A 72089-nucleotide genomic window follows, 5' to 3' on the forward strand; every position below is an offset into this window, starting at 1 on the left:
ACAATTGTAAAGGACAATGTACGGACTTCTGTACATATTGTATGTTTTTGTAAATAATGTTTTTCAAATTCTATAGTATATCTGCCTATTTCTAAAATATCACTGGTTTGACTCAATTCCTTTTGTCCTTGGTTGTTCCAGGGGGTTACGGGGTGTAAATGTCATGTTGCTGCATGTGTTTGTGTGTATGGTGTTGGGGGTGGCGGTGGGGGTGTTGCATGTTGCTTGTGTGTGTCACTCTCTGTTTCCTCCCCCCCTCCCCTGTGTACTAGGTGCAGTACTCACCGTGGTTGTCGCCGCCGTCTTTGGTGTTCCTGGTAGATCAGGAGGTAGACCAGCATGGGCAGGACCTGTAACTGGGGCTCCATGGCGTCCTGGTTCTTTGTTGAGTGTTGAGAGGTGAGTGGTTTCCCTTCCAAACACTGTTTCCGCCATGCTTTTGATGGCGTTGGTACCGCCCCGGAAAAGCTGGCGGTTTGGTGGGTTGTGATGGGGTGGTCGGTACAGTGTCTTCTGCCTGGCTGTTGGCGGTTATGGACGCGGTGTTTGTTGCTACCGCCGTGGCGGTCAGAGTGTTAAAGTGGCTGTCTGTGTTGGCGGTTTCCGCTGTAGTCGTGATCCCATTTTTTTACCGCCAGCCTGTTGGCAGTATTACCGCCGCTTTAACACCGACCACCATGGTTGTAATGAGGGCCTTAGTCTCCCACACCGCGGGCGATTCTGCCACTCAAAATCCAGTAGTCTCATTAGAATAATGAGATCCTACGTGACACTGCAACTTCCTTGCAGAAGATGTCACTGAGTACGAGATTAGGGAAATAATTATGCAACTGCGCTCTGGTAAGGCCCCAGGGTCTGATGACTTGCGCACAGATTTTTACATAACCTACATTGGTGTCGTAGTTCAACTCTTTCTCCTTAGCAAGACTGCTGGTTTAGGGGAGATAGCACTTTTGTTTGTAGGTGACTGCGTCTCTCTTACTATAAGTTGCAACTGTCTTCCCAACGTTTCTGGTTCACAAGCAGTACCTCCCCAAAACTCAGACAGCAAAGATGATTTCTGGCAGTCTTACCAATGGACTCTAGATTGCGACTTCTTAGGGGAGTCATGGTGGAACGGAAGTTACACTTTTCTCTCATTAGCAACAAGTCTCATGCACACATAGTCAATGAAGAAAATGCAGGAGAGTTTTAATATATTTATTGAAAAGACTGCAAGCTATGATAAAATGCATGAGCTGCAATGATTAGGATAATGAACAGTAATAAAAAACAGAATTGTGAAGATGTGAATATAAATAAAACACACCATCTTAAAACCCAATCGCTACCCTAATGAGAGCTAGGTGTGATAAACAAATCTGCCAGTACCATGTCCATAAGAAGTGCCCCCCAACCCTTGTTACCTTGAAATTAGGTCTCTAAGTCAGACTCTGTTGAGACACAAAGCCTGAGTACTGCAGCAAGGCAGCATGCAGCAGAGATGGCATCTGAAAGGAACCCCTCTAATGACCTTGTCTGTGGGAGATGTATTTATACTGATCATGGAGGATCCCTGAAACAGGTATGGACCTAAACAACTGATAATGTGGCAGACGTCAGTTGGCAATTTGTTAAACAATCCCAAAGAAGTGCAAATTATGCTCCTTTCATAAGTAAGTGAGAAAGGGACAAGATGATAATACCTACATACATAACTGATCATGACGCTGATATTGACCCCTTCTCAGAATGAAACTGATAATGAAAATCAAAAATTTAAGCAATGGCAACAAGCTAGAAGAAATAATGAAAAAAATTGAATAAAAGAAAACATACTAAATTTGTAAAAGGTCACTAGGTGACATGGGCAACAGGCCTGCAAGCCAAAGGCTAAGCTACCTCCTGTGTCCCAAATAGAAAACTAATAGGAATTAACTACATTGGCACACTATTACCAATTTTAAAATACATATATCAAGAAGTGAGGACAACGGACCTGCTCCCCCATCTATGTGGGAGGCTTTGATCATTGATCTTTTTAAACCAGGGAAGGCAACTAATAGATGTGAGTCTTACAGGCCACTATCCCTTATCAACTGCGATGTTAAAATTTTGGCCAAAATTCTTGCCTACTGACTTGACCTTCTCAGAACCTACTTGGTTAGAGCTGACCAATCAGATTTTTTACCTGAAAGATCCATGTCCCACAATCTATGTACATTATTTGCCCTGTTGCAAAATATTATCCCAGACCTAGCTGCGGTGGCAGCTTTTCTAGATGCCACCAAGTCTTTTGATTCCTTTGTATAGGAATTCCTAATGTCTGTACTCTGCTGAATGGGGATCCCCAACTCCTTCATGACCAGGATTGCTCTTCTTTACTCACAGCCAGTGGCAAGAGTTGAGATCAATGGTTCGATTTCCTTCCCACTAAACATCATTAGGGGCACATGACAGGGCTGCCCAAACTCCCTGATACTTTTAGCTGTGGAGCCCTTAGTGGCCAAACGACGACTATGCCACTGAGAATATGCTATCCTCTACCCTTCCAGGCACATTCTAGTCTCACTATATACAGATGATATCACCCTCCATTTGAGAGGTCTCCAAACCAGCCCTAATGGTGTCCTTTGCAAATTTGCCCACTTTGGGGGGATATCCAGCATGCAGATCGATTGAAGAAAATCCCACATTTTCTCCCTTACACCAGCAACCCAAATGTTCACCCCAGGCGTTCCCCTGAATTGGTATCACTGTGAACTTTGATATCTAGGGGTGGTGGTATTGAGAGACAAGGAGAAAACTATCAGAGCAAACTACAGCATAGTTGGGTGGTGGAAGGTCATGTGTTTGTTGATGTATGCTGATCCTTCATTTTGCAGGGCTTTGTATGTGTGGGTCAGCCTCTTGAACTGGCTTCTCTTCTTGATCGGGAGCCAGTAAACCTTCTTGAGGTGGGGTATGGTGTGGGTTTGTATGGGGAGGTCAACGGTGAGTCTGGCTGTTTTGTATTGTCTGTAGGTGTGTGTAGTGATTCCTACATAGAATGTGTTCCCGTAGCCCAGTCTGTTGGTGATGAGGGCCTGCATGACGCTCCTTCTAGTGCTGACTGGAAGCCATCTGAAGACTTTGTGGAACATGAGCCAGGTGTGGAAGGAGGCTGTTGAGTTTGCCTTTTTCTACTGCTTCATGGATAGCTTGCTGTCCAAGATGATGCTGAGGTTATGGGTGTGATCTGTCAGGGAGGGGGAAGGGCCAAATTCTGCAGGCCACCATGCTTCACTCCACAGTGAGGTGTTGTTCCCAAAGATGAGAACTTCTGTCTTGTCCATGTTCAATATAAGACAGTTGTTCCTTATCTAGTCGGCAACCTTCATCATACATCTGTGGAAGTTGGCTCTGGTTGTGGAGGGTCTTCTGACAGCGAGAGGATGAACTGGGTGTTCGCTAAATAGGAGATGATGTTCAATCCATACAATATGACGTTGTTGGCAATGGGGGTCATGTATTTGTGAAAGAGGGTGGACCTGAGGGATGATTCTTGTGGTGCACCGCAGATGTTCTTCTTAGGTTCTGAGGTAGATGGAGGGAGATGGACTCTCTGGGTTCTTCCTGTGAAGTATGTGATAGTCCATTTTAGGGTGTTTCACAGGATTCCGATTTGTAGGAGTCTGTTGATCAGGATGTGGTGGGAGATGTTGGTGTCAAAAGCAACTGACAGGTCCAGGAGTAAAGGGCTGCCATTTCACCGTGGTCCAGGAGGGCTCTAATGTCATCAGTGGCTGCAATCCAGGCTGTCTCTGTGCTGTGGTTGGCTTAGAATCCAGACTGGTAGAGATCTAGGAGATTGTAGTGTTCCAAGTGTTCGATAAGTTGCTGTTTGATAGCCTTCTCAAGAACCTTCGCAGGGCAGGAAGATGGGCCCATAATTCATTGGTTATGTTGGCTCAGCGGATGGTTTCTCCAGGAGTGGCCTTACTTCAGCATGTTTCCATTCCTCAAGGAAGGAGACTGAGGAGATAGTACTGTTTAAAAGTTTCTATCATTGCTTTGCTTCCCAAATAAGTCAGCCCATGGAAATGTATTGTCATTGAAGATACCAGACTGTCTGACAATACTTCCATCCACTGAAACCCAAACATTGTACTCACCTATCCCATATCCTGCTCTGATCCAACCCTGTTTCTCTTTGCCTGGTGCATTTTCTTGCATTTGTCTCACTTCATCCAAAGTATCAGCCACTCTCATCATCACGGAAAAGACGTTTTCATCCTGATTTTCATTGGTAAAGGATCTGTTAAATGTACAGGCCACATATGACATAATTGTCGCTGCTGTGTGCTGCACATTTTACTACTGCAATTTCAATGGGGAGTTGCAGAGCTTCCAATAATTTGTTATATGTTCCCCATTTCTAATGGGTGACGCAGATGAGGTCATAAAACCTCGCTGTGATCACAACTGCCCAAAATCATGGACATTGGCAAATCATTATGGACTATCTGTAAATATAGTCACTCTCATTTGAACTGTCAAGCTGCAAGCTCTGGTAAGGGAAATTCATTCTGCAAAGTGTTCTAAAGAAATTCTTTGAAGATGCAAAGCTTCTATATTTCTTTGATCATGAAGACTGCACAAGCTGCTCCAATAAACCTTAATTCATTGTCAAACCTGAGCCATCCACCAATAGAACATCATCTGAACTTATTAAAGGCTCATCTTTTATATCTGACCTGGGTTTGATGCATAAGTCTGTGACATCAAGGCAATCATGTTCAAAACAATTAGATGAATCTCCCTCAGGCATAGGTAACAATGTGCTGGGACTTCAGTACCTGACATCTTCTCAGCACAACATTGCTTCCTGCCATGTTCTGTTGATAGGACTTTGTTAGTTGTGAATTAGTAAGTCTTTGTTCTTGTAAGCACAACTTCAACTGATTGAGAGAACATACCTGTTAAGGGATGTCCCATTATTATGCTTTCAAATTTCTCAAGACCAGCACTTGCTGCAGATACTGCTTTGAGGCAACCAGCCAAAGCAGCAGCTACAGATCAAGGGTTACAGAGAATAACCCACAGGCTTTTTGGCATCCCCATGTAATTGAGTTGGAACTGAGAAGCACAACCCTCTCTTTCACTGCAAAACAATATGAAAACTTTTGAATAATCAGGCATGACAGAGACATTCTCTCAGCTCTACGAATCCTTTTATGCCTTTTTGTCCCATGAAATCAGATCTGGTACTTCCTTTTGTTTTAACCTCAGTAAAGGTTTTGCTACCAAGGAAAAGTTGGATATCCATTGTCTACAGCCAACCATTCTCAAAAGCACCCTGACTTCTATCTGTGTTTTAGGAGGGCTAATTCTCAGAATGGTTTTGACTCTCTCCCTTGACACTTTTCTTGTTTCTTTTTCAATGATGTGTCCCAAATATTGGACCTCTTTTTGACAATATTGCAGTTTGTTTGGAGATACTGTGGCCCTCATCATGACATTGGCTGTAAGTGATAAAGTGGCGAAAATACCTCCAACAGGCCTGCGGTAATTACTGCCAAATTATGACCATGGTAGTGAGAAATCCCATAGACAGCCAATGTACCACATCATCTTCCAGGTCATTAACACCACACACGACTGCGGTCGCCATCAACAGCCAGGTGGAAGACAAAGTACCACCCACCATATTATGACACAGGAAACCAACAAGATTTCTAGGGCAGTGCCAACGCATTCAAAAGCCTGGTGGGAACAGAACACAGAAAACAAAAGACTCACCAACAAGTACACATAGGACTCCGCCGCTGCCATGGAACTCAAATTTCAAGTCTTCCCAATGCTCATCTACGCCATGCTCCACCTGGAACACCAATGCCGACGAAGACGATGACAGTGAGTATAGCCACCTAGCACATAAGGGAGGGAGGGAGGAAAAGGATACGGACACATGCACGCACAACACACACCAGACACACACACACCATCCACACAACCAGCTGCAGACATATACCAATAGCACACAACAATAAAACAAGGACTGAATTTCGGAAGGACTAAAAATGTATTAGCAAGAGAAAAGCCACCCATGATCCTGATATGTACAATTGTCCACAAAGGGCCAGTGCCCAGTCCAAAGTACAAAGGGCCCACGTGGCCACTGGGTACAGTCCAAGGCCCAACTTGTCTCCTGACATCAAATGCACATAACTCTGCAGGGCATCATTTTTCAAGTGGGCAGGCACTGCAGGGGGATGGACGGTGGGGGGCACCTCAGCCGAATTCGGGAACTTGCCACTGGTTCTGGAGGGGGCTCCATGCCCATTTCCCTGTGCTGGGGAGTGCAAGGCCACAGTCTATCAGGCGGGTGACTTGCCCACTGTTTCTGGAGGAGGCTCCATGCCCATTTCTCTGTGCTGGGGAGTGCAAGACCACAGTCTCTCAGGTGGGTGACTTGCCCACTGGTTCTGGAGGGGGCTCCATGCCCATTTCTCTGTGCTGGGGAGTGCAATTCAACAGTCTCTCAGGTGGGTGACTTGCCTACTGCTTCTGGAGGGGACTCCATGCCCATTTCTCTGTGCTGGGGAGGGCAAGGGCACAGTCTCTCAGGTGGGTGACTTGCCCACTGCTTCTGGAGGGGGCTCCTTGTATAGCAGTTCCAGGAGGGTAGCCTACATGCCCTCTGCTGCAGGTGAGGGCTGCACTGACTCATCTGGAGGTGAGGGATGCACTATGTCAGCAGGTGAAGGTGCCTCCTGGGCAGCCTCTGCTGGAGGTGAGGGCTGCACTGTCTCAGCTGGACGTGAGGGATCCATGACCACTGGTGGTGGTGGTGTCATCCTGCCAGCCTCTGCTGAAGTCAAGGGCTTTTTTCCCTTCATGGCAGACGTCGAGGGCTTCTTCCCCTTCATGGCAGGAGTTCAGGGCTTCCTCCCCTTCATGGAAGGAGTCGAGGGCTTCGTACCCTTCATGGCAGGAGGTCTGGCCTCCTTCTCCTTCATGGAAGGAGGTGCGGCCTCCTTCCTCTTCATGGCAGGAGTCAAGGGCTTCTTCCCCTTCATGGCAGTGACTGTGCGATCCTTACCCTTCCTGGTGGGTGTAGTGGGAACCATCACTGTCTTGCCTCCACGACTAGGAGGTACCTCCACTGTTCACGTGGACTGTTTGGCTGAGGTGCTGGGCTGGGTCGTTGGGACCCTGCTCTTATGGACCGGACGGGGGGAGAGGGAGGGAAGAGGTCAAGTTGGGCAAGGAAAAGCTTTTTAGGGACAGTGGGGTGGAAAGAGTGAGGAGGGATGGGAAAGGAGGTTGAGGGAGTTGTTGTTGGAGGAGTACGCCTGCCAGACTTGGGTGCAGGTGCACAGGGAGTGTGCTGATGTGATGTGGATGGCTGTTGGGTGTCTGAGTGCTTGCGTTTGTGACCATTAGAAGGAGGGGGGACAGACGGGGTTGGAGAGGACACAGGGGACGCATGCATGGATGTTGTGGAGCTGTCTGCTACTTGTGTGGTGATGTTGGTGGTGGATGTTGAAGCAGTGAATGCAGTTGTGAGTGTGGACGTGACTGTGAGGGAGGTGGAGGAGGAGGAAGGGGAGACAGTGGAGGCACTGGATGTGGTTGTGTCTGCAACTGTCTGGTGTTTGTGTGAGTGCTTGTGTGTTGAAGTGTGGTGCCTGTGTTTGACTGTTACTCTTGTGTGTTGTCTTGTGTGCATGCTTGTCTGTATGTGTGCATGGGAACGGTTGGGGTTAAGGAGACTGGGACTGGGAAGTGGTAGTTGAAGGCGAGTCGGTAGGGACAGGGACAATGGCTGCCATCAGAGAGGGGGCCAGAGCCTGAATCAATCTCTGTTGGGCTGCCAGTCTCCTGTGGATGCCCTCCAGGAATTAATTGCATTGTTGCATCTGGGATGCCAGCCCCTGGATGGCATTCAAAATCGTTGACTGCCCTACAGAGATGGATCTCAGGAGGTCAATAGCCTCCTCACTGAGGACAGAAGGGCTCACTGGGGCAGGGCCTGAGGTGCCTGGGGCAAAGGAGATGCAAGCCCTCCTGTGTGAGCGGGCACAGGCAACTAGCATAGGGGCAACTGAGAGGGCAGTGCTGGTACAGGGGGTGGCAGCTTTACCTGCAGCTGGGCTGGTCACAGAGGTGTCTGCCACCACCAGGGAGCTTCCACCAGAGGAGGGATCTGAGTCTGTGTTGTCACATCCTGTCTCCACCATGGTGCTCCCCTCCTCCTCTGTCCCACTGGTTCCCTCGGCGTTGGTGGACTCTGCCTCCTGGGTCCTGTGGGATGCAGCTCCCTCTCTCGCCAGTGCCCCTGCTCCTCTGCCAGATTATGCTAATGCACACATGGACAGGATGACAGAAGAAAAAGGAGGGAGAGAGAGAAAGATAACACTGGGTCAATTACTGCACCAAGACCACAGTTGGCATACTCAGCACCATCACACACAGGGATCAGGATTGAGCACTATGTATTGCACTGCCATTGATTTGGGTAGATTCCACAGCAAGATGAGGGCCAAACACTGCCAACTGCTGCACACCACCTGAGACCCACTAAGCCCTGTCTGACATGGAATGCAACCTAGCTAGATTACCTTGTTTACCCTTTCAACCGTTACCCTGGAGCTGAATCATCCTGCAATGTCTGGCCTGGCATTAAGGGGCACCCACTAACTGACACCCACCACCCAGAACCCATGCCGCCTACAAATTATTGTTGTAACTGCCACTGTACTCACCCCCTTGTGGCTGCCGTGATGCCCTCAAGTGCCCATCCAGCTGTGGGTAGGCCACTGCCAGTATGCGGTACATCAGGGGGTCAGGTTCTGACGAGCCATCCTTCCTCATTGGAAGGCTATCCCCAGCAGGGCCTCTGTGGTCTTCTGTGCCCAGCGTCTCAGTTCCTCCCACCGTTTTCGACAGTGGGTGTTCTGCCTGTCATAGACCCTCATGGTCCTCACGTCCTTGGCGATGGCACACCATAATCCCTTATTTTGGTGGGCGCTGACCTGCAGAAGTGATACAGACAGGAGGGCACCATTACACATACAATCCAGCCTGTCACACATATGGCTCACCAATCCTGTTTCCTTCATCATTGGCACACACATTGGCCGGTGCACACCATGTACACCACCACATGACATCTCCCTCCCATAACACAATGCTTGTACACACATCTGCATGCATCCTCCACACATGCATTGTGCCCAAGATGTACTCAACTGTTGGTCTGGAGGCCAATACAGCAGTCCGTACTGGGGTAGGAAACTATCCACCAATCACTCCAACTCCTCCAAAGTGAAGGTAGGGGTCCTTTCTCCGGTCACACGTGCCATGGTAGGTTCCAGACACAGGTCAATACAGTGCACGCAGTGTAGGTGTTCTCCTGTTGAAGGTCAGGAAATAAGTGAGGAATCAGATAGAAAATGGCAGTCATGTCCGCAGCGGTGTACACCGTCACCGCCGGCGCAGATCCCTATTGGGCACTGTACTCCATAGAGCCCCATATTATCCAATCAGGAACTGCACGGCGGTGCAAGACCGCCTTCCGCCACGACACCCATCGTCGGCAGGGTTACCTCACTTCCACCTGCCCCTACATACAGGAGAGGTGGTCGCCATGTCATGATGATGGACAACCATAAGATTAACATTTACTGCATCACTGCCTAGATTTGCACATACCTTGTCAATCCCACTGTCCCATTACATAAATGCAACATTTACACTGAGGTTGTGGTTCCGTTGTTCAAATTGTGACAGCCTACTCACTCTTGTGTCCCTTTGATACCTACAGCTGCAGGTGAATGAGAGGAGAAGACAAACCCCTGTGTACAGACCGCTTGTGGACTTGGCTAAACTGGAGGGCAGGCACATTCTAATGACATATACTGGACAGGACCACAATCACAGAGCTGTGTGACCAATTGGGGCCTGACCTGATATCAGCTATCCGTCATCCCACTGGGATCCCCCTCTTGTGCGAGTGCTATCAGTGCTCCATTTCCTGACAATTGGTCCTTTCCAAGTGACAGTGGGCTTGGCAGCTGGAATGTCACAGCCAATGTTTTCTATTGTGCTGGCAGGGGTCTTGTCTACCCTGGTGAAGCACATGTGCTTTCCCCCAGGTTGAAGGTTTAGCCATTGTATAAGCAGGATTCTATGCAATGGGCCATATCCCCAATATAATTTGTGCGATTGACGGTACACAAATTGCGTTAGCCCCCCTTGCCAGAATGAACAGGTTTTCAGGAATTGTTAGAGTTTCCACTCACTGAAGGTGCAAATGGTTTGCCTGGCAGACCAGTACATCTCCCACGTCACTGCCAAGTATCCTGGGTCGGTGCATGACGCCTTCATCCTGAGAAATAACAGCATCCCACATGTGATGGTCCAACTACAGAGGCACACGGTGTGGCTAATAGGTGAGCCAGATTCCCCCACTACTGTATGTCAGTGTATGCCTTTAACTGTTATCCCCACAGCATTGTGTAAGGGTAAATGTTGTCCCTCAATACCTGCAGATGATTCTGGCTACCCAAACCTATCATGGCTGCTGACCCCTGCGAGGAATGCCAGGACAGGGGCTGAGGACTGTTATAATGAGGGACATGGGCGAACAAGAAGAAGAATCGAGCGGACCTTGGCCTCCTGAAGACCAGGTTCAGGTGCCTCCATCTGACAGGTGGATCCCTGTGCTATTCACCCAGAAGGGTCTGCCAGATAGTAGTGGCATGCTGCATATTGCACAACCTGGCCCTCAGATGACATGCGCCTTTTGTGCAGGAGGAGGGGACTGGAGATGACCCTGTGGCAGCAGTGGGCCCTGAGGACATTGAGGATGAGGAGGCAGAGGATGAGGATGAGGACAACAGAACATCAGTTATATGACAAGACTTCCAATTACAAACAGGTGAGACAGTGTAACTGACTATTACTCGGACTATTGATTTATCTGTGTCCCTGTGACATAATGGCATTCTCTTCCTTTGCACCTCAACTTACTCTCACCAGTTGCTTCTCATTTTCCAGATGTTGGTGATATGACAACATTGTCACTACAGACAGTTCCAGGTCATTATTTTTTAACCATCACAGTGTTCAGATCATTTGCACTCGATGTGACTGTTCCCACAAATGCACAATCAAGACACAGAAAACAGTGTTACTCACATTGTGTTCAAGGGTGTTTATTGTAGTGCTATAAAATTGAGGGTAAAGTGCAATGGAATGGGGTGATGGTGGAGGAAAGTCCAGGGTATTGTTTGTAGCACAGGTCCAGTGTCCAAGGGGCCATAGGAAGGGGAGCAATGGCAGTTCAAAGTGGACATGGTGTCAGGGTGGGACACGAGGGGGACAATCAGGAGAGTCTCATTTCCTGGTAGTGGTGTTTGTCTTGACAAGTGTCTCTGGCTTCTCTCTGGTTCACAGGGAACGTTTGAGGGGTGGTTCACCTTCTGCAGAGGGAGGGATACTGGTGTCCTGTAGGTCCTGTGGCAGGGCCTCCTGTCCACTAGCTGCAGTGGATGTTGTGGGCTGGTCAATAGACTGGCTAGTGTTAGGGGCCCGCTGCTGCACAGTCCAATCCCTCATGATGTTGGCCATGTCTGCCGGCACCCCTACTATGGAGATCATGGTGGTGATGAGGGCCTGCCAGTACTCCCTGATCTCCTGATGGTGTTCCTCTTGCAGCCACGTGTTCTCCTGCATGTTGTTCAGGATTTGGCCCACTGTGTCCTGGGATTGTTGGTAGGCCCCCTGGACATGGGTGAGTGCCTCCTGGAGAGTCGGTTCCCTGGGCCTGTCCTCCCCCTGCTGCACAGCAGTCCTCCCAGTGTCCCAGTTGCCCTGTGCCCCTGTCCCCTGAACAGTGTGCCCACTACCACTCACCCCAGGTCCCTGATTGTCTTGGGTATGAGGTGTGGACTGGGGTCCCTGTATAGATGGGCACACTGCTGATTGACGTGTCCTGGGGACAGAGGTGTGGTTATGCTGGGTGGGTGCTGTGGTGTTGGTAACTAATGGGGTAGGCTCTGTGGTGGACTGGGAGTGGGCTGGGATGACCAACCGTCCAGTGGTCCCTGATGGGCAGGTTGTTGATCCAGATCCTGGAGTCCAGAGTTACTGTCATCACTGGGGGCGTCTTCTGTTGGGGGACTGGATAGTTGTGGCACCTTCTCTCCACTGAGATTGACTGGGGCACCTGTGGGGATGTAAGGCATGTATTATGCTTCATGTCTGTGACATCATGTACATCACAATCTTCCCCTCTATGGTTGCTTTTGCCCTGCCACCTTTGATTGTGTATGGTACGATAATGTATTGTGGGATTGTTAGTTCCCCTATGCTATGCATGCTTTGGTGATGTGTGTCCATGCATGGCTGTGAGAGCTGCCCATGCATTGGTATGGCATGCAGGGCTGGGCATTGGAGTTAGTCATATGTGTAGGTGCAGTGTGTGAGATGGAGTGGAGTGATGGGAGTGAGGGTGAGGGTGTGTAATGGCATGCAGGTATGTGGGTGATAAGTGGTAAATGTTGACTTACCAGTGCCCAGTCCTCCGGCTACTCCAGCGAGTCCCCCAGGATGCAGGATTGCCAAGACTTTCTCCTCCCATGCTGTGAGCAGTGGGAGTCCACCACCAGTCCTCCGGACGGAAAGCTGGTGCCTTGCTGCCACGGAACACACCTTTGCCCATAGGTAGATCCACCTCTTCCTGATGTCGTCCCTTGTTCTTGAACCCTGTCCATGATTCTCTGCCATAGCTCCAGCTTCCTTGCATTGGATATCTGCTGTACCTGTGCTCCAAACAGCTGTGGCTCTACCCTGACTATTTCCTCCACCATGACCCTCAACGCCTTATCTGCGAAATGGGGGTGCCTTTGTGGGGCCATGGGTGTTGTCTGGTGTGTGTAAGTGTGTAGTTGTTAGGTGGTTTGATTGGATGTGTGTAGTGGAGTGCATGAGGGATGTATGGGTGTGTGTGTATTTGTCGCAGTGGTCTTGATGTCTGTCTTGTGGCAATGATGTGTATTCAGAAAGGGTTGTGGGTAATGTGGATGTGTGTTTTACAGTGGTGTGAGTGGGTGGGTGTGGTGTGTATGGCTGTCAGGTGTGTTGTTTGAATTGGCCAATGTTGTGTGGTTTAGTATTCAGGTGTCCATTCTGAGCGCGCAGCTGTGTATCGCCAATGGTTTACCGCCGTTGAATGTCCGCCATGGTGATTCATGGGTCATGATGTAGTGGGCCTTGTTCTGTTGGCATAACAGTATAGGTGTTGGGAACAACAGTTTACTACTGACCTTTGGGCTGGCGGAATTGTGTATGTGGCTGTATTCTGTCGGTTTGGTGTGTGTGTTGTATTATGCCGAATGTATATTCGCCACCACGGCGGTATGTTGGCAGCCATCAGCGGGGTGGTAAATGGTTTTTACCGCCAATGTCATGATGAGGGCCTTTATGTCAATTCTCAGCCATGCGATTCAACAATGGAATGGTATCAACTTTGCAAGATACTTTTATCTCTGATATTAAAAGCAAGTCATCCATATATTGCACCAAGACTGAAATTCGGGGCATGATCAATGATTCTAGATTCCTTTTCAAGATCTGATTAAAGATGGAGGGGGTCTCAGTGTTGCCCTGCCGGGCATAACACCATGTTGATACTTGCTCTCTGAACATGAAGAAGAACAAGTACCGACTGTCTTCGTGAAGTGGAATCGAGACGAAAGCCTGGCAGAGGTCAATCACTGTAAAACGTTCAGCTGTACATGGAATTTGATAAAGTATGGAGGCTGGAATCAGTACCACAGGACAATATGTGATAACAATATCATTCATCTTCCTTAAATCCTGAACTATCCTGAATTTCCCATCGGGTTTTCGTAATCCCATAATTGGTGAGTTTTATGGACTCACAATTAATTCCCTCAAGGTACCCTTCTTTTGCACATCATTGATAATTGGGATTTCTGCCTTTATCACTTCAGATGTCAAGTGATAAGGTAGTGTTTTAGGAAAAACTGCATTAAGTTTTGTGTTTTTTCTGACTGATTCTACACCTTTGAATAATCCAATATCCTATAATGTGAAATCCACAACTTCTGGATTTACTGTCTTGTCTCTTTTAAATCTGCAGTCAAATCTTTTGTCATCATCATTGGAAAGATTCCTATTATCTCTTGCTGCCTCTCAATTTTAAACTCTACGTCTTCATTGTTAAAAATGGGGTCTCTAGTTCACAGAGGTATGCACCCTTGTCCAAATGGGGATCACAATCCTAGTCAGGGTAAGTCACATACAATCTAAATTATCCTGTGCCACCTCTTGTAGCTTTGCACTGAGCAGTCAGGCTTAGCTTAGAAGGCAATGTGTAAAGTATTTGTGCAATAAATCATGCAATAACACATTGAGAACACCACAAAAAGACACCACACAGGTTTAGAAAAATATAGGATATTTATTTGATTAAATGAAGGTCAAAACAATCAAGATTTGATAATCACAAGTTGAAATATCACTTTTGTAATTATAAGAAGAGTCTTTAGTTCTTAAAAGCAACAATAGTGTCTTGCAAGCAAAAAATACCTGGTCTGCGTCATAATTATACACACGAGGACCACAGAGGAGGAGGTGCGTGGAACATGGTAGATGTGTGTCAGATTTCTGGGAACAAACAGACAATGCGTTGATTTTTTTCCATGTGGCAAGGGCTTTGCGTCAAATTCCAGTGTGCAGATTTGAATCCTCTTTGTGATGCGGGGTCTTTTGATGCCCAGAGACGATGTGTGTTAATCATGGCAATGCATGACGAAGTCAAAGGTGCTGCATCGATCTGGTGAGCGATGTGTCGAAATTTCTGTTGCACGGCATTGATTCTTCTTGCAGGAAGATTGGCTGCATCGTTCAGGCTGAGCCAGTGGGCTGTGCCTCAAAGTTCCAATCGCAACACTGGTGCTGCATCAAGCTCCACTCGGGGAGCTGGGCTGCATTGTTCTGGTTCAGTGATGCAGTGATTATTTCACCGCTGGGCAGCCTCTGCATCGATTCCGGCAGGCTGTGTGTCGCTTTTCGCCACACAAGGAGTTTCTTTGCAGAGATGAAGTCTTTTTGGTCCTGAGACTTCATGAAACAAGAGGCAAGCTCAATCCAAGCCCTCAGAGAGCATTTCTCACCAGAGCCAGAGGCCTGCAAGGCATCAGGGCAACAGTAAGACAGTAGCCTTTTACAGCAAAGCAGCCCAGGTGAGTCCTTTGGGCAGCCATGAAGCTTCTCTTGGCAGGTTGCAGGTTCTGGCGCAGTGTCTGTCCCAAGAAGTGTCTGAGTTGATAGGATCAGTGCCCCCGTTTATATACCCGAAAGTGTCTTTGAAGTGGGGGAGACTTCAAAGAGTGGTTTTGAAGTGCACAAGGTCCCCTTTCAGTACAATCCTGTCTGCCAGGTTCACAGTAGGGTTTTGGCAGTCCTTTGTGTAGGGGCAGACTACTGTCCTTTAGAATGTAAGTGTAAGGCCCTTCACCCTTCGAGCCCAGGAAGACCTATTCAGTATGCAGATGTGTGCAGGTGTGGCTGAGAATCCTGTGTTTGTGTTTGTCTGGGTGAAATGCACAAGGAAGCTGTCAACCATCCCAAACCAGATATGGATTGGAGACAGGCTGTAAGACACAGAAGGATTTTAAGTGCAGAGAAATGCTCACTTTCTAAAAGTATCATTTCTAAAATAGTAATATAAAATCCAACTTCACCAGTCAGCAGGATTTTGTACTACCATTCTGGCCACACTAAATATGACCTGTCTACTCCTTTCTGATTAGAGTCTGCCACTCAAACAGTATATGAGGGTAGCCCTAATGTTAGCCTATGTAAGGAGCAGGCCTCAAAGCAGTGGAAAACAAATGTAGGAGTTTGCCACTACCAGGACACATAAATCACCTAGGTATATGTCCTGCTTTTTGTCTTCACAGCACGCTGGCCTTTGGGTTACCTTAGGGGTGACTTATGTGTGGAAAAAGGGCAATTTAGAGCTTGACAGTTACTTCTTTATGCCAAGATGAGGTGGCAGTGAAACTGCATGCACAGGCCTTGCAATGGCAGGCCTGGGACATGGTTAAGAGCTACTTATGTTGGTGGCTCAATCAGTGCTGCAGGCCCACTAGTAGTATTAATTTACAGGCCCTGAGTACATGCAGTACACTTTCCTAGGGACTTATGAGTAAATTAAATATGCCAATGGGTATGAGCCAATGTCACCATGTTTTAAGGGAGAGAGCATATGCACTTTAGCACTGGTAAAGTGTGCAGAGTCCTAAAGCCAGCAAAAACTGTCAAAATGTGGAGGGAGGCAGGCAGGCAAAAAGTTGGGGGTGACCACCCTAAGGCTGTTAGATTTAACATTCATCATACGTTTGCAGCTCAATTCCCTGCGGTGTGCAATAGATGGTGCAATTTAACTTGCACAGTAAATCTCTCCCAGCTGGGTGAATATGCATCTGTCCTGTATGCTATTAAAATATTAAAATTATTTTGTCAACCTCTCGTACAATTCATGCACATTTTCCTTAACTTCCTGCTTTATTTAATTCAATCTCAAATCTTGAAATCCTTAGGTGGAACTCTGCCCTGCAAAACTGTTATAGCCTCATTATACTTCGGCCTTGATTTATACTTTTTGGTGCAAAACTGCCCTAACACAGTTTTGCACCAAAAAGTTTAGCACCAGCTTGCACCATTTCTGTGCACCAGCCGGGCACCGTATTTATGGAATGGTGCAAGCCAGTGCTAGGGATAGGCTAGCGTAAAAAAAAATGACGTTAGTCGGGTGGGACTGGCGGTATGGAATAAGGGGGTTTTGCACCAACAAATGACGTTAGGCAGGTTAGAGTAAACAACTCTAACCTGCCTAGAGTCATTTTCTGACGCAAAACCATCCATACCACATGACTCCTGTCCTAGAAAAGACAGGAGTCATGCCCACCACCCCAGTGGCCAGCACAGGGGACCAGCGTCCTCTGGGCAGCGCCATTGCACCCAGTGCAATGTAGAGGGGCACATTTCAGGGCCCCCAATGGCACTTTAAAAAAAAAATAATTACCTGTACTTACCTCTAGTTACCTGGGATGGGGTCCCCCATCCTCCGCTGTCCCTCTGGTATGGGTGGGGATGTCCCTGGGTCCTGGGGAGGGCACCTGTGGGCTTATTCCATGGTGTTCCACCATGGAAATAGGCCCACAGGTCCCCTAATGCCTGCCCTGTCCCAGGCGTTAAGAAATGGTGCAAAGCATGCTTTGCATAATTTTTTGACCTCTACCCCCCCCTGTGTGTGATTTTTGCATGGGAGGATAAATAAAGCGCTAGGGCCTTAGAGTCATTTTTTGCCTGAGAATGCTTACCTTGCATCTCATTGACGCAAGGAAGTTTTCTGCAGGCAAAAATTGAGTTTAACACCAATATTTTGGCGCTAGACATGTCTAGCCCCAAAATATAAGTATGGAGTTAAGTTTGTGCTCGATGTACGTAAAAAAAATGATGCAAATCCAGCACAAAAGAGTATAAATATGCCCCTTATTAATTACCACAGGTGAAGGCACATTTGTGACTGGATCATTCATAGGTTCTGCAGCTGGCCATTGACCAGCAATCTTAAATTCTGTCCACAAATCACTCAGAACCACAATATTGAAAAATGTATTTAAATCACCCCATAACACCTTTGAAATCTTAACACATTTATTGACTTATGCATACCACCTCATTGGACTTTTTCTCAATTTTGGAAAATTGTTCATTAATGATGCACAATCTCTTCTACTATAGGGGACATGTACATACCCCCCAACTTGTATTTCTCTTAAAGAATTGACAGCTGTTGCCTCTTTCTTTCCTGAATGTGCAATTGGTTTTAATTTTTCCTCTGCCTCTTCTGCCTGTTTCTTTTTCTTTTCATGTTTTTGTGACCATTTACTTTGAAATTTGTCAAATTCACTTCATTTGCATACACATTTTATTAATTCAGTAAGATTAATTTGCTATCCTGAAGAACAATTTTACATTGATTTATCATCCAATTGCAACCTTAAACTTCTCTGTAATGATACACTTTTATGGTTTAAATTGTTTTTATTGAATTTTGAAACAATACAAACATCTTACCTACAACCACTGGCCGAAGAGTTGAGAAAGAGAAAAAGAGTAAAAAGATTGAACGGGCATAGAGGAATGAATGAATACCTGTTCCTTTTAATAATTATCCTAATGATTAGGAAAGGAGTGCCCTGTAAACTGTTTCTCCAGTCCGCATATCCTGTTGGTATCACAATGAATTAAGCCTGTGGTAGAACATTGGACGTAAGGCAAAGAATTCTCAAGAAGGCGGTGAAGGTAAGTTCCAAGAATGCTTGTGAAAGATGTCTTAAGCTTGGTCCCCATGTTTCATCAAATTGTGGTAGTTTCCCTTCTATCATTGCCGTCAGCTTCTCCATACCGAGTCCCAAAGCTTTTTACAGACAAATAAGGTGCGTGGGTATGGTAACAGAACCCCATCTAGCCAGTAAAACTAGCTTGGCGGTGCATAGCTCCAATGTAATAGCTCGCCTTCTTAGTGATTTCAAAGGATAATTCAAGACATCTGAGAGACCAAAATAATGTAGCTCGGAAACCTTGGGATCACAATGTGATATATTTAGAAAGGTACACTATTAGAAATATCAACCTTATATTTACTTGTCAATTCAGTCAATTTGTCATGAAGAGTTGCAACATTCCTCGTAATTTCTTTGCACAAGTAAATTGTTTTTTTCCCAAGATCCAAACATCCTCTAACAATTTCTTCTAATTAAATTTTTATTGTAGGCACATTCAATGGTCTCTCCTTTTCTGGAGCTGGACTGATATGTGAACTTACACTATTACTCGCTCTTTCTGTGTCCTCAACTTTCACACAACTTCTAGCAACCTCTTCAAAGTAAGGAGGAAATAAACAGGCTTCTAATTTACATTCACCTGGCACAGTTTGTGTTGTGAGAATAAACCATCTTTCTTCTCATAATGCTTGAATGGTCTGCAGAGGTGCCCACACACATTCCAATCGGTGCATTTTGCGATGTTGCAATATAATCATTTACTTGTATACCTCCAATTTTGTTCCTGAATCACTGTAGCAGTAATTTGTGCTGTAGTCGTAATCACAGAATCTGCAGCATTTGTTTGTGTCATCATCTGAGCTGTGCTCATTGTTGCTGGAGTACTTGCAACTGCTTGCTGAGTTACAGGCTGTGTAGTACCAGGCTGTGCAACAATTTGTTGAGATATTACTGGCTGTGGCAGAATAGGATGAGTCAACATGGGTTGTATATCTGCAGGCTGCGCTGCTTGCATTGGACTAGTAACTTGTGAAGCACCTGGACCTATAAAGGCTGTAGCTATAGTCACTTTATTTGTGGCGCTTAGCCAAGATGGCAGACCGAGCAGATGAATAAGCATGAGCTCCAAGGCATGCCTGAAAATAAACCACCATTATCCTGTGGCATCTAGAGCCCCTTCACCAAAAAATGATGTGGGTCCATCTGCAGAGGTGACAGACTGTGTTACGGGGTACTCTAGAGGCAGCAGTCACTCCCGGGGATCGAACTACCCTGCCGTGTGGTGCTTGGGCCTAGACAACTTTGATCGGCACCCAGAGTGCAAAGCCTGTGATTCCGACCAGCAACCCGGCAGATGGGGCTCGTTGAACATATGATAGCCGACTGTTGGCATGTGTGGGACCTGGGGTGCATGCACACTGGCCAAGTCTCATCTTGGCCCAAAGCTGGGTGCTAGCAAGTGCCCGGGCTGGAGCATGAAGACTGCAGGGTACGGGTCCCCGCCTGTTGGAAAACACTGCTGCTGCTGCAATCTGGATCACCCACCTGAGGTAGGACATTTTTATCCACTGGGGCTCCATTCCTCTCCCAATGAATGCCTGCACCTGTTTGAAAATTATTATTGAGGCCTCTTACCAAAGTGGAAGCAAGAGCGGAGCCTCCGGCACCTCCCAGTCCTGCTGCCTGTACTCCTAGCGTGCTTCCCAACTCCCCTGTGATGATGCCCTGAGCCGAGCTGTGACTGCACTTGGAAGAAAGGGCGCTTGAGGAGCTGCCCTCATCCTCCTTTGCTATAAACAGGACTTGCTGCCACATCAAGTTCGACTGCAGCTGCAGAGGTATTCCAAGGCTCTAGGGGGAAAACAATGGAACCAGTTTCAACAACCCCACCAAAGTAAATAACCACCGCCTGGGGAAATTATGGCCCTCATTTCAACATTGGCGGTAAAAGCCGCTTACCGCCGCGCAGAAGACCGCCAACACACCGCTGCGGCCGTGGATTTCCGCCACAGCTATTATGACCCATATTTCGGAATCTTCCAAAATTCAGACACCAACACAAGTCCGCCACAACAAAGGTCAGTGATAAACTGGCGAAAACAAAAGCTCCACCGTCACGCCAACAGGAATACGCCCACACTATCACGACACACGAATCCACGCAGCGGTCTTTCAACCGCGGTATTCCATTGGCGGTACACACCGCCGTGCTCAAAATACACACACTATTACCAAACACTACCACATTGGACAATTCCAAATACACACACCTGATACACATACACACACCACTCCCACACACCCATTACAATATAAAACACACACCCACATCACCCACAAACCCCCACAACCAAAAATACCGAAAGAAGGCCAGAGAGAGACAGCACCAGCAAGAACAACAGCATCCACAGGCACACAACACCATCACCCACAGAACTTCCACGCACCTCACACAACACACCACTATATATCAGCACACTTATCACCACACACTCACATCACCTACACCACCCCATGGCACGGCAAAGACACCCAAGGTTATCGGAGGAGGAGCTCAGGGTCATGGTGTAGGAAATCATCCTGGTAGAGCCACAGCTATTCGGAGCACAGGTGCAGCACACCTCCTTTCCAAGGAAGATGGAGCTATGGTGAAGAAGAGTGGACAGGGTCAACGAAGTGGGACAGCACCCAAGAAATCGGGAGGACACCAGGAAGAGGTGGAACGACCTACGGGGGAAGGTGCGTTCCGTGGTCTCAAGACACCACCAGGCGGTTCAGCGGACTGGCGGCGGACCCCACCTCCTCCCCCACAACTAACAACATGGGAGGAGCAGGTCTTGGCGATTCTGCATCCTGAGGGCCTCGCAGGAGTAGGTGGATTAATGGACTCTGGTAAGACAAATCTTAATTATTACATCCCCCACCCTACCTGCATGCTATCACATACCCCCACCCTCACCCCCAGATCCCCAACTCCTCACATATGTCCCAGCATCACAAACCACCCATCCCAACACCAAGCCCTGCATGCAAAAACAAAGCATGGACACCCATCACTAAAGCATGCCCACTGCACATACCCATACAACCCCCTAAACCATCATCACACAAGGTCCCACACAGGAATGCAAGCACTGGGGTACACGGTCACCCACCCATTGCACACCATGACAAACACAGATGTAATAACCATCCTTTTATAACCCTTCAGGACCCCTACCCAATGTCACCAGACAGGAGAGTCCACACATGACCACACCACCAACAGAGGAGGCCCACAGTGATGACAGCAGCTCTGTCCAACTGGATCTAGATGACTAGCCCGGCCCATCGGGGACCTCGGGACAGTCGGTTCCCCTCACCCAGTCACAGGCCACCACAGAGCTTCCCCCTCTGGAAACACCAGCACAGCACCCACCCAGCGGGCCCATACCTCCGTCTCCAGGACACGTCAATCAGCAGTGTGTCCACCACTACAGGGAACCCAGGATAACCCACCACCCCAACAACAACAGGGACCTGGGGGCAGTGGTAGTGGGCACACTGTCCAGGGGACGGAGGCCCAGGAACACAGGGGAACTGGGAGGGCTGCTGTGCGACAGGGGGCGGACAGGCCAAGGGAAGCGACTCTCCACAAGGCCCTCTCCTCCATCATGGGAGCCTACCACCACTCCCTGGAGACGATGGCAACAGTACTGGCCAAGTTTCAGGAGACCCAGCGCCTGCAGGAGGAACAGTATATGGGTTTCAGGGAGGAACTCAGAACCATCAGCTCCACCCTGGGCACCATTGTAGGGGTGCTGAAGGAACTACTCAACACCAGGAGGGACACTGTGGCACTACAAGGTGCCCCTGACAGTAGCATGGACGATGAACCGCCCACCACATCCGCCGTCGCTAGTGGACAGGACGCCCCGCCACAGGACCACCACACCAGCACCCCACCCCCTGCAGAGGGAGAACCACCCCGCAAACGGTCCCTGAGATCCAGGACAAAGACAGAGCACGATGCCAAGACCCCCGCCAAGAAATGAGACCACCCTGATTGTTATCCTACTGTCCCACTTTGTCACCCTGTCCATGCTTAGACTTTCCCAGCTCCACTTCCTATGCCCATTTGGGCAATGCACCTGTGAGACTAATAGACTGGACTCTGCCATGGACATTCCTCCGCCATCACCCCTCACCATTTCACTACCCCCTCAAATATTGAACACTTAAATAAACACACTTAAAGCACAAAACAATCTGGGGTCTGTCTGTGATTTCGAAATAGTGTATTAGCAATTACAGTGACAAAATGCTCTTTCAATTGTAATGTCAACATACCTATGTCACACAGCTCTAGTCCATGAGGAATCTAAGCAGATGTCACACAGTGGGACCCACATCTGTGAAATCGTAAGGGAAAGTGACAACTCAGTGACCATTCAGTGGGTGAAAACGACAGGCAGTAGAGAGGTAGTAGTGTTTAAGTACATGTAGTAGGCGGTCTGTACTCTTACCTGTGTCTCACTGGAAATATTGCTGGATCACTGAGTCCCTGTTGTTCATGTCTTCTTCCTCTGCTTCCTCGTCTTCACTGTCCACAGGCTCCACAGCTGCAACAACACCGCCATCTGGACCATCCTCCTGCAGAAAAGGCACCTGTCGTCGCAATGCCAAGGACGTCCGGACCCTGGGGGTCTACCACAGACGGAGCACCCACTGTCGTAAAAGATGGGAGGACATTCGCCGCTGGAGCAAGAAGACGGCGGAGGCTCAGCTGTGGATGGCCTCCCAACGTGGGAGGGGTGCCCGTCGCACCATGACCCCCCTGATGTTCAGGATCATGGCGGTGGCCTACCCGAAGTTGGATGGGCGCTTGAGGGCATCACAGCAGACACAAGGGGGTGAGTACACTCTCATTCTGCTGACTTTGCGCACAGTGGAGGGGTCTGGGTGGGGCAGGTGGGCTGTGGGTTTCCCTAGGCCAGGGCGAGTTCCGTAGGCAAGGCCCCTCTGTAAGGCAGGCCATGTGGCACCCCACCCCACCTCTGTAGAGTGCCAAGTACACCTAGTCATGCCCCTGTGTCATCTATGTGTGCAGATGTCATCCATAGCCTTGTAGGACATTTCCCAGGAATTGAACAGTGGAGCCCAAGAGCGCGGCATAGTGCAGGGGGCTTCTGTGTCTGTCGTGTCCGCGAACGGTAGCGGTAATGCATGCACTCAACATGTCTTTCTTCTGTCTTCCCCCCCTTTTTGTGGTCTCCCTGTTCTTGTGTGCATTAACATCATCAGGCGGAGGAGCAGTGGCGCCGGAGCATGAAGGAGCTGCATCTCACATGGCCCTGGAGGGCGACACTATGGAGTCTGAATTCACCCGTGGGACGGAGGGCGAGGGGAGCTCCACGGCGGAGACAGGAGCTGACACCAGCGACACGGACTAGTCCTCTGATGGGAGCTCCCTTGTGGTGGCGGCAACATCTGTGCCCCCGCATCTACAGGTACAGCCGCCACCCCCCCTACCAGCATGGCCTCCCAGCAGCCCCTCAGCCTTTGCCCTGTGCCCGCTCACCCAGGAGGGTGGGCATCACCTTCGCCCCAGGCACCTCAGGCCCTGCCCCAGTCACCTCTGCTGCCCTCAGTGAGGAGGCCATTGACCTCCTCAGGTACCTCACTGTTGGGCAGTCTACCATTTTGAAGGCCATCCAGGGTGTAGAGAGGCAGTTGCAACAAACCAATGCATTCCTGGAGGGCATTCATTCTGGTCAGGCGGCCCTTCAGTGAGCTTTTCAGACTCTGGCCTCAGCACTGATGGCAGCCATTGTCCCTGTGTCTAGCCTCCCCCCTCCAACATCCTCCACCCCAACCCAATCCCCTGTACCTCAGCCTATCCCAAGCACACCTACAGACCAACATGCACACACGTCAACACCCAAGGGAAGCTCAGGCAAACATAAGCACCACACATCCCACAGGCATTCACGGAAGTATCACGCACATGCAGACACACCAACATCCACTGCCTCAACTGTGTCCCCCTCCTCCTCGTCTCCCTCCTCGTCTCGTCTACACTCACACCTGCATGCACTACCTCTACAGCCACTACGTCCCTCTCCAGCACACCCACCACCACACCCCGCTCACGTGCAGTCACCACCCCCACTGCCATTCACACGTCCCCTGTGTCCTCATCCAGTGTGTCTGTGACGCCCCCTCCCAAGGTACACAAACGCAGGCACACACCCACCCAACAGTCATCCCCTCACGACAGCGTCCAGCGCATGCACCTTCACCCAAAGTCACCAAACGTACACCTCCTACAACCACCACCTTTTCCTCCACTCCCAAACCCCCTCCAGCTACCCGTCCCCGTATGTCCAAAAAACCTTTCTTGTCCAACCTTGACCTCTTTCCCACACCTCCCCCCCCCGGCAATCTCATAGGTCCCGAACTAGCACCTCAGCCACAACGTCTCTGGGATCAGTGGTGCCTGTAGTCACCGGAATCTGGAGTGCACGAGCCACCAGGGCAGCCAGTCTGGCACAGAGCCACAGCACAGACAGTCCCCTACCTGTGAAGCATCAGAAGTTGGCCAGTGCCCGGCGGGAGAGGGGGGAGACTCCAGCCACCAAAGCCGCTCTCAGGGGTCCCAGTGGGAGTGTGGAGTCAGCTGTGACACCTTCCAAGGTGGGGAAGTGCCACAAGAAACCCGGCAAGTCTGGGAAGAGCAACACGGCGGAGAAGACCGCCATCATCCCCGATGCCCAGGAAGCCACCACCAGCACCAGCCCAGCTGCCCAGGAGGCCACCGCCAGCACCAGCCCACCTGCCCAAGAGGCCACCGCTAGCACCATCCCAGCTGCCCAGGAGGCCACTGCCAGCACCATCCCAGCTGCCCAGGAGGCCACCGCCAGCACCAGCCCATCTGCCCAGGAGGCCACCACCAGCACCATCCCAGCTGCCCAGGAGGCCACCGCCAGCACCATCTCAGCTGCCCAGGAGGCCACCGCCAGCACCAGCCCACCTGGCCAGGAGGCCACCGCCAGCACCATCCCAGCTGCCCAGGAGGCCACCACCAGCACCATCCCAGCTGCCCAGGAGGCCACCGCCAGCACCATCTCAGCTGCCCAGGAGGCCACCGCCAGCACCAGCCCACCTGGCCAGGAGGCCACCGCCAGCACCAGCCCACCTGGCCTGGAGGCCACCGCCAGCACAAGCCCCACTGGGCCATGAAGGACCGCCAGCAAAAGCCACACTGGGCCATGAAGGACCGCCAGAAAAAGCCCCGCTGGGCCATGAAGGACCACCAGCAGCTGAGACCCTGCAATGGAGACCGCCATCTCAAGCACCGCTGAACAGGGCACAGCCATCTCAAGCACTGCTGAACAGGGCACCGCCATCTCAAGCACCTCTGAACAGGGTACCGCCATCTCAAGCACCGCTGAACAGGGCATCGCCATCTCAAGCACCGCTGGCCCATGAGCGGCAAGGGCACTGACGCAACTGTGTCCGTCACGGGGTGAATGATGCACTCTGGGCACAAAGCCCCCTCCAGAACCAGTGGAGAAAGGCATCCACTACCTCTGTCCTTAGCAGGATGAAGCACTCTGGGCACAAAGCCCCCTCCAGAAGCAGTGGAGAGATACATCCACTACCTCAGTCCCTGGCAGGATGCAGCACTCTGGGCACAAAGCCCCCTCCAGAACCAGTGGAGAAAGGCATCCACTACCTCAGTCCTCGGCAGGATGAAGCACTCTGGGCACAAAACCCCCTCCAGAACCAGTGGAGAAAGGCATCCACTACCTCTGTCCTTAGCAGGATGAAGCACTCAAGGCACAAAGCCCCCTCTAGAACCAGTGGAGAGATACATCCACTACCTCAGTCCTTGGCAGGATGCAGCACTCGGGGCCCCCTCCAGAACCAGTGGAGAGATACATCCACTACCTCAGTCCTTGGACGGATGAAGCACTCTGGGCACCATGCCCCCTCCAGAACCAGTGGAGAAAGGCATCCACTACCTCAGTCCTTGGCAGGATGAAGCACTCTGGGCACAAAGCCCCCTCCAGAACCAGTGGAGAAAGGCATCCACTACCTCTGTCCTTAGCAGGATGAAGCACTCTGGGCACAAAGCCCCCTCCAGAACCAGTGGAGAAAGGCATCCACTACCTCTGTCCTTGGCAGGATGAAGCACTCTGGGCACAAAGCCCCCTCCAGAACCAGTGGAGAGATACATCCACTACCTCAGTCCTTGGCAGGATGCAGCACTCTGGGCACAAAGCCCCCTCCAGAACCAGTGGAGAGATACATCCACTACCTCAGTCCCTGGCAGGATGCAGTACTCTGGGTACAAAGCCCCCTCCAGAACCAGTGGATAAAGGCATCCACTACCTCTGTCCTTGGCAGGATGAAGCACTCTGGGCACAAAGCCCCCTCCAGAATCAGTGGAGAGATACATCCACTACCTCAGTCCTTGGCAGGATGAAGCACTCTGGGCACAAAGCCCCCTCCAGAACCAGTGGAGAGATACATCCACTACCTCAGTCCTTGGCAGGATGCAGTACTCTGGGCACAAAGCCCCCTCCAGAACCAGTGGAGAAAGGCATCCACTACCTTTGTCCTTAGCAGAATGAAGCACTCTGGGCACAAAGCCCCCTCCAGAACCAGTAGAGAGATACATCCACTACCTCAGTCCTTGGCAGGATGCAGCACTCTGGGCACAAAGGCCCCTCAAGAACCAGTGGAGAAAGGCATCCACTACCTCTGTCCTTAGCAGGATGAAGCACTCTGGGCACAAAGCCCCCTCCAGAACCAGTGGAGAGATACATCCACTACCTCAGTCCTTGGCAGGATGAAGCACTCTCGGCACAAAGCCCCCTCCAGAACCAGTGGAGAGATACATCCACTACCTCAGTCCTTGGCAGGATGCAGCACTCTGGGCACAAAGCCCCCTCCAGAACCAGTGGAGAAAGGCATCCACTACCTCTGTCCTTAGCAGGATGAAGCACTCTGGGCACAAAGCCCCCTCCAGAACCAGTGGAGACTGTTATCCACTTGAGATACTGTGGCTTTGCACTCCCCAGGATTGAACAGTGGGCAACCCACCCACTTGTGTGACTTGAGAGACTGTGGCTTTGCACTCCCCAGGATTGAACAGTGGGCAACCCACCCACTGTAGAGACTTGAGAGACTGTGGCTTTGCACTCCCCAGGATTGAACAGTGGGCAAGCCACCCACTGTAGAGACTTGAGAGACTGTGGCTTTGCACTCCCCAGGATGGAGCAGTGGGCATGTGGCCCCCTCGTGGATTTGGCGTCGTGCACTCATGCGGCTGGGGTGCCCCCCCTTTCCCTCCCCCTGAGATGCCTGTTTAGTTGCTGTCTGATGCCCCTGCAGTGTTCTCTACATCATGGTCGGGGATCTTGTGTGGGCCTCGCCCATACCGTGTGGTCCCAGTGTTCCACGGACTTTCTTAGAGCACTACCTGGACTACTATGCTTGGTATATATGTACATGGTGTATATATATATATATTTCTGCCTACTTGCTTTTAATATATTAGAATGGTTACACTCATTTTCTATTGTCTTTGCATTCTTCCGGGGGGTTTGGGGGGTGTAACTGTGATGTATTGATATGCATTAGTGTGTGTGTTGTAGTGGGTGAGGGTGGGGGTGTTGCGTGTGTGTGTCACTGTTTTTTCCCTCCCCCTCCCCTGTGTCGTAGGTGCAGTACTCACCGTGGTCTTCGCCGCCGGCATTCGTGCTCCTGGTAGAGGAGCAGGACGACTATTGCAGGGAGAATTTGGAGTTCCGGGTCAATGGCGTCCTCGTTCCTCGTGTAGTGTGTAGAGGTGAGTGTTTTTCCTTCGGGATTCCTGTTTCCGCCGTGTTTCTATCCGTGGTGAATCCGCCCCGGAAAAGGTGGCGGATTGGCCTGTCATAATAGTGTGGGCGGTACATTGTCTCCTGCCTGTCTGTTGGCGGTGACCGCCACGCTTTTTGTTTGTACCGCCGTGGCGGTCGGAGTGTTAAAGTGGCTGTCTTTGTTGGCGGTTTCCACCACGGTCGTAATTGCAAATTTTTTACAGCCGGCCTGTTGACGGACTTACCGCCGCTTTAACACCGACCGCCAGGGTTGTAATGACCACCTATATGTCTGCATGGGAACATACATAAAGGCAAACGTGACAGTAGGTGCCTCCTTTCTCCATTGTTGCATCTGACTGCCTTTTAAATTGTTTGAGTGGAGCATAACAGCTGACATCGATCATGACTGGACATCTCAGTTTTTTTGGAGATGCCCTCTAGGCCTAGCAGGCCTGTTGTGCTCCGGGTCGCTCTCTTGACGGATCTGAGACTCACACCACAAATTATTGTGGTCCTTGCCTACATTTCCAGTTACCTCCAGGACCCACCATGGGAGACCCCTGGATTGTGACTGTCTTACCTGGTAGCTACTAACAACCCACCATGGTGAAACCCAAAATAAATTAACTGACTATACACACCAACAGAGATCTGGCTACTTTGTCTCCTGCACTCAAGGATCCCGCTTTGGATACATTATACCAACGGGGCTCCACCCTGTGCAATCACTCTGCTCAATTTGACAAAATCCTTCAAGCTATCTCAGACACTAAAACATCATTGGAAGCCAGCATAGAAGCAGTCTCTCAGGATGTTGGTCTACTAAGGGCCGATCATTGCAACCTGACAGATAGAGTGGACGAGACTGAATGAACAGTGGCTACCCTGAAACCCCCAGTGGCATCTTTGTACTGAGGCACTTCATGATGCCGCCTACACAGAGACAGTGTCCACACACATTAATAGTTATTTCGGGAACAATGCTGAGACCGTGGGGTCTAGGGGCCTGGAATGGTATGCCATGAAGGTTGTCATAAGGGGGCACTGTATTTCCACAAGTGGGGTTGCACAAACCACCCTTGCTCACTCTGCGCTGGACATTACATTACCCAAGGCACACCCCTGTTTAATAAATACACGTGGCCAATACTGTGAGGACTCGTGAAGACTATGCGATCTTGATTATAAGACCTACATAGATCGACAACATGCAGAAGGGGATAAACCTGGATTCACTTTACCCTGGCTGTTATGCACGAAACCCCTATAACACTGATCGGTGCCATACGAGACACAGGCGGACTTTTACAAAACACACAGGCAGCGATTCACAAGGTTTTCGCCCAATACTATGAACACTTATATGCTGCCCGCCTGAGCCCCCCATCACAACTACTAGATTTTCTAAATTCAGTTCCACTCCCCTGCCTGGCCCCACCACAATTATTAGAGTTGGAACAGCCTCTCCAAACAGAAGAGTTCCATCAAGCTATACGTCAAATGGCAAATGGTAAGACCCCAGGCACAGATGGGTTCCCCGTGGAATATTATGCCACCTTTCATGCCTCCGTAGCTACTCGAGGTCTAGCGAGAGGCACACCACCTGGGTACATTGCCAGAAAGTATGTGAGAGGCACTGATAGTGGTAATCCTGAAATCGAAATGAGATCCCCTGGACGTAAATTCGCAACAACCCTTATCTATGCTAAACATTGATTATGAGATCTTAATCAAAACCCTAGCTGAAAGGTTGCACCAAATTCTTGAAACACATGTTTATCCCAATCAATGCGGATTTGTACCTCACAGAGCGACACATTTGTCATCTCTGCCACATTATGGATGGGATGTCCAAGGTACTAGATCTACCCGTGTCAATCTCCCTGGACTACAAAAAAGCATTTCATATGCTAAGCTGGACATATCTACTCCAAGTCCTGGAGAACTTTGGGGTAGGCACTATTTTTTCCAGTGGATTAAGCTGCTTTTGTCGTAGTTGGACTCTTGCTCTAGGAAAGACTGCTGGATTAAGGATGACAGTATTTACATTTGTAGGCAACTATGACAATCCTACAATAAAACGCAACTGTCGTCCCAACCCTTCCGGCTTACAAGCAGAACCTCACCGAAAACTCAAAACAGTCAAAGGTGATTTGAGGCAGCCTCTACGCATGGACTCAAAAGTGTGAAATCTCCAGAAGCATTGTGGTTAAACGAAGATGACCCCTTTCCCACATTAACAACATGTCCCAATCACATACAGGCAATGAAGAAGATGCAGTAGAGTTTCAATAAGGTTTATTTTAGTAAAACTGCAATCTGTGATAAGTTGCAAGGGCTGCAATGATTAGTATAATGAACAATGCAAGAAACAGAATGGTAAAGACAAGAGTCATTAATTCAAAGACCCCCGCCATCTAGCAATATCATGAAACAACATGAAGTGTGTGATATATCCTAATACCCTAGCATGTAGGCCTACCCCCAACCTAGAAGGGAGCTAGTTATGTTAAACCTCAATCTGCCAATGCCATGTCCATGACAAGAGCCCCCATCCCTCGCTACCTTTGAGTGAGGTCTCCAGCTCAGACTCTGCAGGAACACAAAGACTGCGTCATTGTCAAGGCGAATTGCCGAATCGATAGAAGCAATGGCATCTGGTCGGAATCCCTCTGACTATCTGATAAAGTGAGGAGTATTAACACAGATCTACTTGGACCCCTGACGTAGGTATGTTCCCAAACAATAGATAACAAGGTGTGCTTAGGATGGTAATTAGTATAAACAATTCCCCCAACAGCGTGAAGAGGGAAAGTACCTAAAATGAACACCTGCAGTTTGTTTGTATTTGTCAGCTGATTTTGACACCTTAGCACGGTGACACTGATAATGCAACTCAAAACATGGGCCTAAGTCAAAACAAGGCAGCCATCTTAAAAGAATAAATTAAATAAACGCACTAAAACAGAGCAAGCTAAGTAGGGTAAAAGTCACTGGGTGACGTGGGAACATGTCTGCAAGCCGCAGGCTATGCTAACTCCTGTATCCCATTAAAACAAACTAGGATTCACTGCACCCTCCCCATTGGTGTAACAAGATGACACCACATCTTGGACACCACCGAAGGTGAAATGAATCCAAATGCTAAAAATGCTGTGGACTAAATACTAAAAACATAAAAACGAGCTAAAATTCCTCTAAAAAACATGTTAAAATCAATAGCTAAACAACATATCAAGAGATATAGGGCCTCATTCCGAGGCCGGCGGGCGGCGGTCGCCGCCCGCCTGGCGGGGACCGCCATATGGCCGCTCCGCGGTCGAAAGACCGTGGAGGCCATTCTGGCTTTCCCGCTGGGCTGGCGGGCGACCGCCAGAAGGCCGCCCGCCAGCCCAGCGGGAAACCCCTTCCCACGAGGAAGCCGGCTCCGAATGGAGCCGGCGGAGTGGGTAAGGTGCGACGGGTGCATTTGCACCCATCGCGAATTTCAGTGTCTGCTAAGCAGACACTGAAATTCTTTGTGGGGCCCTCTTACGGGGGCCCCTGCAGTGCCCATGCGAACCGCCAGGAACAGGATGGCGGTATGGGGTGTCGGAATCCCCATGGCGGCGCAGCAAGCTGCGCCGCCATGGAGGATTCTGCAGGGCAGCGGAAAACTGGCGGGAGACCGCCGGTTTTCCTGTTCTGACCGCGGCCATACCGCCGCGGTCAGAATGCCCTGCGGAACACCGCCAGCCTGTTGGCGGTGCTCCCGCCGACCCTGGCCCCGGCGGTCCTTGACCGCCGGGGTCAGAATGACCCCCATAGTGTCGACCATGACAAGCAAGGCAGGCCCATGTATGAACAATAAATGTATACTTTTCATTTTAGTCAAAGCCAATCATCAAATTATTTACAATAGTCATGATCTTGAAGAGCATCTCCAGAGTCACTGAATGGAAAGGACCCCAAGAAAGAGACCACATCGTCGGATGTTAGATCAATCACGGGATAAGTAGATGGGTCGATGGAGCAGTAGTGAGTAGAAGTCTCTTGTGCAGGTCCACCTGCAGTAGTGTCATCCTCCATGGTGTAACAAGCCAATGCGGTGAGCAAGGAAAACTCAGAGGAGGACTCGCGAATCAGGCTCAGCCTCAGGGGGCATAATTGTGAGTGAACCCTCATCGGGGACATCAGTAGTTCTTGGTCCACAGGAGGCACTGGCGTAACAGCAAGGCACACTGTTGGCAAATGTTCAAAGAGGCACCATATGCAGTGAAAGACTGGTTGCACGCACCATAGGAGTGGTTAGAATGACAATGACCAATCACGCTCTAATTCCACCAGCAAGGAAGCATCGAAGATCTGAACCATGCGATCATGGCAGAGTTGAGCTGGTGGCAGCGCCTCCATTGCTTTGTGTAGCTGAAAAGACACAACCACTGTGAGTCAGAGGAAATAGCAGCAGTATCCCGCCAATAAATGTAAAAATAATTGGAAAACCAACAAACACACTTGAAAAGAGTGAATGGATCGCCGATGGGATGACTCCAAAGACAGTCTGGAAGATGGCCATGAATCCAGACCCAACAGCCTTGAAGAAATGGACAATCCAGACTGTGCTTGAGGCTTTAAAAATTCTGGATACTAATTCTCCAAAATGCTTTGGGAAGTTGGTATTTAATAGGGATTGTATCTCAGCTGATGATCTCGCAATCTGCAGAGCATACATCTCTCTGGCTAATGTCAATGCGACCTATTTTTGAAACAGTAGCGCCTTTAGTCTGCTCAGATTGTCATAATTTACATTAATAGTATCAATGTGAGGCCACATATCTGATACCTTTATCTTTTGTGTGGGGGTGGAATAAAACATGTCCACAACACGTAACGACCTTAGAGATCGAAATTGTGTATGCAATTCCTGGTCGCATACCGCAACAGCTTTGGTCGCTCGGCACCACATAACTTCCATTCGAAAGTACATGAAATGCAGGTCGAATCAAAGGGAAGGGGAGTACCCTTCAGAAAACATGCCAAGTTCGCAATCCCTGCATTTCAAAGGCCGTGAAGGGATACCTGTTTGCAAATCTTTGAATGACTAACAGTAGTCTGACATTCGCTTCCGCTAAGAAAGACCTCTGTTTCGCCGTTCAGATCTCTTGTAATCAAAGGGCAACTCCAACTCTTCTTTAATATAGCTATCGCCCAGTCTCTCGGACCTGCCCACAACAAGATGTTTCATGCATTTCGAAAAACGAAAAGTGGAAATGGGCAGATTAATGATGCCATGTGAGATCCATTCTGTTGAAGGACTCTCTGCAACTGTGAAAGGCAGCTTTTCTAACTTCTCTATATGGAGCATAGTAAAACTCGCATCCCTTTTGGCCATTGTCTGCTGTTCTTTGGATAAATTAAAAGCAGTGAACAATTTACTCCCGTTAATATATTTCCATGGAATTTGCAATTTTTCAATGTCTGTATTGTCCAACCTAGCTACATGATGGAACGCAGCTGACTTTGTCCATGATTTAAATGGGACATGTCTGTCTGACTGATATCTATCACAGACAACACTATGGCCCTCAGTACAACCCTGGCCGTCGGTGATAAAGCGGCGTTAATAACGCCAACAGGCCAGCGGTAAACAAAATGGCATTTTTACCACGGAAGAAACCACCAACACAGACAGCCACTTTAACACAACGACCACCATGGCGGTAGCATCAAGCACCGTGGTGGTGACTGCCAATAGCCATGTGGAAGACAATGTACTGCCCACAGTATTACAATAAGCCAATCTGCCAGCTTTTCCAGGGCACTACCAATGCCATAAAAAGAAAACGACTCACCTCTCGACACTCAAGGAAGAACCACAACGTCATGGAGCCAGAACTGCAGATCTTCCCCATGCTGGTATACCTCCTCCTACACCAGGAACACGAAAGGCGGCGAAGATGACCACGGTGAGTACCGCACCTAGCACACAAGGGAGGGGGGAGGAAAAAGAGAGTGACACACACACGCAACACACAACCCCCCCACCTCCAACACCATACACACAAACAGATACAACAACATTACATATCCACCCCGTACCCATCAGGAATAACGCAAGGACAAAAGGAAGTGAGTAAAGCCAGTGTAATAATATACATTTTGAGAAATATGTCCTTAAAGCACAAAACAGTATTTACAATATATACAAATGGAGGGACAATGCCCAGTCCAAAATGTTCGTGGCCCACAAGGCCATAACACATAGGCAAAAGCCACACTTCACTCCTGCCTCAATACGGAGACAACACTGCTGGGGCATCAAGTCGAAGATACACAGGCACCTCAGTGGAAAGGGGAACGTGAGCACCTCAGCCAGAAGATGGTACAACGCCACTGCTCCTGGAGGGGGCTACATGCCCTCTGTGATGTCGTGGGGAGTGCAGAGCCAAAGTCTCTCTAGTGGGTAGTTTGCCCACTGCTTTGTCCTGGGGAGTGTAAGGCCACAATCTCTCTAGTGGGTGGTTTGCCCACTGCTTGGTCCTGGGGAGTGCAAGGCCACAGTCTCTCTAGTGGGTGGTTTGCCCACTGCTTGGTCGTGGGGAGTGCAAAGCCACAGTCTCTCTAGTGGGTGATTTGCCCACTGCTTGGTCCTGGGCTTTGCAAAGCCACATTCTCTCTAGTGGGTAGTTTGCCCACTGCTTGGTCCTGGGAAGTGCAAAGCCACAGTCTCTCTAGTGGATGCCTTCTTCCACTGGTTCTGGAGGGGGCCTTGGCCCAGTGTGCTTCATCCTGGGAAGGATGCAGTGAATGGATGCTTTCCTCCACTGGTTCTGGAGGGAGCCTTGTGCCCAGTGTGCCTCATCCTGGCAAGGAGGGGTTGAGTGGATGCCTTCTTCCACTGGTTCTGGAGGGGGCCTTGTGCCCGTGTGCTTCATCTTGGCATGGAGGGGGTGAATGGATGCCTTCTTCCACTGGTTCTGGAGGGGGGCTTGTGCCCAGTGTGCTTCATCCTGGGAGGGATGCGATGAGTGGATGCCTTCTTCCACTGGTTCTGAAGGGGCCCTTGTGCCCATTGTGCTTCATCCTGGCAAGGAGGGGGTGAGTGAATGCCTTTTTCCACTGGTTCTGGTGGGAGCCTTGTGCCCAGTGTGCGTCATCCTGGCAAGGAGGTGGTGAGTGGATGCCTTCTTCCACTGGTTCTGGAGGGGGCTTTGTGCCCAGATATGCAGATCCTGGATGGTGCAAGGTCACAGTCTCTCATCTGGGTGTCACACCTACAGTTGTTGCAGGGGCCAGGACGCACTACAGCCCATTTAGGCATGACTACACACTGCCCGATGGTGATGTGGTGATGGCTGCTCAGTGGTAGCAGTTGCGGGGCTGGCAGCGGTGCTGCCAGTGGTGGGGGGAGGCTCAAGCCCTTCCCCTGCAGCCTCGGATGGCTGTCCACTGGGGATGCTGCTGCTGGCAGTGGTGCAGGTGGTGGTGCAGGTGGCGGTGCTGGTGATGGTGCTGCCAGTGGTGGGGGGAGGCTCCAGCCCTTCCCCAGCAGCCTCGGACGGCTGCCCAGAGGGGCTGCTGCTGCTGGCAGTGGTGCAGGTGACGGTGCAGGTGGCGGGGCTGGCAGCTGTGCAGGTGGTGGTACTGCCAGTGCTGGAGGGAGGCTCCAGCCCTTCCCTTGCAGCTCAGGCGGCTGCCCACTGGGGCTGCTGCTGCTGGCAGTGGTGCAGGTAGCGGGGCTGGTGGCGGTGCAGGTGGAGTTGCTGTCAGTGGTGGGGGGGAGGCTACATCCCTTCCCCCGCAGCCTGAGATGGCTGAAGTGCCATGGCTGGTGTTGTTTGCCCAGATGCCGCTCCAGGCACCAGATCATCCTGTCTGCGGCGTCTGTGTCTTTTTCATTGCCCTTGGCAGCTGGTGTTCCCTTCCTGCCCTTGGCAGCTGGTGGTGCCTCCTTGCTTCTTCCAGCTGGTTGTCTCTTTTTGCCCTTACTAGCTGGTGGTCCCTTTTTGCCCTTGCTAGCCGGTGGTGCCTCCTTGCCTGTGCTAGCTTGTGGACCCTTCTTGCCCTTGGCAGCTGGTACAGGCACACTGGCAGTGCTGACGGGTGTCTCCTTGGAGCCTCTTACACCTGCAGTAGCTGCAGAAACTACAGTGACCGTAGATTGGGTGGCTGAGGTGCTGGCCTGGGTTCTGATCACCCTGTCCCGAAGTGAAGGACGGGGGAGGGGCAGGGAATAGGTTAAGGGTGGAGAGGAAAAGCTTTTTAGGGACATTGGGGCTGGAAGAGGGTGAAGGTTTGGGAGCGGAGGAAGAGGGAGTGGTTGTAAGGTGTGTCTGTCTGCTGTATTTGGGTGCAGGTGCATGGGCTGGATGCTGTCGTGAGGTGGATGGCTGTTGGGTGTCTAAACGCTTGTGTTTGTGTACTTTGGGAGGAGGGGGCACAGACACAGTGGGAGAGGACACAGGGGATGTGTGCATGGATGTGGGGGTGGTGACTGCCAGTGAGGTGTGTGTGGTGATAAGCGTGAAGGGGATGGAGGTAGTGGATGAGGATGTATTTCATACAGGTCTTAGTGGAGACGCTACTGGGAGGGAGGTGGACGAGGAGGAAGAGGGGGTCACAGTGGAGGTAGTGAATGTTGGTGTGTCGGCATCTGGATGGTGCTTGTGTGAATACCTGTGGGATGAAGTGTGCTGCTTGTGTTTGCCTGAGCCACTTCTGTGTGTTGATTTGGGTGCATGCTGGTCTGAAGGTGTGCTTGGGATATGCTGGGGTTGAGGGCATTAGGACTGGATAGAGGAAGTTGGAGGGGGAAGGCTAGACTTAGGGACAATGGCTGCCATCAGTAAGTTGGCCAGAGCCTGGAATGGTCTCTGTTTGGCCGCCACGCCAGAGTCAATGCCCTCTAGGAATGCATTTGTTTGTTACAAATGCCTGCCAGCCCCTGGATGGCATTCAGTATGGTTGACTGCCCAACAGAGATAGCCTCCTCACTGAGGGCAGCAGGGCTGAATGGGGCAGGGCCTGAGGCGCCTGGGGCGAAGGAGATGCCTACCCTCCTGGATGAGCAGGCACGGGAAACACGCTGAGGGGCTGCTGGGAGGGGTGTGCTGGTACAGGTGGTGGCGGCTGTGCCTGTTGTTGGGGTGGCCACAGAGGTGTCCGCCAGGGAGCTTCCATCGGAGGAGGTGTCGCTGTCAGAACTGCCCCCTCCAGTCTCCACCGTGGTGCTCCCCTCACCCTCCGTCCCAGTGGTGCCCTCACAGCCGCTGGATTCGGCCTCATGGGCCATGTGGGATGCAGCTCCCTCCATTGCCGGTGCCTCTGCTCCTCCGCCAGATGATGCTAATGCACACAAGGACAGGGTGACAAAACAAAAAGGTGGGAGGGACAGAGGATACACATGGTCAATGCCAGCAACAACACCACTGTTGGCGTATACAACACACAGGGAACAGCCTTATGCACTAGGCCATGCACTACCAGTTACAATGCTAGTCAGCAGGCCATGGGGTACAATGCCTACCGCCAATAGCAGCACACCTGAAACCCACATGACCCTGACCAGTAGTAGATGCCCACTAGCATTTTTGGGGTTGGAGTTCATCTGAGCCTGCCCGTCATGTAATCTACCCTGCCATGTTCGTCCTGGCCTAGGGGCACCCACAGACCCACATCCCCTACCCAGATAACACCTCAACACGCGCAATTTCATGATTCAGAAACTGTACTCACCCCCTTGTGACAGCTGTGATGCCTTCAAGTGCCCATCCAACTCCGGATATGCCACCGCCAGGAAGCGGAACATCAGTGAGATCAGGGTACAATGGGCTCCCCTTCCTTGATGGGAGGCCATCCCCAACTGGGCCTCTACCGTCTTCCTTGCCCAGCGGCGCAGGTCCTTCCACCGTTTGTGACAGTGGGTGCTCCCCCTGTCAAAGAACCCCAGGGTCCGCACATCCTTGGCGATGGCACACCAAATACCCTTTTTCAGAGGGGCGCTGACCCGCAGAAAAAGATACATAAGAAAATGTATTAGTCATACCGTCCGGCCTGTTACACTCATGACCTACCATATCCCTCCCATCCCCTTACGAACAGACATTGCCCACCATACATGCAGCGCTCTGCCCAGGACCCATCTGCCACCCCCCCACGCGAGGATTCCACACACAGCACTCCATACATTCATGCCCCATGCATCGTGCTCACAGTGTACTCACCTGGTGGTCTAGTGGACCATAAAGTAAATGGTACTGGGGCAGGACCCCATCCACTAGTCTCTCCAACTCCTCCGAAGTGAAGGCAGGGGCCCTTTCCCCAGACACTCAAGGCATGGTCGCTTCCAGTTACAGGTCACAGCAGCACTTGCAGTGTAGGTCCTCTCCTGTTGAAGGTCACGTAGCAAGTGAGTGAACAGACAGAAAATGACAGTTTACGTCTGCGGCGGTGCATACTGTCACCGCCGGTCATACATCACCATTGGCTCCTGGAACCCGTAGGCCCCAATGATCACCAATGAGGTGTTGCATGGTGGTCGTCGACCGCCTCCCACAACGGCGCACAACGTCAGCGGAATTACCTCTTTTCCACTTGTCCCTCCTCATAGGTCAGGCGGCCGCCATTTCAGGAACAGGCCATGGCACCTAACTGCGTCACAGCAGACATTATGAAAATGTTCAAAATTACACGTTCACATACTGTTTCTGTCAGAACATGCAAGGCATTTTACTCCGAGGATATCTTTGAATATGACCATCTGCTCACTGTTTTTCACCCTAGAGTTCAACCACTGAGGATGAATAGGAGATGGAGACTTCCGTGTACAGACCCCTGGTGGACCTGGTGACAATGGAGGACAGGCACATTATCCTAACCTACAGACTTGATAGGGCCACAATCCAAGAACTGTGTGCCCATTTGGAGCCAGACCTGATCTCAGCTATCCGCCACCTCACTGGTATCCCCCCTCTTGTGCAGGTCCTGTCAGTGCTCCATTTCTTGCCAAGTGGGTCCTTCCAAGTGACAGTGGCCATGGCAGTAGGGATGTCACAGCCTATGTTCTCAAACGTGCTGAGCAGAGTGTTGTCAGCCCTTATGAAACACATGCGCAGCTACATCCTATTCCCCCAGGTGGAGGATTTGGCCACAGTGAAGGCTGACTTCTATGCAGTGGGACACATCCCCAACATCATTGGTGCTATTGATGGTACCCATAGTGCCTTTGCCCCCCGAGAAATGAACAGGTATTCAGAAATCGAAACAGCTTTCACTCTCTGAATGTGCAGATAATGTGCCTAGCGAACCAGTACATCTCCCATGTCAATGCAAAGTATCCTGGGTCTGTGTATGATGCCTTTATCTTGAGGAATAGCCGCATTCCATATGTGAAGTCTCAACTCCAGAGGCATAGGGTGTGGTTAATAGGTGAGCCCATGGTCCCCACCCAGTGTCTGTTGGTATATGGGTGTGGGGTTGGCCCTAAGTGTGAGGGTCTGGCTAACAGGTATCCCTCGATATTTACAGGTGACTCTGGTTACCCCAACCTCTCATGGCTACTGACCCCACTGAGGAATGTTGTTAGTTGTGGGGGAGGAAGTGGGGGTCCACCGTCAGTCCTCTATACAGCAATCTGGTGTCTTGATACCACGGAACATACCTTCCCCCGTATGTCGTTCCACCTCTTCCTGATGTCATCTCTGGTTGTGGGATGCTGTTCCACTGCGTTGACCCCGTCGACGATTCCCCGCCATAGCTCCATCTTCCTTGCAATGGATGTCTACTGCACCTGTGATCCGAATAGCTGTGGCTCTACCCGGATAATTTCCTCCACCATGACCCTGAGCTCCTCCTCAGAAAACCTGGGGTATCTTTGAGGTGCCATGATGTCGTGTGAGTGATGTGTGATGTGTGATGTGATGTGTTGGGGTGTGTGCTGTGAGGTGCGTGGATAGTGTTCTGTGCCTCTGGATGATGGTGTGGTCTTTGCTTTTCTCTCTCTGTGCATCTTCAAATGTTTTTGCTGTAAGGGGTTGTGGGTAATGTGGGTGTGTGTTTTATAGTGGTGTGGGTGTGTGGGTGTGGTGTGTGTATGTTTGTCAGGTGTGTGTTTTTTGAATTCTCCAATGTGGTGTGGTTTTGTAAGTGTGTGTGTATTTTGAGCGCAGCGGTGTGTACCGCCAATGGTTTACTGCGGTTGAAAGACCGCTGCAGTGATTCGTGAGTCGTGATACTGTGGGCGTATTCCTGTTGGTGTGATGGTGTTGGTTTTGCTATGGACAGTTTATCACTGACCTTTGGTGTGGCAGACTTGTGTGGGTGTCTGTATAGTGGCGGATTTCACTATGTGGTCATAATAGCTGGAACACCGCCGCAGTCATGGTATGTTGGTGGCCATCGGCACAGCGGTAAGCGGGATTTTCCACCAGGGTCTATATGTTGTAACTGTACCTGTGTGTTGACCCAAGATACAGCAAGGGTCTGGCTGGCTAATCTTGAAACCCCCTGAGGAATTAAAAAAACGTGCCTGACATCCATCGGTGTCCATTGGCCAAATTAACCACCCGCCGGTACTGGAAAGTGAAGAATTATGAGTACCATCCTGAACCTTTGCATCTAGCTTCCTTGGTGACATTCAGGAAGAATTGTCAATCATTAAACTTTGCAGGTGTGGGGATACTGGTCGTGTTCATTTCTTTTACTTTTGCTAACGCCAGACAGGATGTCTGTTGAATGGTGTCATTTAAAAAGATAATTTGGACAGGAATCAAGCATGCTCTAAAAAAAAGCTTCTCTACCCTGTATTTGCCAATCTTGTGTTCTCCTTACACCTTTTAAATTAACAGTGTTCTTTCAGTATTCATAACCTTCAACTGTAAGACGGGAAACAAAGGACTCTGAATAAATCAGCTTTGTATCAGTTAGCAAAAATTTCCTAATTTTCAAAGGAGGCAACTTGAAATAATATGACACTGAATTTTTTTGTGTCATGCCCAGTAAAATAAGTGAACTTGTCTAAATAGTGTTTTGGGCTCCCCACTGGTGGTGTAGAACAGTGTTTCCACTGTGTGAAGTTAAGTACAGGTCTGTGTCTCGTAGCACGGTGCAGGTAGTAATGCTCCCAGTTATTATAACAGACCATTTTCCCATAATTCATTGTAGGTCTATATACATCATCACTTTCAAACACTGAATAGTCCTTCATTTCAGTTAACATAGAATCAACTGTCTGGACATCTCAATTATCAGATACACCACCAGGTGTAATGACATCTGTCATAGAAATTTTGAACACATTTGGAATTTGAATGACCTCAGTAGGCCCGTGAGAATGGAACGTTGTCCCACACAATACCATCAGGAATTGGCACAGCTGAAATGTTCACAAGGGACAAGTCTCTTCAGACCTTATGTGAGGAATGATGTGGAAATAAGACTTCATCCATAAGCTCAACTGAGGAGCGTTCAGGAAGGTAATGACCATTTATAAGTAAAAAGAAAACAGTCACAAACCCAATCCTTAGGAACAATGCAATGAATGTTAAACAGAACCATAAATAGTTCCAGGGGTGAATTAGATAGTTATTTGTAAGCCATAGGTACAGCTTACGTGTCATTGATACATTTTCAATTGCTGGAGTCGACAAGTCAGAAGAAAAGTCATCAATGTCAATGAAATATCCAGAGGCAGTCTGCAAAAACAGGAGCAGGTGCATTACTGGTAGATTGATCCACTTCACGTGGAGGCTCATGGTAGACAGTGTCATCAGTCTGTGTAGTGTTGGTGTAAAAAACAGCCAAATCTTGGACAGGTGCTGTCCTTGATGCGGTAACAGGAATCAGCAAGATCTCATTTTCCACCCTCCCCATGGTCGAGGAGATGTTTGAAACATCGTTGGACATTGTTATGTAGTCCGAAGTAACGTTGTTGAGTCTACTTTGAAGAGGTATGTCCTGTTGGGTAGTGAGAAGGAATCGGGAACTACCCAAGGGACCTCGAGGTCTACTGTGCAGGATCGGCCACATGGTGAACTTGGACATCATCAATGGAAATGAATCTGTTTGTTCTGGAACAGTGGTGATAAGATGACAGTTCTGGTACCTTGTATTCCCAAGACTGGGACTGATGCTCTGAAGGATGGACCGAATTGCTTTTTCACAGCGATCTTCTCACAAACCGGATCCCAGACGTTTGGAATCCAGCTAGAGGAAGTTGTTGGTAAATCCCTTATTCCTAAGGTGGCAGCACTGGTGGATGATTTATCATCACAAAATTGCTGAAGCTCCTGTAAGACAGTGAGACGTTCATTTATGTCAAAAAGTGTGTCTGCTGCCACCAAACCAGGGCCATCAAGATCTGGGACATACATAGGTATCCCAAAGAGAACCTCATAAGGAGTGTGTCCCCCAAGGACCATCTTGGCAGATTGTTCAGTGCTCTCTGGACACCATATAGGTGATGGAGCCAACTGCGGGCAGAACCTAATACTCTAGCTGTTAAGGACTGTTTTAGATCACAGTTCCGCCTCACCACGAACAAATTTCCCTCTGGATGGTACGGTGAGGAGTAATGGAGTTCAACACCCATCCTCCCCATGGTGTCCCTGAATTCCTTAGAGGCAAACGCAGGGCCATGGTCGGAATGGAATGCCGCAACCGCCTACGTACCAATAAAGATCAGTAAGTCTTTTATAACAGTTCGAGCGTCAGCTGACCGCTGAGGCCATACCCACAGGAATCTAGAACAAAAATCTACAGCAACTAAGATGTATTTGTATGCACCATTAGCGTTTCTGTAAGAGTGTTACCGTGGCCGAAATACCAGCATGTGCAGAAGCGACACCCTCATGTCCTGCTTTTATCAGAACTTACTCTCTGGTCACCATTGGGGAACGCTCGATCTCCAATCCAAGGAATTGTCACGCAAGCAACATTCTGTGCACTGATGTGGTAAGAATATTTTGTAGGGTATGCCGAAGCCTTCACGGCAGTCAGTATTTCATTATCCAATGTCGTCTTAGAACGAGACACTGCAGCCACAGAAGCCATAGCTACTCTGGATTTGGCTGCTTCATCATCCAAAGTGTTACTGATAACGTGTAATCCTACACATTGATGGCCCAGTGTATGTACTACATGGACACACGGTAGCTTATCCTTAAGATCAGCCACCCTCTCCCACAAAGTTTTGTGTTTTGTGGTGTTCCCTTTGAAATATCTAAACCCGTTCAGCTTCCAATGATTGAGGTAATCATTATAGGACTGGACACAGTAGTAGGAGCCACAGACTATCAAAGTCGGAAATCCTGGCTCTGTATGTTCTAGAGCTCGAAGAAGGGCTTTAAGTTCAGCCAGCTGAGCTGTGCAGTCCCCTAGGGTCTGTTTGTAGGTATTTTGAGAGTGGAAAACTCCATCCTTCATCACTCCACTAATGGCTGCGCAATCAGCTGAATATTGATGTTTGGTACCTACAGCTGGTTGTGCTGAACCATCAGTATAAATGACAGTATGGTATCTGCCAAGTGGTAAGATATCTAGAGGAGTAGGGTACTCATGTTCATATTGGAGATATTCTTGTTTCTGAAGTTTTGGATCAAAGATGTATTCAACATCCTTGGCGGTTAGGGAAGTAGCCCATTGAATCTTACGTGGATGTAGTGCTTTAGCGTTAGGAATGCTTGCATTAGTGACAGCCTCTAAGGCTGGCACCAGTGTAACGCCAATAATGCATTTCCCTTGGGCAAGTGGCCTCTCCTTAATGACAGCCATTTGAATTGCGGTCAGATTTATTTTTGTTCTGCCTTGGAGTATAAATGGGATTTATATGCTATGGGCACTGCATCACCCTTGTTAAAGGTGACATAAGTAAACCCAATGGCACCAGCAATTATTCTGATGACCAAATTTGTTTTGTTATCACATATGTGTAAGTGTTTGGCTTCTAGCATGTCCTGTTGCAATTCCCTAAGGATTTGTGTGTGTTCAACTGTCCAGTGTTTTCTAGAAAAACCTGGGCGTATTAAGTCATAAAGTGGCTTGATACGTTGTGCATAGTCAGGAATGTATATTCTGCCAAAATTAAAGAAGCCAAGTAGAGACTGTAGCTTCTTGAGCGTGTTAGGTGGATGCAGTTGTGCACATTTTTCTAGGCAGTGCGGGCCAGGCTCTTCCCTTTGTTTGAAAGTTCATATCTCGGGAACAATACACTGAGAAAGGTTATCTTACTTTTCTTAAAGTTAAATTAACTGAGTTCTGAAAATACTAAAATGCTCCAATCGATCCTGACAAGATGAATGGTGAGGTCATCGTCTGTGAGATAGATGTCATCCACATAGGATAGCACCTCTGGATCAAGATCATATAATATTGATATTACACGGGCTGAGAACAGTCCCGCACTGTTCTGATAGCCTTGGGGCAAACATCAAAAGTGTTTCTGTGAGCCAAATGAGAATACATTCAGGTCCCGACTTTCTTGTGCTAAGTTTTGGCAGAAAAACCCATTTGAAATGTCCAATATTGTTTTGTTCTTTTTGCACACTATATTGTTAATAAGTTCTGTGCTATGTGAATTTTGTTTAGCGTATGTGTGTGTGTGTCTGTTTAAGTGTCTGTAATCTAAAACTATTCTGTAGAAATGGTCAGGTTTTTGCAACCGGGAATAACGGGTTTTTCATTGCAAAGGGACAGGGCTAAATTTCTCCCTAGTACTCGAGCTGAGTGAGGATCTCTCTCACTGGAGCCTTAGCTTCGTGTTTAATGGGATGTTGTGGCTGAGTTTGGGGTGTAGATCTAATTGGTATTACATGACAAGGAGAGTCCTTGTCCAAACCTACATGTTTGCGGTATAATGCAGGAGCCTGCGATAGCGTAGGCTTGTTTTACCGACTCCGGAACAAGATCAGAGAAAGAAGGCAAAATTACATCTTCCCCATGTGGGAGCTTACAGACGTGCTCAGGTGGCCAGTCTCTTTCGGCCAATAGGATATCACAGTTAAGTTTGTCCCAGATTATCACTTTAATAGTGCGCTTTATGTCTCCCTCAATTTGAATTTTTAAATCATAAACCCTATCGGGTGGGAGAACATGCCCGTCCGCAGTTTCAACTGCAATGAAATTGTTAGTTGCTGGCACATCCACATGATCTTTCAGACTCTGGCGACATATCATGACGTCTGCTGTGCTGTCTAACAGTGTCACTGCCCACGTCATGTTCTTCAGCAATGCTCTCAAGTGTACTGGCATTTTTAATTGACAGTGTTGCCACTTTTTAAACTGTGGGTTCTGTTGACTGTGGTGAGTCTTTCCTTTGTTTCACGTATTCAGGATGTTGGTCAGGACGGCCCCCTCTCTCGCTACGTCTATCTGGTGCGTCCTGAAAGGAACAAGAGGGATGTGAATCAGTATATCTGTCAGGAGCTTTTGTACTTTCTCTATTTCTGAGAGTGTATCTCCTTTTGGAGTTCTCCGATGTGGAGAATACGCTCTCTTATTTTGTCTTTCTTTAAATTGTTTCTATTTATCCCAGCACTTCTTAGTATTTTCCTGTGCTTGTTTAGTACCTTCCTTAGGGGTGGTACTTTACATTTCAAGTTTTTCGGTTTGGCTCCCAAAGTATCCAGTCCTATATTAGTATAGGTATCGGAAATAACTTTCGGTAGTGCTCTCTCCTGGTCCAAATGTGGAATGTCTCTGAGATGCTGGCATATAGTCAGTGCTACCGCTTCCCCTTTAATGTTACTGAGTATTATTGAGGAGACTGCTTCGAAGTTACGCATTGATTTCATCCCTAAATCTAGGGCTGGTACAGCCCCGTGTTCATTCTGTATTTGTTTTAACACTTCAGGTAAATTGTGTGGGGGTACCTTGTGTGGTAGTGTATGTTGCAGGGAAGACTGTACCCCATGTGGCGCAGTCATCCACTGAGGGAACCATCCCGAAAAGCAAGCATACAGTGAGAATGATATGTTTCTCCTGTGGTCCTATATAGGGAAACATAGCTTCCAGCTGATTTGTTTTCTGGGCTATGCAGAACAGTATTTTCTCCCGTTCTGTGGGTACTTTACCCATAATGGTATGTACTGTTTGTGGATTAATACCAGTAGCCAATTGGTATCCAGCAGGTGCTGGTGGTGCTGGACGCACTGGTATTGTGTTCAATGTTCGCATTACGAACTGAAATAGTCGTCTATAAAGCGTTACTAATTCAAGAAACAAGTCTCTCAGGTCTGCTGCATGTGTGTTTTGTATACCTGGGTGAGGTTTGTATGTGGCAAACATAGGCCACGTTGGTACATCATTACCTAAAGGACCTAATCTCACGTGTTGTATGATATGTGGTAGGGCGCCATCAAACCAGTCCTGATGCTCTTTGTATGTGAGTGGTATTTCAAGATACTGGTATGCTTAGTACCGTTGAGGTACGTTTGCAATGTTATATGTGTGGAAAGTGTCTGATCTGTCATTTTTCGCAGAAATGTGACCCAAGAATTAAATATTTTTGTTTGGTAAGATTCACTAGCTTCCTCTATGAACGTAACATCCCCGCCCTCTTCTGTTAAGCCATGCACTACTAAATGTAAAGTTAAAACTTGTCTAGCATTTTCAGGAATGTCTATGGCGTTAGCCATAATGTATAACTGAGTAAAGAGATGGAACACCGAATGGGGAGTACAGTCCTTTTATGAGTTTGAGCTTGAACATCCTACAGCCTAATTAGGTGGTCCCTGTTGTGCTGAGCAGGATCTTCCCCTAGACCACGGACATCTCTGTTTAATGGTACTTAGGGTACCTGTGATATGTGAGACTGTGATAATCGGGGTGTCCTAAATTAGTGCCTAAACACCATCGCTTGTGTCACCATGTTGTAGTTGAACTCTTGCTCTAGGCAAGACTGCTGGTTTAAGGAAGTACTTAGGTTTGTAGGCGACTATGCCAATCCTACAAAAAAATGCTACTGTGATCCCAACCCTTCTGGCTTACAAGCAGTAGCTCACCGCAAACTCAAAACAGTCAAAGGTGATTTGTGGCAGCCTTTACGCATGAACTCAAAAGTGTGACATCTCAGGGAGCGTTGTGGTTAAACGGAGATGACCCCTTTCTCACATTAACAACATGTCTCAATACCACACACAGGCAATGAAGAAGTTGCAGTAGAGTTTCAATAAGGTTTATTTTAGAAAAACTGCAATCTGCGATAAGTTGCATGGGCTGCAATGATTAGGATGATGAACAATGCAAGAAACAGAATGGTAAAGACAAGAGTCATTAATACAAAGACCCCCTCCATCTTGCAATATCATGAAATAACATGAAGTGTGTGATATGTCCTAGTACTGTAGCATGTAGGCCTAACCCGTAACCTAGAAGGGAGCTAGGTATGTTAAACCTCAATCTGCCAATGCCATGTCCATGAGAAAAGCCCCCAACTCTTGTTACCTTGGAATGAGGTCTCTAGCTCAGACTCCGCAGAAACACGAAGACTGGGTCAGTGTCAAGGCGATGTGCCGCATCAATAGCAGCGATGGCATCTGGTCGGAATCCCTCTGACTGTCTGATAAAGTGAGGAGTATTTACACAGATCTACTTGGACCCCTGACGTAGGTTTGTTCTCAAACAATAGATAACAAGGCATGCTTGGGACCGTAATTAGTATAAACAATTCCCTTGACAGCAAAAAGATGGAAAGTACCTAAAGTGAACTCCTACAGTTTGTTTGTGTTTGTCGCCTGATCTTGACGTCTTAGCACGGTGGCACTGATAATGCAAATCAAAACATGGTCCTAAGTAAAAACAAGGCAGCCATCTGAAAAGAATTAATTAAATAAATGCGCTAAAACAGAGCAAGCCAAGTAGGGTAAAAGTCACGAGGTGACGGGGCACGAATCTGCAAGCTGCAGGCTAAGCTAACTCATGAATCCCATTAAAATAAACTAAGAATCACTACACTTTACATCACCCCGCGATTCCAAGTTCGCACAGGCCACCAGGTCTCACGCACTTTCAGTGTTCATCGAGGGATGCGCCAGGGCTGCTCCCTCTCACCATTACTTTTTGCTCTCATAATGGAGCCCTTAGTGGCTCTATTACGTAAGATGAGTCCTGGCTGAGGTATCAAGATTGATCCGGATTGGCATGCCATGTCCTTATATGTGGATGACATGGTCACTTTCCTTCGAGGCCATGTAATAACACTGCCAGCTCTCTATGACCTACTAGAAAATTTTAAGACACTATCTGGTCTCAGGGTCAATTGGAATGAGTCCTTTTTTTCCCATTATTACAGAAAGTCCTGTCTTATCGACAGACATTTCGCCCAGAACATCTCCCAAGGTCCTTTAACTCTTTCCAATATCTTGTCCTTAACATTTATCATTCAGAAGAGGACCTAGTGGACACCAATCATGACAGGGCCCTCACCTCACTATGCCACTTGCTGTATTTCTGGACCTTTCTCCTCCTCTCACCTATTGGCAGGGCCTCTGTGGCCAAAATGGTAATCTTGCCTCAGATTCTCAACTTTTTCATTGCCTTGTCAGTGATGCCTCCTAGAGCCTTTTTTTGTAGCTTGAGAAGTCTGGAATCAGACCTAATCTGGGGGCCTATTAGGAAGCAAGTGGCAATCACTGTACTATATCAGCCTAATTTGAAGAGAGGCTTGCCAATCCCTGACCTAGAATTGTACTTTGTGGCAGCTCAGTTGCAGTGGCCTTTGTGATGGCTCTTGGGAGATGGGACAATGGAGGACGACATGGTCAAGACGGACATATGGGATATTAATATTCTCGACTGAATGCTTACATCCGGACCCAGCTAAGTCTCCAGTGAGACTCACTCATGTGGCCAAGATGGTCTGGAATCGCTACATTCAACCCAAGCCTCACTGACCCCTCATGCCCAGCAGCTACCGATATGGTGCTTATCAGCCCTCAAAAATCTTCTGACGGCCTATGACCCATCTCTATGGCAAGACACCGGGCTTCAACACTTGGGAGAGATATAATGGAAGAACTTTGATATCGTTCCAGGGCCTATGAAACACATATAGGATCAGGGATGGCCCTGTTGTGACATACATGGCACTTAAAACGGTGATAGGGGAAACATGGGCATTGGGACAGAGCGAGCTGTCAATACATTTGAGATTGAAGTGCTTCCTATCCCACGGGACAGGCCGGCATGTGGTCTCAGTCCTGTATGTGGCATTGCAGAGTGAAGGCTGGAATTCTACAGACAGCAGAAAAAAGAAATGCGATGTGGGTCTAAACATAGAACTGACCATCAAGCAATCATCCATGGCATTAGAGCGTGTGAAAAGATCTTGCGAAATGCTCACCTAAAATTCACCGAATGTAATTCTCTACATCAAACTGACCTTACACAGCATAAATTACACAAGATGTTCCCAACATCCTCGCCAGTGTGCCCACGTTGTGGTTCTGTAGATGCCACATTTCTTCATATGGCATGGGAGTGCCCGCCTCTACAATGTACCAAGGAACAGGTACAAGAGCATCTCTCGGCCATAACTGATGTTCACTTAGCCTGCATTCTGTTCCACTGTTTACTGGGAATCACAAAACGTAATAAATGCACCAAGCACTATTTAAGATACGTGGACCTAGCTCAGACCCTGATCAAGAGACTCATAGCTATGGCCTGAAGGCTCCCCTGCATCTGTCAATACACAGTTGGCTCAAGGTGATACATAAGTCGGCCCTTGCAGAAGCAGACGCAATAGCTCAGGACTGCAGGACCCAGGGAGGCACTGTCACTACTAATATATTGGACACTCACACCCTCAAATTATATGACAGATTACACCCACCCACCACGCATGCCAGAGACACCCCTGAGGCTGTGAGAAACAACTCTGACTGACCCCCCCACTTGCTTTACACCTCACCTACACACCTGCCCCACCACATCTATTTTATCAGGTGCATCGAGGTCAGGTTATTCCCAGCCCTCCCCCACTACCTTATTGTTGCCGCAAGAAGTATAATAAATGATCACACTGCACACTCCCCCACCTTCATTCGTGCCCTACTGTTAGATTATGGCCCTCATTGTGACATTGCCTGTAAAATCCGCCTACCGCCATGGCGACGGCCTCCAAAAGGCCATCACCGCGGCTACCAGCCATCCACCGTATTGTGACCACAGCTGGATTTCCGCCACAAAAATGGTGGAAATCTGGCTGTGGCCATGCCGGCGGATGTCGGTAAGGTGGCGCTGCTGCCAGCAGCAGCACCACGCCAGTAGACCGCCGCCAGCCATATTATGAGAAATAAAAACAACCTGGAAGTGTTCTGCTGGTGTACGCTGCTGCTGGCAGCAGCACCCCATCCTGTCTCCTGCCGATGGAACCCCTGAATCCAGGCAAGTAGGGTCTCTGTCGGGGAGGGGGGTGTTGTGTGTGGGGGTGTGAATGTTTGTGTGTGCATGAATGCGGGTGTGTGTTGTGTGTTGAATGCATGTGTGCATGTATGGAGGTGTGAGTGTGTCTATGTTGTGATGTGAATGCGTGTCTGGGTGTATGCTTGAAAGTGTGTGCGGATGTGTGTGTGAATGGATGTATGCATGACGGATGCATGTGGGAATGGGTGTGTGTAAGCGTGTGTGTGCGTCTGTGAAGGGGCGTGAATGTTGGGGGAGTGGGAGGGCTGTGGAGAGGTGGGGGCCTGGGGGGACTGGAGGGGCTGGGGGGCTAAATAGAGGGGGAAGACCCCTATCGGTGACAGGAAAGGAATTCCCCATCACTGATAGTGCCTACTGCCATGGTTTTTGTGGCATTAAGGAAGCCACGAAAACCATGGCGGTGAGCAGAGTCATAATCCCGCAGGTGGAACAGTGACGGCTACTTCTTAGTCTGATAACTTCTTATTTTCTTCAACAAAGCACATAAAACATATAGACAAATAGTGATTATACTTCAAAATACCATTAGAACATTTTCAATACAAATCACAAATCACAATTTGCAAATCATCATCATTTTTGATGCACCACCTTATTGATACCACACTCAGTTTCACCAGGTCTTCGATCACAGTATGCAAATACTTCAGAAACTTCACTTCATTAGTCTTCGCAAGCAGGTTGTGGGCAAATGGGCTTTACCTATATTTCTGCACTTTTTATGGGTGAGCACAAAGCGCTCCGTCCCATTCTGTAATCTCTCTTTGGGCTTCAAACCACGTCCATGTCATGTCAATCACTTACATTGGTTTGTAGGCTTGCCTTTTAAAATCCACTTACTTTCATTTGTGAAAGGCATGCATACTCATGCCTTTTCTGGGGTTTATCCCACCTACACAGCACCGGTAAACTACTAAAAACATACGAGGCTCGATGTTTTCAGCATGGTTTCCGGACTACTTTATCTGTTTATTTTCCACTAGCGCAATCGTGCTGCAATTTACATAGTGCAATCGTACTGCGTTTTTGTTTCTTTGCAACGCTAATAGCTCTAACTCGAGCTAATGCAAGACCCGTTGCATTGAAAATGCTTGTTAATTATTGCAGCTTCTTTTCCCTCATCATTTTAAACTTACCTCTGCTACCAATTTTTGGGAGTGTGGAGAATCCTAAATTTATAAACACTGCAAAAGAGAAGGAGAAATACAAATGCAATTCTGACATCAATACATGTTCTTCATAAACTTAGTACATTCTCAGGAGACAATAATGAGAGTTGTAGTTACAGTTTCAAAACAATTATTTACCAGGGGTTTTAAATCAATTCCTTTTTAGTCACAAATGGTACCCAACATTGCATAAAGCATGTCCCATAAACATATCCTTATTCTACTACTCTAAATCAGTAAGAATAGTTAAAATTGAGTACCTTCTAAGGAGCTTCCTCGTAAAGAACATTTGAGGTTTAGCAGAAATAAATCATTTTAGTCACAAAACAGAAAAAAGGAACAAAAGTTCGGGATCAATCTAGCCATTAAGGCCTTCAATACTCATAAAGAATACAGTATCAGACTCCGATAGAGAATAGTCTAAAGTAAAATCTGTTTGACAGTCAAGAGAGTTTCTGAGTCTTGCTATCATGCCAGCTAGTCTTAAATGTCTATCTGTTCTTTCTCTGGGACATTTTTACAATAGAATACAATGAAAATAATACTGTAACAAATGTATCAGATAAGTTTTACAATTGACCAATGAATGGGTGAGAACATCATGAGACAGGAACATTTTCCATCAAGATGGCAAGTTTAAACAAAGATAGTTCGAACATAGAATTTGTAAAGGTTTTGAACATAGTGAAATATTACAGAGTTTTCCCAATCGACTTGGTCACTGAAAGAAAGAACACTCGTAGGTTTTAACTGTATTCACGTTATATGTCACCTCCACTCTCACACATCTTTACACTAGAAGCCTATTCATAAAAGAGCATGTTTAAGATTAGTTTAGGGAATTTCAAGGATCCAATGGAGGTCAAGCGGGTAGAAGAATTGAATAGTATAACTTTCTTTGTTAGCATAGGACATTTGCATCATGCAAATGTCATGCAAAAGTCGCAATAGAAACATTTCTGTTGAGCTAAAGCAGTTTGGAACTTTATAAATCAAAAAAGCACTTTTAATAAGCACCATTTGGTTATGCCAACATTTCACTCACACAGGTTATTACTTAAATGGATTTTAGTTTAAATGAAATCTCTAGCACTCCTCCCTTCACCTTTCTCCTTTATTGGTAAATATTCCCAATTGTCCTGCCCTCCCATCTGTCCTTTTTGCACATGTGCTACTAAAACATAGACTTATGTGTGCTGAGGTCAGTCGTTGGTGTGGAGATCTCTGCATAAAAAAGATAGGAGCGGCAGGGGGTAGGACTTCCACACAAAGGTTTGTGATTAGCATTTTATAGTATGTTAGCAGCAGCATAGTAGTATTAGATAATGTACAAAGAGCAGTTTCTGAATAGACCCTGTTAGAGCTGACAGCCTTAGGGTGGTCATCCCTAACATTTGCCTGCCCCCCTCCACTTTTTGGACACTCTTTTTGCTGGTTTTAAAACTCTGCACACTTTACCACTGCTAACCAGTGCTAAAGTGCATATGCCCTCTCCCTTTAAACATGGTAACATTGGATCATACCCAATTGGACTATTTAATTTACTTATAAGTCCCTAGTAGAGTGCACTCTGTGTGCCTAGGGCCTGTAGATTAACTGCTGCTAGTAGGCCTGCAGCACTGATTGTGCCACCCACTTAAGTAGCCCCTTAACCTTGTCTCAGGCCTGCCATTGCAAGGCCTGTGTGTGCAGTTTCACTGTCAGCTCGACTTTGCATTTAAAAGTACTTGCTAAGCATAAAACACCCCTTTTTCTACATATAAGACACCCCTAAGGTATGTCCTAGGTAACCCATAGGCCGGGTGCGGTGTACGCAAAAGGCAGGACATGTACCTATGTAGTTTACATGTCCTGGTAGTGCAAAACTCCTAAATTCATTTTTACACTGTTGGGAGGCCTGCTCCCTTCATAGGCTAACACTGGGGCCGCCCTCAAACATTGTTTGTGTGGTAGCTGCTGATCTGAAAGGAGTAGGAAGGTCATATTTAGTATGTCCAGAATGGTGATATAAAATCCTGATGACTGGTGATGTTGGACTTAATATTACTATTTTAGAAATGCCACTTTTAGAAAGTGAGCATTTCTCTGCACTTAAATCTTTGTGTGCCTTACAATCCACGTCTGGCTGGGTTTAGTTGACAGCTCCTTGTGCATTCACTCAGACACACCCCAAACACAGGTTACTCAGCCTCACTTACATACATCTGCATTTTGAATGGGTCTTCCTGGGCTGGGAGGGTGGAGGGCCAGCTCTCACACAAAGGACTGCCACGCCCCCTTCTGGGACCCTGGCAGACAGGATTTCATTGAAAGGGGACCTGGTGCACTTCTAAGCCACTCTTTGAAGTCTCCTCCACTTCAAAGGCACATTTGGGTATATAAACAGGGCCTCTGCCCCTACCAATTCAGACACATCCTGGAGAAGAAACTTATAACCAGAACCTGCATCTTGCCAAGTAGAACTGCCTGGCTGCCCAAAGGATTCACCTGACTGCTTTCTGTGAAGGATTGCTGCCTTGCTGTTGATCTGCTGCCTTTCTGCTCTCTGGCTGAGGTGAAGAAGTGCTCTCCAAGGGCTTGGATAGAGCTTGCCTCCTGTTCCCTGAAATCTCAGGACTAAAAAGACTTCATCTCTTCAAGAACGACTCCTTGTGCATCGAAATTCGATGCACAGCCTGCCAGAAATGACACACAGCCTGCACGGCTGTGATAATTTCACCGCACACCGAACCAGAACGGTGCAGCCCGATTTCGCAATGAGAAGATCGACGGAGCGCCAGCATATCGACCAGCAATTCGACGGCCGGCCCACTGGATCGACGCAAAGCTGAGCCAGAACAACGCAGCCCGACTTCCTGAGGGGACTCGACGTATTGCCTGCCGTGCGGTAGAAAATTTGAAGCAACACCCACCGGATCAACGCAGCTCAAGTGACTTTGTCCTGCCAGCATAGGAAATCCACGCAACATCCCTGGGGCATCTGAAAACCCCGCAACCCGAAGAGGATCCACAACCAAGCGCCGAAAATCGATGCATAGCCGTCCCTGCGTGGAAACTAAATGGTGCATCGCCGTGTGCGGCCGGGGAAATCGACGCACACCCCTTTGTTTCCACGCTTCTCCTCCTCTGCGGCCCTTTGCAGAGATTTTTCACACGAACAAGGTACTTTGTGCTTGAAAGAGACTTTGTTTGCTTCTAAAAGACTTAAGACATTTTATATCACTTTTAAGTGGTATCTCTACATTTACTTATTGCATCTTTGATCGTTATGACCTGCATTTAACCAGATAAATATTATATATTTTTCTAAACACTGTGTGGTGTATTTTTGTGGTGCTATATGGTAGTATTGTATGATTAATTGCACAAATACTTTACACATTGCCTTCTAAGTTAAGCCTGACTGCTCAGTGCCAAGCTATCAGAGGGTGGGCACAGGATAATTTGGATCGGGTGTGACTTACCCTGACTAGAGTGAGGGTCCTTGCTTGGACAGGGGTTAACCTGACTGCCAACCAAAGACCCCATTTCTAACAGACCCCATAATGTTTGAGGATACCTTGAGAAAGATCAATGGCCTTCAATAAACTTTGCCAAGAAGGTTGTTTATTTTGCACCTAATATAAAAAATATTGTACAGATTAAAAATAATGCCTGTCTGCCTGCAGGGTTTTGTGTAAAGACTGACCCACCACATTCAAAATATCATGGAAAAGAGATATCCTGCCTCATCAGTTACAAAATGGAGACTGAGGGGGTCATTACGACCACAGCGGTCGGTGTAATAGTGGCGGTAGTACCGCCAACATTCTGGCGGTACATACTGCCACTATTATGACATAGGCGGTTTGACCAAAGCCAAACCACCAAGTTAACACACTGACCACCACAGTGGTAACGACCGCTGAGCTGGAGACTATAGTCTCCAGTCCGGCGGCCGTCACCAGGCCGCCCATAGCATTTTGACCCGACACACCGCCGTGGTTTCCGTGGTTTCTGTACCGCCACAAAAACCATGGTGGTAGGCACTGTCAGTGCCAGGGAAATCCTTCGCTGGCACTGATAGGGGTCTCCCCTGCCCCCACACCCATCCACACACGCATTCCCACATTCACACATGCATGCATACATTCATACACACTCACAGCAGCACTCAATAACATACATCCAGGCACAGACGCAATCACACACTCATTCATGCACACACATATTATACATGAATGCACGCATTCAAACACAGTCACACACAACCCCCCACATGCACACAACGCCCCCCACCCCCCTCTCCTGTCTCCTGTCAGAGAACCCAACTTACCTGCTTGCAGAGGGTCCTCCAGCAGGAGACGGGATCTCATTTACACCGGTAAAGGTGGTGCTGCTGCCAGCAGCAGCGTCCACCAGCAAAACACCGCCAGGCCGTGTCATGGCTCGTGATACGGTCGGCGGCGTTCTGCTGGCATGGCGCTGCTGCTGGCAGCAGCGCCACCTTTACCGCTGTCCACCGCCATGACCATAGCTGGAATTCCACCAGCCTTCTGGTGGAATTCCGGCTACAGTCATAATTTGGTGGACGGTCTGTAGCCACGGAGACGGTATGTTGGTGGCTGTCACCGTGGCGGTAGGCGGCATTTTCTGCCAATCTTATAATGAGGGCCTGAGTCCATCCAGTAAAGTGCCACCTTTGCATACCTTTTCTTAACTTTGAGGTGCCTCCTTTGCATCAGATTTACACTCTAGGAGATCCATATGATATATTTTGAATTCCAAAATTTTGCGCTTCCACAGAATAGCATTTTTATGTTAGAATGAATTCTAGATATGTGCCTTTTCCAGAATTGGGATTTTGTTTTAAATATAGAGCTGCTTCTCACATATTTGCAACCTGTGCTTGTAAGAAGCACAAAGGACTTATAGTACAGGTCATTCAAGGATCATTGTGTTACTCCCAAGCTTCTTTGGAAAAACCTCATTGCAAATTATTTACCCTTTACAATAAGACAGAAGAAGATGAGAGATATGTTTGAAGAATTTTACCAGTTGGAGGCAAAAAGTAGTAGTTGGGAATAATTCACCATTAGAAATTCTTGATAGCAATTTGGGAATTTCTGTTTTCCTTACGGGGTCAGTATTTTTGTGGAATAGACATGATTAGGGTTACCCAGCAGTAGGGCTGGCCTCTACCTTTTAAATTCCTCTGGGAAGACACTTGTGTTATTCTGTAGAGACCTAATTGATATCGTCAAGGGAACCAAAAAACACCTAAGACACGTGACAGAAAGATACGGACTTTTATCAAGCGTAACGTTTAAGAAAAACTGAAAAGTAATTATTTGGTGCTAGAGAGACACCTTCCAAAAGAGCTCTGCATGCTGGAGAGACCTTGGGGACAGCAGTGAAGGTCCAGGAGACTTTGGGGCCCTGCTCAGACTGGCGCCTGCTGCCCAGTAACCCCCAACCTTTACTTACCATGGCCCTATGTCCACCGACCAGCTGGCTGGCTGCACAGGAGAGGGGCCTCTCTCCTCATCGGAGCACCCACTCTCACGTAGGCAACAATGTAACAATGTGACCACACTGGGGCAGGCTGTGCAGCTCCGCTGTGGCCAGCAGTACCTATCGCCACCCTCCTCCTGCATTGGCTCCCATATCGGCCCTGGCGGGGTTGACGCAGGCCCTTCAGCACCATGCCAGTGCCCACCACCTGCCATATCTCTCTGCTGCAGCACAGGGAAGACATGGCAGTCCCGCCGGGAATTGCTGGGTCGTGGCTAGGGCATACATAGCCCCAACGTACAACCATTACATCGCCCACCAGCTTTGTTGGTGGCATCCTTGGCCCTCAACTAGTGGACCCTGGTGCCCATAAGGAAGCCTTGCAGGGGCCCAGGCATCTCCGCACCATTATGAAATATTCTACCCTCTGCTGCTGGCCCTGATGGGCAACACACTGACCCGCTGGCAGAGCTTCGTGCCAACCAGGTGCCAATAGGACAATGGATCTGCCATCTGCACCGCCCTAAAGGAGGGCAATGCCTCTTCCCCTCCTCCAGCCACTGTCACAACTTGGCCAGGGCCTGATAATGACCCCCTGCGCAGCTTCAGAGACCAAGGGGGACAGAACAGGCCTGCTGCAGCCTGTGCAGGGGAGAGTGGTGTCTGCCTTCCTCACCGGGGACCTACTGACGCATCCATGGCTTTTTTCCATCACTGGCGGATCCCTACTCCCATTCCCCTTCTCTGGACACCAGATTGTGCGACAGCACCCCAGCAGATGCAGAGCAGTTTCTGGTGCTATCTATCCTTCATGGCTACTCATACGTCCTCTCTGCCCTCCAGTTCCATGTGTGAGCAGAGCCCTTGTGCCTCTGGGAGGACTGGAGGAATGGTTAATGGTGCCATGAGGGAACTAGAAGCCAATCTGGATCTCATCCTATGACCTGCAGAGATCCTCCAGCTGTGCAATGCTATCTCTCCCTCCCTACTCCTTGGGGCCCCACTCCACAAACAGTGTCTCATGAGACTGTGACCCCCCCACAAGTGCTCTCAGACCTCCTATCAACCTTTGGCCTTCTGTCCTTCCCTGATCTGGCAGTTCTCACCATCCCTGCACTCCTCTGCGCTGTGGCCAACTGACCCCGGGGCTGCTTTGTGACCGGACTCCACAGCCACACTTCAAAGTGGACCTGTGCCCTCTACCGTGGATTGCCTCCGGACCCTGGCACTTGGATCCTCCCACATTACATCTGGTCCACAGCCCCCCTCTGGCAGCAGCTGAGGACCCTCCTTTTAAATTGACTGTGATCTGCACTACTCCACCCTACCCCACCCTACCGGGTGTCAAGGCTCCCTCTCCACCTGACAGTCGGTTCAGCTATGCCCTTCTGCAAATCCTCCTGTCAGCTGCTTTTCATAGAGATAGTTTTGCGTTCCCGTCCAGCCACCACACCTTCTGCGATGGGCACCACATCAGCCACTGCAGCTTCACCTAACTGAACCCTGGGCCCTATGATGAACAGCATCCTCCAAAAGATCTCTGTGGTCGTCCACCGTCTGGAGGGATGTCAGCATCACTACAGTCTAAATCCATCTGGGCCGGCATAGCAGGATTCCAGGACAGGTTGAAGGGAATGGAATGCCACCTGTTTGAACCTGCTTGCATGTGGATCATGAAAGAAAGCAAGTCCAAAGTTTCCTAGACCCGGGAGCCCCACGTTTGTTCCTGGATGACCTCACAGAGCATGGGATGGACACTGCATCCCTGGCCTCGCTGGCTCTGCCCAATCTGCCCGCCAACCCTCCCCATCAGGTGGGTCCCAGAGCTTCAGTGGGGGTTGCCACAGGGACAAACTGCAGGATCTCCGACACAGATCCCAAGACAGTAAAGACATGGCCATCAAAGTGGTGGCTGAACTTACCCAAAACCGAGACCGTTACAAATCCCAGTCCATGCTAAGATGAGGGGCTCCTAGCTATGGTTGCTGCTTCCTGACTCCAGGTGGATGGCTGAGTATATCTTTCTCGCCTGAATGACAGTGTCCTGCATTGCAACCTTGATGTGTATTTGCTGTCTACTGATGTGCTTTGCCATGCTGTTCCAAGGCTTGCTACGTTCTGCTCTGTTTTGCTATTTTGTGTTCTGTTTTGCCCTTTTTTCAATGTTTTGTAATGTTTTGCGAATTTTGGGCATGTTCAGCAACCTGTTACCTGGGCCACTGTGACTGTCACATCTCTACCCCCATGCAAAAAGGGGTACCCAGTAACTAGTGGGGTGGGGCCCAGGCCTGCTGCTTCTACTGCACTGCCTCCCTACTCTCCCGGTTTCCCTCTCCTGCGGCCAGGATCATGGGTTGCTCCCCCTGTCACGCTTCCCCCACCTCTCTCCCCCACCCCCCAGTGCTGGTGGCGTTCATGCATCCCATGCTTACATGCCTCTATGCCCCTGGCTCTGCCTCCCCTCAGTCTTGCAGCTCATCTGCCACCCTGGTCTATCGAACCCCATGCTCTCTCATCCCTACTTGGGACCTCGGCGAGCATGGACTTCCAGGCTTAGACCAATGATACACAGCTTCAAGCTCCCTCCAAGGCCCCTGGCCTCAGTCTTCCTCTGACTTACTTTTCCCTCCTTCTGTCCCCTCCTCACGCTTCCATATACTTGGCTGTCAGCCAGACTTTTCTCTCCACCCACTCACCTGTCTCCACCCCTCCTCTCGCACTGCCAACCTAAATCCCTCGGACCCCAACGGTCTTTCACTCTCTCCTTTCCTTTCTTCCTCCCCTCCTCACTTTCTTCCCCCACTTTTCTCTAGCCCCCACATCCACTCCTCCCTCCACCTTGGCACGATGCCTGCCTTTGCCTCCCAGATCCCTTCACCCCTGGAACCTCATTGGCCTCGCACACTTCATTAAACAGAAAAGGGTATTGGCCTACCTGCATTTCAAGTGCACTGATGTGGCCCTCCTACAGCATAGCCATCTCTCCCATGAGAAATCAGAGAAACTGTGCCATGACTGGGAGGGGAAGGTGGCCCACAGCAGCTGTCCAGCCATGACAACTAATTGTCCTGGGCCGTCCAGGAAATGCGAAGTACCAATTTCTTTTGCTAGTCTTTGCCCTTCACAGTCCTCAAGACCGACCTTGACAGTCGCTGTTTCTTCATCAAAATCTAGATGTGTGACCAGACACACTGTATTGGGTGAGTATATGCGCTGATGTGGCCCAATTGCCAATTCTTCCTCCAGCTCAACCAACTCCTCACCGAAATCAGGGCCACTCACTGGACCGTAAGAAAGGACTGGAACATTGCTCGGAATGTTCAACAGTGCGGACCGGGCCCTCTTGGGGGATATCACCTCAGATCATGGCCTCTTGGACCTTTGGTGCCTCTCGCTCCCAGGGGGCCAGGGATACACTTTCTAGTCACCAGTCCAGGACACTTAATCCAAATTGAACTACTTCCTGATTTCCCAACTGGTGATCACCCTTTAACCAGGAGACACAGATCTTGGAGGGCACAACTTTGGTCTACTTCCCAACATTCTTATCCCTGAATTTGGGGTTGTCTTCCCCAGGCTGCAGACCATGACTTCTCAATATTTCCCATTACCTTGACCTCCATCTCTACTTACTTGGAGCACATCAAGGTGTCAGTCGCATCTTCCCAAACACTGTGGGCAGGCACTAAAGCAAATCATCAGTGGCCAGCTAAGAAGGGATGCTGTTCTTGCCAACACCCATTACTTCTACCAGTATAAAAGACATTGGGCCTCATTACAACCCTGGCGGTCAAAGACCACCAGGGCTGTTTTGGAGGTTGTACCGCCAACAGGCTGACGGTACAAACTTGCGGATTATGACCGCGGCAGAAGCACCGCCACGGTCGTCCCGCCAGTTTTAATCTGCCAGGGCAGCGCTGCTTGCAGTGCTGCCCAGGGGATTACGAGTCCCCTTCCTGCAGCCTTTCCATGGTAGGAACCGCCATGGAAAGGCTGGCGGGAAGGGGATTTACGGGGCCACTGGGGGCACCTGCACTGCCCATGCACTTGGCATGGGCAGTGCAGGGGCCCCCTGGCACAGCCCCACACTGATTTTCACTGTAGACAGTGAAAAGTGTGACGGGTGCAGCTGCACCCGTCGCACGGCCGCAACACAGATGGCACCATTAGGAGCCAGCTCCCAAGTGACGGTTGACATCCCCGCCGGCCCAGCGGGGATGTCAGAATGGGCACGGCGGGAGTGTGGCCGCATTGGAGGCCGCACGACGGTTACACCTTGGCAGGCAGCAGTTGCCGCCTTCCAAGGTTGTAATGAGGCCCATTGTCACTGATGAAGTGTAGATTAGCAACCTCTCTAGCATGCAACCTATTTGTGAACAAATCAAGGTGTTATGCATGGGGCTAGGTTTTTGTCTTACTTCATCTCCGGACAATGTCCACATACATGTGGACCTGTTTAAATTTGTGAGACGGTTGAAGCTTAAGAAACATTTTGAGAAAAACCTATGTACACAACTCCACCCACATCTTCTCCAGTTGAGTGTACGAAGGCCATCAGACATCTCCAAGACATCCAACTGTTGATGTCTGCAGAACATACAGATTTACAACCACCATCTATGGAGGATTTGCTAACCTATCTTAATATTACTACTAACCTAGGTCTGGACATATCTGTCTTCACTCCTGTTGGAAAATGGGTTATTGGTAGGGCAGGTAGGTACCTACACCTAGCAACAAGCCACTAACCTCCACGTAGGTACAGTTAGGTCTCAGTAAATTAATCCCAGCTCAACCCTTGGTAGCTTGGCAACGAGCGTCAAGGCTTAACTTAGGAGACAAAGTGTAAAGCATTCAAATATCACAAAACAGTAATTAAATAAAACACAGGAAACAGTTTAAAAATCCGAAACCAATTTATAAAAATAGTTTATATTTTTATCTTTAAAATGACACAAAAACGATTAAAATCGGTTCAGGGGAACCGGAGATATGAATTTTTAAAGAAGTATTACTTTTCTAGCGCTTAGAAACAAAAAGCGCCAATCGGGTCATCTGGTTGCACCTCGACCGGGGCAAAGTCAAACTTTCAGGCCGACCGCGATGGAGCCCTGCTCGGCTACAGGTCGCGGGAGGCCTCGGTTAAAAAGTTACCTTCTGACTTAGTCTTTATTTTGAAGTTTTTCTTCACCGGGACGAACCTGCCAGTTGAATCCGACCTCCTGGAGCCCTTGTCCGGATACGCGATGTGGGTTTCCTCGGTGGAGACTTTTACCTTCGGACTTAGTCGTTTTTTCGAGATGAAAATCCTTCGACCGGGGTAAACCTGGATCTTGATCCGACGTCCATGGAGCCCATCTCGGATACGATGGCTGGGAGGTCCCGGTCAACTTTTTACGTTCAGACTTAGTCTCTTTTTTGGATGTTTTTCTTTACCGGGACGAACCACGAAGTCAGGCCGGGTCGCGGTTGAGGCAAGCCGGCTAGAATTTCCGCGGCGGGTCGGTCCCTCTCTGGAGCTTTTTTCCAAAAATTCTCAAATCTTTTCCAAACTTCTGGGGCTTCACCCAGATGTTCTTTTAAGGTTCTTTTGGGGTCCACAGCTTACCCCAAGGGTCCAGAAGTTCTGTGATGGTCCTTGGGGGGTGCGGACTTCAACTCCCAGAATGCACCTGGCGCAAACTCCTTTTTGGCCACTGGACAGTGGTCAGCTGGTCGCTTTCTTCAGGAGTTGGTGCAGGGGACTCTGGTTCAGCAATTTTTCACCTGTAGCAAATAGGGAGTCCCTCCTTGAACCAGTTGAAGCCAGGCAAAGTCCTTCTTGTGGTGAAGCCCAAGTGTGCAGCTGGTGCAGTCCTTCTGAGTGCAGGTTCCAGGTGCAGGCCAGGGGTCCAGCAGGGCAGTCCTTCTTCTTCTTTAGTTCCTTTCTTGTTGAATTCTGGAGGGGATCTGAGGCGTGGGTGCAGGTCTGCCAGTTTTATCCTTGCTCCTGGGTGAAAAGCAGGGGGGCCCTGGTTCTCCAATCAGGGACAGGGTCGTCTCCCTGTGATGACCACTTCCTGGGAAGTGTGGCAAAAATCCATCCCAGAAGGCAACAGTCTCTAAAAATCCAAAATGGATGAATCTGATTTTTGGAGGAGAGATCTGGCTGAGCCCACCCACTGGTGTGGCTAAAAATCATAAACACACCCCTCTCCTGCCCTAATCAAGGGGGCACCTAGTTGTCTGGGGTTGCAGGATGTGGGGGTGTTGCTGGGTGCTCCAGATGTCCTTCTCTGCCTTTGAAGACCAGTTTGGCAGCCCTCCCCCTTCCTGCCTCACCATCTGCTGAGGGGAGATTCTCTCCCCCAAGCACATTCCTTTGTGTGAAGTCAGGCCACTTCACACCTCATCAAGGTAGCCTGGCAGAAGCTGCTGCAGGCTGGCCAATCAAAGCCCAGCAGCAAAAACAATGCAGAGCTGAAATTGGCAACTTTTTAGGTAAAGTCTAAACTTTTTACCTGAACTAGTTATATTAAATCCAACAACTGGAAGTTGTAGGATTTATTACAACAATTAATTTGATACCAAATTCTTGGTATGTAACATTTAAGGAGACTTTAAAATTTAAAATAAAGTCTGCCCATTCTAGCCTATGAAGGCCATTTACTTCAATGAGGGAAAAACGAATTTGGCTGTTTTTACCTCACCAGGGCTTATAAATCTATTTTTATAAAGTCCCTGCTTATAGTTACATGGCACCCAGCCCTAGGGGCACATAGGGCACACCTTAGGGGTGACTTATATGTAAAAATAAGGTAGTTTAAGACTTTGGAAGTACCTTTAATTCCAAAGTCGAATTTGCATATAACTTTAATTTAAAAGCAGCCAGCAAGGCAGGCTTGCTTTTAAAATGACACTGGGCACCTCAGCAGTGCACCTAGGTGTGCACCACCTATGCTGTGGTCCCTAAACCTACATGCCCTACCATATACTAGGGACTTATAGGTAGGTTAACTTAGCCAATTATAATTAGCCTAATTTGCATATCCATTTTACACAGAGCACAGGCCCTGGGACTGGTTAGCAGTACCCAGGGCACCATCAGAGTCAGGAAAACACCAGCATAAAGTGGAAAATGGGGGCAAAACGTTATGGGGCCTCTGCAATCAGCCCTAGTTTCTCACAACTCCCATACTACCGTCTGACAATCACATTGATGTGTTCTGTAAAGTTGTCACTCATGACTTGTATGAATTGGAGGACAGACAGATATCAAGGGTCAAAAGAATGAAAACTAATTTGAGTACTAAATAGTTGAAAACACTGAGGGGCAAATTTATGAAAAGTGGCGCTGCATCTACTGCAGTGTCACTTTTCTTGCACACCTTAGTGCCCCCCAAATGCCACCATGTGTGCGCCATATTTAATATATGGCACACCAAGCCGGTAGTTAGGGAACTACCACCAGAATTTTTTATGCTAGTTCGGCGCTTTGCTGGATTAGCTTAAAAAATGGAGAGGCTAATCCTGAAAAGCACCCAGAGGCCCATTGAAACCACTGGGAGCCTCCTTTTAATGCCTGCTCTGAGCAGACGTTAAAAATCCCATGCATTGTGCAACTTTGTAAATATGGTGCAGCATTTTTGGCCTTCTAACGCTACATTAGCATAAAAAAGATGATGCTAACGAGGCATTCGAACAGCGCTAGGCCCTCTTAAATCTGGCCCTAAAAGACCTAACTAGTAATACTGATATCATCCAGGAGGCAGATAAGAGGGGCAATGTGGTGGTTATGAATCACTCAAACTACATCAGTGAGATTAACAGGCAACTAGTTGACAGGCTTATGTTGGACTTTCTATCAATCCTCTCAATTATATTACGAGCACCATTACAAAAAAGATTGACATATTGGAGGGATCTATGTTTCTAATCTGGAATATAGGTACATGTTGAATATAACACCGCATGAACCTTGTATTTACATTTTGCCTAACATACATAAACCGGGTCAGTTCCCACCAGGCAGGCCGATTATTTCTGGTTTAGGATCACCAACAGAACACATGTTAGAGTTTATTGATATATATTTACAGCCTGTGGTGCGTAATCTACCTTTGTTTATCCGAGACACCAAGGGGCATATTCATGAGCCCCCTTGCGCCACTATTAATTTCACGCAAATGTGGCGTTAAGGTAGCATTTCCCAGTCTCCATATTTACAAAGTGTAGCAATAATTGCATTGCGCCACTTTGTAAACCATTGTGACACCTAATGCGTGCGCTAGGCATTATGCATGCAAGGGGGCCTTCTCTCCTTAGGGGGGCTGAGAAAATGGTGCCAGGACATCTATGAGATTTCCTTGCGCCACTTTTTTGGCACTTTTAACAACTGCTCAGAAAAGACGTCAAAGGGGGTTTCTGTTATTTAGAATGGGCCCCTATGTACTCTGCAGGAGTAGCGCCAGCATTTTGGCACTACTCCTGCAGAGTACATCAATAGCATCACATAGACTGACGCTATTGCCCCCTACCCTGCGCCATGGTGCACCATATTTTAAATATGGTGATTTTGAAATGCCATTGGCATTTACTTTTGTTAGACAAAACGTTGCACAAATTTGTAATTGACAAAACCCAGATCACTTATAGCAGGGGAGTGACTCTAAGAAACAAGTTATGTCCTAGTTATATCAGTTCCACTTCGCGTAAACAGACTACCAATTGGCTACCCCCCGAACCTGTGGGTTTTTACAAATACATGTGTTACAATGTATGTCAGTTCGCCATGGATAAGAACATTGATTTTTCATTTAGCTCTGCTAATGTGTTTTCCATACATCAGTTTATCAATTGCAACAGTAACTTCACAGTGTACTGCATACTGCACTGTAGGCAAAAGTCTTCTGATTTATGTATAATGAAACAAAAAAATGTTTTAGTGCCTCTGGGGGAAGGATATGAATTAGCCTTCATGACAGTGTTTGTACCATAAAGAACTTTCTTTACCGATTAGGTTTGTAAGTAATATATCACATTTATTAGAAACTTAAATGCAACAATTTAAAGTAAAGTAATCGAGGTGCTCCTGTATAACGGTGCAGCGTGAGTGAATTATGTGTTAGTATAAGTGTTGCAGTGCTATTTACATGAAACCTAAAACCAAACTGTGGTTAAAAGCATAAGGTCTCAAATAAGCACCTATAACCATAGGTGCTGTGAGCCTGCTAAATTTTTCAAAAGTCAATCTACAATTGCCAATACAATGTCAACGTTTCGACCCAAATCAAAGAAATTAATTCAGGTGGGGCATCATGAGGACAGAATATTGAAATAGAAAGCACGCCTATTTGGTTGTACTCAGACACATCCGAGTTGTGTTAACAATAAAACTATACCAATTTGACTTCCATCTCATGTAGCCCTGGTGTGTTGTTAATAATAACACTTTTTTACTTTGCCATATAATGGCTTCAGGAAGGTCTTAGTTCCATGAAAATGAGATAGCTGTTTAAAGTCCTTTTTAAAAACTTGTTGGCATGGTCCTATGTTAAAGTTAAGGATCTGCAGCCCTGATTTATTCCGGTTAAATTCTTTGGCTGGTAGTTCAGCAGCACAGTAAATCCATTCACCAGTTTATAAATTGTAACAGTAAGTTCACAGTTGACTGCACTGTATGTAAATGTCTTCTGGTTTATGTAGGCCGCACCATTCGACCTTTGAAGGAACGTATTCAGAAGAATGTCAAATCCATAAAAAATAACAATTCGAAAAATCCATTGGCGACCCATTACAACTCCGCACATGAAGGGTCGGAAGTGATTGGTATAAGGTTTCATGGAATAACATGTTATCAATGATGCAAGGGCTGGGGACAGAGTTGCTAGACTCAGAATATGTGATGCAAAATGGATTTTCAAACTGCGTGCAGTGGACATAGGTCTCAATACTGAAAGAGAATTACATGTCTTACTGTGAATACTTCTACCACAATTGTGCATATGATTTTTTTAAGGAAAATCTATAAGATAGCCCTTACATTTATCGGACTACTAATAGGATATGTGATTGGACCCATAACAGGGTTTTTGTTTGTCTTTAAAAATTATACATTACAATTACAAATGATTTATACCTGTCCACCTTAACTCTTTTTTATTTTGTTTCATTATGTGACAGGTTAGTGATGGTTCTACTTTCTACGGTCTCTACTCCCTTCTCATAGATATCTTGGCTTCTGTTGGTACTGGACTTGTTTGACCCAGCTCTTAATGGTCTTTTGGTATCTTACACTTTAGTTTATAAATGTGGGAGGGCCATTGATTCTTGTTATGCTATAAACATAGAAATCATAGCTAGAAGACAATGTTTTCTGTGTCCCTCTTTTGCCACTACTAATATGGCCGCCATTGACACTGGGTATCTTTTTTTTTAGTTTATACATGTGGGTACGGCTAAAGACGTTTATTGTGGTATAAACAGATAAATTCTACATATGGCTAGCAGATAATGTATTTGGTGCCTCACTTTCGTCATTATTAATATGGTTGCTATCGGTATATTACTGTCTGTCTTTTTTCCATCATTGTTTCTTATGGGAATTGGAGCAAGGCAATGTGGAACTGTATGTATTCAAAAACAAACCTCTTGTGGGTACCATTTAGAGCTTCTGTATGTTTTGATTCCTGGTAGGTAGGCTCTTATATTTTTCAGTTGGATTATTTGTATAAATACATATCTGGTTCCAAATATGCCATTCTTAAGATGGCCGCCGAAAATGTGCACTGGTGTGTTCTGTGGGCACGTTTGTCCATTTTCTATGTTTGCGGCAGCATCATATATTTACCTGAGGCTCACAGCATCTCCTTGCACTGAGGACACTGCTTCGATCAATTCTGGCTTCCAGGTAAGCTTGTTTCTATGTGGCAGTCAATGATTTGGCTTTAGTTATTGAAGCAGGGATTTATATTCAACCCGGGGAGGCTTACAGTGCCTCCTTGCATTGAGGACGCCGCTTTGACCAATACAGGATCCCACTAAGTTCCTGCTAAGCTAAATGTTGGTGCTACTCCTGCAGAGTACATAGGGGCCAATTGTAAATAATGGAAGCCCCCTTTTAATGCCTGCTCTGAGAAGGCACTAAAAGTGCCGTAAAAAATGGTGCAAGGAAATCTCATAGATTTGTATACATATGGGGAACGCCCCATATGTATACATTCTGCCTGGCGCAGGCATAATGTAGCGCAAAGGGTTATAGAGTGGCGCAATGCATGCATTGCGCCACTCTGTAAATACGGCGCTGGGATTTCGGCCCTATTGGGCCACATTCACGTAAAAAATAATGACGCTACTGTGGCGCTAGGTGGTACTAGGGGATTATAAATATGCCCCCATGGAGTTAAAAAACTTGGCTGTGCTCCATTAAAGCCTATTACTGCCATCTACAAGGCAAGGTCAACATCATTCGTGAGAAATGGTGCCGGGTTGTGGGGTTATGTGGGTGCACCTGCGTTGCAAATCAGTGAAAAAAGTTCTTGAGAAGTTTTCTCCCACTTTTCTCCAGTGTACCTGCCATTATCCCACAGAAAGAATTGGGACGTCCGTTTATAGAGGTTTTAACTAACTTGGCCCCTTTCACCCTTCTTTTGGATGTCTGTTTGAACTAGACCAGGAAACAGCCCTTACTCAGTCATTGCTCATGAACTGCATGAGACTAGACGTGCATGTATGTTATGTATGTTAAAGATAGCTTGCTTAATGCCATTATTTTACGCCTGGGTCAGGGCAGGTGTTAGGGGACCTGTGGGCCTATTTCCATGGTCAGAGACCATGAAATGGGCCCACAGGTGCACTTCCCCAGACCCAGTGACACCCACACCAAAGGGATGTCAGAGGATGGGGGGACCCAATCTCAGGTAAGTATAGGTGAGTAGAGGTAAGTATTTTATTTTATTTTTTGTAGTGCCATCGTGTGGCCTAACTTGGAACCCACTACATGGCCATTGGGGTGATGGGCATGACTCCTGTCTTAACTAAGTAAGGAGTCATGTCCATGGGGTTTTAACATCAGAAAATGACGCTAGTCTGGTTAGAGCCATTATTTATGCCTCTGCCCATATTAGCGTCATCCTTTGACACTAAACCCCCTGTTGCCCCTACGCCTCCCCCACCCGGCTAGTGTCCTTTTATTATGATGCTAGCCGGGCCTTACCACTGGCTAAACCCATCCCATAAATATGACGCCCGGCCGGTGTCTTGGGATGGCACTAGCCGACGGTATACTTTTTGACGCTAAACTGCGTTAGCGCAGTTTAGCATCAAAAAGTATAAATCAGGGCCTTAATACTGTGCCCATGCGATGGACTCTCAAAGCAATCTCAACCGCATATGTTTTATGAAGAGCAGAGAAGGCCTTTTTTAATTCCAACACTCAGGCTTTTAAACATCAGGATGTGTAAGGACTCAATCTTTTATCTGCGGTTACTGCAATCTGATACGGTGTGTACAGTTGTCTACCATTTTATTTTTGCAGTGATAAAAGAAAGGAAAAAGAGGGGATCTAATTTGTACATTTTGGTACTTCCGCTGGCTATGTGCACATTGTACTATGATATTTATGATAGTTAAATCTGACATTGTGATTTTTTTAACAGAAGAGCTTTTAATGGTTTTTAAATGTTTTTAAGTTTTGAGTATGTATTTAAAAATGTGTTTTAAAATTATCTTATGTCTTCTGTTTGTTTCGTTTATGGACATTTTAAAAGTTCTGAATAAAGATTAAGACTGACTGGTCCCATGGTGTCTATGATGTTAAATCTTGAGTTTTTATATATCTTGACTGACTAGTTTTTCCAGCACTACAGTTTGTTGCATCACATTTTGACCTCTCTGTATTCGGATATATTTAGTCTTGCATTGGCTCAATATTGACTTGGGGCTGTTGGAGTTTTTTTGTGTGTTATGTCTCTACACAGTGTTTCATGGGTGATGGCACCCCAATGTAGTTTCGTTTTTCTTCTTCTTTTCACTGGTTGGTGGATTGCACTTTAATTGAAGTGTTGAATTATATTTGTTTTCTCTTGCATGTCCATGATGATACATGGGTCTCACTGGTGGATCTTGCTTTTATCTTAGTGTGACTAATGTTTCCCCTTTTTCTCCTTTTTTTAACATGCCAACATGGAGACTCTTCTCTTTAATACACGGGTTGAAATATATCAGCCACAAATATGGTATGGATCTGTCGATCTCTGTTATCATCCTCTACATGTGATGTAATTACTTTCTCTTTGCATATGTTTACAGTCTTGAAAAAGTCACATCTGTGACAAAACACATGTTGGCTCTGGCTGTCAATCTATCTACATTTGTTTACTTGCAAAACCAATGTTTTTTCACATTAATAAAAGGATATTACTTCTAATGGACTTCTCTGGATCAATGAGATATTGTTGACTGTTGAGGTGTGCTGTGGTATTTCCGTAACACCCAGAGAGTGGTGCAACTGAGAGCCCTAGAGGATAAACTGCCAACCCCTTGTTCCCCCTTTGAGGCAAACTTGAGAAGGCCCACATGGACCTCAATGCGCTGTACACCTCCAAAGCCAGGTTTGCGCTTCAGTGGCTGATGGGCTATCATTATGAAAATTTCAAAAAGGCAGGGAGGCAGGATGTGGCACCAGCAGGATGTGGCGTTGGCCACCCCCCATCAAATCATAAGATGGCACTGTCCTCAACCGACCACAGGACATCATCAACAAATTTGTGGCCTTCTACCAGATGCTGTATACCACAGAGGAAACAGACAACCCTTCTCATCTGGAAGCCTTCCTGGATACTGTGTGCCTACTTTGCCTCAATGAATCAGGTAGGGATCTGCTCCAGGGGGAAATCAACAAAGTAGAGATTGTGCAGGCAATTTTTAGGCTACCTTACCACAAAGCCCCACAGGAGGATGACTTCCCTGCAGAGTTCCACAAGTGGTTAGGCAAGGTGGTGGTGGACTCTCTATATGAGGCCTTCCATGAATCTAAACTCTTGGGCTCTTTTGGTTCCATTTCCAATAGAGCTGTGATTGTGGTTCTCCCTAAACCCAGGAAGGACACACTACTCTGCTGGAGCTACAGGTCAATTTCTCTGTTAAATGGGGACATTAAGGCCCATTTTTATGGAAAGTTAGCACTGCCTTAACATCATAAAGCCGCACTAACCTAACTCCATATATGAGTTAGCATCATTTTCTGGAAGCGCTAACCCAACTTGTGTCGCATATGCATGGTAGGCTTACCCTTCCAAAAAAGTACACTAGCTCTCTAGCACCCTGTGCACCTTCCAACACTAAAATGATGCACACTAAGGAGGCGGACCTAAAAAATGATGCTAAGGCCCAGTAACATCAAAAGTTAATGCCTGGTCAGACCAGGCGTTAAAGAGAGGACACACACCACCAATTAAGGAAACACATAGAAGGAGCTTTATCAACCTCCAGGACAACATGGAAGTGCCACTGATCCAGCTTGTCATAAGCCGCAGACGTCAGGGACAACAACAGATTCCTCCACTACCACAGCAGCAACCCTAAACACCACCACAGGAGCCACAAAGGCAGTGCAGAAGGAGGGAGTGGATCTTACGATAGCGTAAACTTGCACTTGCTCTTCTTCTTATTCTGGGACTTTGCTGGACCTATCTAGTTGGTACTTAGGTGATTGTAGTTTCCATGGGGTATCTCCTGCCCTACAATCTCCATCTTGTGTTTGAATTTGTATGTTTTCTTGCTTGTGCGTTGTTTTTTATGAGAATGCAGTAAAAAATGGTGCTAACCCATTTTGTGTGATAAAT

The sequence above is a fragment of the Pleurodeles waltl genome, chromosome 11 (assembly GCF_031143425.1).
Source record: "Pleurodeles waltl isolate 20211129_DDA chromosome 11, aPleWal1.hap1.20221129, whole genome shotgun sequence".
Classification (NCBI taxonomy): Eukaryota; Metazoa; Chordata; class Amphibia; order Caudata; family Salamandridae; genus Pleurodeles; species Pleurodeles waltl.